This window comes from Equus caballus, chromosome 7, assembly GCF_041296265.1.
Source record: "Equus caballus isolate H_3958 breed thoroughbred chromosome 7, TB-T2T, whole genome shotgun sequence".
In the NCBI taxonomy this organism is placed as follows: domain Eukaryota; kingdom Metazoa; phylum Chordata; class Mammalia; order Perissodactyla; family Equidae; genus Equus; species Equus caballus.
The window spans coordinates 78,490,583-78,562,671 of record NC_091690.1 but is presented as its reverse complement, the minus strand read 5'-3'; the positions used below and the strand labels follow the sequence as shown (position 1 = coordinate 78,562,671).

The 72,089-nt window shown below is 39.5% G+C and overlaps 1 protein-coding gene and 1 non-coding gene across 3 annotated transcripts; both read left to right on the top strand.

Moving 5' to 3' along the window:
* Positions 1-19,964: 19,964 nt before the first annotated feature.
* On the top strand, positions 19,965-20,067 carry LOC111774497 (U6 spliceosomal RNA). Its single transcript, XR_002809499.1, has one exon. It is a non-coding gene; the product is annotated as a U6 spliceosomal RNA (small nuclear RNA).
* An 11,938-nt stretch (positions 20,068-32,005) lies between these two features.
* On the top strand, positions 32,006-60,703 carry LOC102148185 (interferon-induced very large GTPase 1). 2 transcript variants are annotated; one of them, XM_014741780.3, is made up of 3 exons: positions 32,149-32,325; positions 50,658-50,735; positions 51,653-60,703. In XM_014741780.3, the coding sequence occupies exons 2-3, from the start codon at positions 50,660-50,662 to the stop codon at positions 57,853-57,855; spliced, it is 6,279 nt and encodes a 2,092-aa protein (XP_014597266.3). In that variant the 5' UTR covers positions 32,149-32,325; positions 50,658-50,659; the 3' UTR covers positions 57,856-60,703. The 2 variants fall into 2 exon arrangements, with proteins under 2 accessions (XP_070130704.1, XP_014597266.3); XM_070274603.1 differs by lacking the exon at positions 50,658-50,735 and having other exon boundaries at positions 32,006-32,325.
* Positions 60,704-72,089: the final 11,386 nt, after the last annotated feature.

Sequence of the window (72,089 nt, the reverse complement as noted above, 5' to 3'; positions counted from 1 at the left end):
TTCTCTGACCCCCTGGGAGTTCCTTTGCCCCCCTTCCCTCCTGAGTGATGGCTCCCTCTGGATGGTCTCCTGCCATGGGGGACTTCCCCTGCATGCACACCTGTCAGTCACACAAATAAATCTAATATGCTCGTGCTATCTTGTGGTCATGTCTTTTTCCTTGATGAGCCCTGAAATCCCTCATACCTCCTACACAAGGACATACGTATTTTATTCAGGGACTGCTTGAGAGGAAGAAGTAAATATTATTGACTACAAAAATAATAAGATTTTCTATCATTGAAGTAATTAAGAAAGATATAGGGACCAGAAGGAGTAAGGCTTAGCTTAGCCTACATTGGGAGAACCATCACGAAATGCTCTTAAGGGAGATGAAGGCTGAGCCAAATCTAGAAGAATGAAAACCGTGAATCAAAGGTAAAAAATTCAGGCAGAGGGAAGAGCTCGAAGACTCTGAGGAAGAAGTCCGCTGATATGCTTAGAGCACAAGTTGTAAGTGAGGCCTGATAAGAGATTAAATTAGACAGGAAGCCAGGTGCCAGGTTATAGGGGCCTTGTTGACCCCAAAAAGGATATTTGATTTGATCCTGGGTGGGAATTTTAAAAGATGCATAATTGTGCTGGACAATTTCCTTCTGTCTCTTCAGGATCACTCTCACCTTTCTACACTACGTGCTGTAGACCAGGAAGTTAATCTCAGTGGTTTGGATCAATGAGGCTTCCCTGCCCTTTAACTACAGGTTGAGTTTGGCCAATGGGAGGTTCTTGCAGGTGATTGGGGGAAGAAGGAGTTGGGGAGGATGAGAGAATTTGTCCTTCCGGTTCCCTCTTTGGCAAACTCAGGTTGGAAGTGACCCTTTCCTACAAAGACAGGTATTTCAGAATTTCTCTTCCTGCTGTTGCTAGCCCCTCATGCTTCACCATCCCTTTTACCCTACCTTTATAAATAATCCCTTCCTTAAACTCTCTTTCATCCCCACTTTTGAATGTGCCATATTTTATCAAGTAGCTCAAGTACATTTTTTTCCACAGCTGTATACTATCCTGTGAAGATAAGCCACTCTGCCAAGGCCATGAAAAACAAAGATGGACTGAGAAACTGTCACAAACAAGAGGAAAAGACAAGGGCACATGACAACTAAATGTAATGTTATCCTGGAACAGAAAAAGAAATGAGTGGAAAAACTGGTGAAATTCAAATAAAGTCTGGATTTCAATTAATAATACTGTACTGATGTTAATCTCAGCTTGAGAAATGTACCATAGTTGTGGCAGATGTTAATATTAGGTGAAACTAACTAAAGAGTATACGGAAACTCTATACTAGTTTTACAGCTTTTATTTAAAACTAAAATTATATTCTTGATTGTTGTAGCCTTATAGTAAGTCTTGAATTAAGTAATTTCATTCCTTTTATTTTCCTTTTTCAAATTGTTTGGCTATTCTAAGTCCTTTGCCGTTCCACATGAATTTTAAAATCTGCCTGCTAATTTCTTCAAAAAAACCTTTTGGGATTTTGATTGGGATTGCGTTCAGTCTATATATAGATACTTGAATCTATGGTCTAATAAAACATTGAGTCTTCCAATGCATTAACATATTATATCTCCTCATTTATTTAGATCTTTAATTTCTCTTTGCAATGTTTTATAGTAAAATAGAGAGTACAGAAGTAGACTCTTATATAGTTATTTTTTGACAGTTACCCACTGAATTAAGATGGAAAAAGATAATGTTTTTAAGAAATGGTGCCAGAATAATTGGATATCTGTATGGAGGGAAAGAAATGAACCTTGACCCTTGTCTCACAGCCTAAACAAATGTTAACAGAAAATGAATCACAGAACTAAATGTAGGACCTAAAACTATTAAATTTTGGGAAGAAAACCTAGGAAAAATATCTTTGTGACACTGAGCTAGGCAAGAGTTTCTTAAACAGGACACACGAGGCACAAACTATCAAAGAGAAAATTGGTAAAATGAACTTCATCAAGATTAAAACTGTTTGCTCTTTGAAAGAGTTAGTTAAGAAAACAAAATGTCAAGCCACAGAATGGGGGAAAATTTTGCAAGGCATGTATCTGACAAAAGACTAGTATCCAGAATATATAAAGAACACCTAAAACTCAACATAAGATACCAACTCAAAAACAAAACAGGCAGCAGATTTGAACAGACATTTCACAAAAGAAGATATACAAATGATCAATAAGCACATAAAAAAATGTTCAACATAACTAGTTACTAGAGAAATGCAAATTAAAATTATAATGATATACTACTACATAACTACTCAAATTACTGACAATACTAGTGTTGACAAGGAAAAGGAGCAACTGGAATTCACCTACACTGTTACTTAGGATGCAATTTGGCACAATCACTTTAGAAAGTGCAGACAATTGGAACAGAATTTGTTTTCCAATTCTCCATCCCTGAAAGATTCCTGAACCATTTTTACAGAATAACTAGATATTCAAAAACAAATGCCTATTTCATAAATTATTTTGGAAAAGGGGGCAAAAAAAAAAAAAAAAGAAAAAGAGTAACCGATTTTCATTCTAAGGCTATTTCATTAAGCCACCAAAATTGAACAAGAACACTACAGGGAAAGAAAGGTATAGACCAAATTCACTCGTGAAGCTGCAAAAATTCTAAATGATAGTATGTTTGAAAATCAAATTGAACTATGCATAAAATGGAATAGACATGGACCTTGTTCTCAAGCAGCTCACAATCTTGTGGGGAGCTAAATTACAATGCGGTAAGTGACATGGAAGGTACGAAATGGGAAAGTTGGTTTACTAGTCAAATAGAGAAAGAATACAACTGTTTGGTCATTAAGGAATCCTTTACAGGGAGGTAGCCTTTGAACTGGCCTAGGAAGGACTAGATACTTAAAGTTAGTAGTTCTTTCCTCAGTATGTGACATGGAGTACATTCCTCACATCTTGTACTTGGCATCTTTTAACTTCATTATTTAGTTACATATCTGTCTCCTCAGCCCTGCCCCATAGAACACAGTTGCACAGGCAATGGCCAATTCATTCATCACACATATCTGTGTCATTAGCGCAGGGCCTCACTCTTAGCAGATGTATAGTAAAGATTTACTGAAGTCTTTAGAAAAGAGGTTAGTTACTCTTATTATCCCCTGTGTATGGAAGAGTCTTTTGGAGAGAAAATGGGAAGGAAAAAAGGAGAAGGATCCTGGAGCAAGAAGGATTGAAATATATCGGTTACTTCCCCATTCAAGGCATGAACGTCCAGAGACAAACAGAAGGCTGAGATGGAACGAATGTCCAGATAATGTTAAGAGAAAAACAGAAGGAATGACTTTAGGGGAAATAGAAGTTTGTTTCTACAAGCCTGACCTTCATTCATGCCTCTGGAGAGAACATGGCTACAGGATTCCCTTCTCCTTTCTCTTTCTCCCAGTTACTAGTCTGAGAGGCCACAGGAAAGACATGGGAGGGGAAGAGATGTCCTTGAGGAAAGGCAATTCGGTCACTGAACCCTTAAGACTAAAGTGGCTCCCATTCTAAACTCCACCCTAAACGCATCATCAATTCCCTAATAATTTTCATAGCAAAAATCTAAAGTTAGTTCTTTCAGGCAGAGGGAAACCATAGCCAATGTTGCCCAAGGAACTAGATATAAATCGGACATGAAAGGAAAATTCCTAGTATCTACAATGTAAATACAAGTGAGATGATGTTGAATTACCTGTGGTGCATATGCCAGGACAAGATTGTAGAAGTATGATGTAGGAAAAATATCAGATATTTGAGCCTGAATGGTGTGGCTTACTGAGTGGCAGAATTACTGTTTTTCCTCTATCAGTAAGTTGTTTCAGGGAGTGACTGGGCCAAGGATTGCTGAGTGCCATGAATAACCTGGTATACCCTTTCTTGGGTGCACTTTATACCTGGGAAGTTGCTCACCTGGCATTGTTGACCAGTCATCCTCACCGCCTAGGACACATTCCCTGTAAGAAACCTCAGAGGGTTGCCAAGCAGCCAAACTAACTCAAATATGTCTCTTTTTTTGTGTGTGTGAGGAGGATTGGCCCTGAGCTAACATCTGTCGCCAATCTTCCACTTTTTGCTTGAGGAAGATTTGCCCTTAGCTAAGATCTGTGCCAACCTTCCTCTGTTTTGCATATGGGACACTGACACAGCATGGCTTGACTAGCACTGCATAGGTCCACGCCCAGGATCTGAATCCATGAGCCCCATGCCTCCAAAGCAGAGTGCGCAAACTTAACCACTATGCCACCAGGCTGGCCCTTCAAATATATCTTTTATCTCTGTAATTTTCCTACCCTTTTGAATGCTTCATATATCCTGTGAGTAGAACGGACTGTGAGCTTCATTTGTGCCAGCCCTCGCAGATTCATTGCTTAAGACATGGCCTGTAAAGACTCAGACATGAAAGTCTGTGCTCTTTCTAATACACTGCACTAACTCTAGGCTGGGAAGGAAAAGGATGCTGGAATAAAGCACTGAAATGAGGAGTATGACTCCATTTTCTTTTCTTTTCTTTTTTTTGATATTTAACTGCCATCAATTCTCAAGTGTCACCCTTTCTTCTTCCCCTTGTGCCCACATGTGGGTAAGCTGATGAGAAAGCCCAGGTGCTCCATCTTTTGATGCCAGCGAGAGATTCAAACCACCCGAGCCCCAGCCCGCATGTGAGAACTCTCATCTCGGGCCCTACCCATAACCATGATGAAAGCCCAGGCTAGTCTCCTTTCCTTGCCCTCTCAAGCCATTTCAAACTTGCTTAAAAGGCTTTCCCTGCTCTCTGCAGAGACCTCAATCATATAACTGATAAACATTTTCATTCATCTCGGGGAGTGTGTGCGGCATCATCAGTCTTGATATCCAAACTGAATTTGGGGGAAAGGTCCACCTACCTCTGGTGAAAGCCATTACAAGCACCCCAAGAAAATCCATTTATTCTGGCCTCCAAGACTCAAAAAGCCATCTTTCTCTCTTTCCAAACTTCCTTCTCCATCATTTGGAGAAAAGAGGTTAGAGTCTTGATAGTGCCAATTTATTCAGCAAACATTCCAAGACTGCATATTACATGAGAGTGGTTAACAGCACAGGTAGGAACTAGGATTTTCTGAGCTGATTCCTAGCTGTGTGTTCAGGACAAGTCACTTAAACTCTCCGTGTCCGTTCTTTTCTTCGTTTGTAAAATAACGCTATTTAGGAGTGCTTTTCACAATGTTTAAAGATGGAAAGGCGGCAACACTGACTGATCTGGGTGGGGTCTCACTCTCTGCAGTGCCCAGAATTAGCCCGTTAGGTGCTGCTGGACTATGGGAAGACTGGTGCAGTCAGCATGACCAGACCAGCAATGCATGCCCTTGACTTAAGATAAAGTCGGCAAAATCCTTAGAAAGTCTAACTTACTAAAATGAACCCTAAAAGAAATAAGAAATGTGGATAGCCCTTTATCTATTCAAGAAAATAAATTTGTGGTTTTAAAAAGCTCTCCAAGAAGAAAATCCAAGGCCAAGATAGCTTCACAGATAGATTCTATCAAACATCTAAGAAGGAAATAATATCAATTTTACTCAAACTTCTTCAGAAACTACAAGAGGAGAAAATACAACACAAATTGTTTTATAAGACCACCATAACCCTGATTCCAAAATCTGAAAAAGACATTACATGAAGAGAAAATTACCAACAAATACATCTCTTAAATATATGTACAAAAATCCTCAACAAAGAAAACCCCATGCCCAGATGATTTCATTGGCTAATTCTACAAAAAAAGTATGAAATAATTCTAATTACACACAATATCAGAAAACAGAAGAGGAAACTTCTGTTCATCTCATGAGAACAGTCTTAACCCTGATTTGCCAAAGCCGGGCAAAGATAGTACAAGAAAACTACAGACCAATATCTCTCATGAATATAGACACAAAAATCCTCAACAAAATATTAACGAATCAAATCCAACAATGTATAAAAGTATAACAGATTATGCCCAGGTGAGGTTAAAAAGTCAAACAATGTAATTTACTACATTAATAAAATAATGAAGAAAATTCATGTGATCATCTCAATAGATGGAAAAACTTTTTGACAAAATTCAACTTTTGACAAAATTCAACTCACTTGTGCTGAAAACTCTCAACAAATTAGAAATAAAAGTGAACTTCTTCAATCTGATAAAAGGTATCTACCAAAAAACCACAGCCAACATCATATGTAATGTTAAGACATTGAATGTTTTTATTAATATCAGTAACAAGGCAAATGTGTCTGCTTTCATAGCTACTGTTCACATCGTTCGGGAACTTTTAGCAAGTACAGTAGGGTGAGATGAATAATTAAAAGTTACACAGGTTGGAAATGATGAAGCAGAGCAGTATATATTTGAGATGATGTGTTTATCTACAAAATGAATTCTTAAAAAAATCCACCAAGAAAAACCCCTGTGCTAGAATTAATAATTGAATTTAAAAGGCCAAATGATACAAAATCAATACATAAAAATCAACTATATTTTTATGATCTAGCAACAAACAGTTGGAAAATAAAATTTTGAAATATCATTAAAATAGTAAAATACTTGAGAAACAAATTTATTTATTTAGAAACAAATTTATCAAAATATATTGAGATACTAAGACCTGTATATCCCAAACTACAAAACTTTGCTGAGAAAAATTAAAGAAGTTCTAAAACTTTCTTAAGTGATCAAAGTGTTTTACATTTTATTCAGGTAGTAGATATATGGGCACATACATTTGTCAAAACTTATGCTATACACTTAAAATCTGCATTTAGATTGTTTTTACTTCATGTCTCAATAAAGTTAAAATAAAACCTACAAAAATTCTCATAGTGGTAAGATTCTACAGATCTTTTTTAAATCAGGAAAACAAAGATGCTTACTGTCACTGCTTCTATCCATGATTGTACTTAAGCACTCAACAGATGAGAATGAAAAGAAAAAGAAAAAAGTATATGGACAGCAAAAAAGCTTTCTTTATTTGTAGATAAGTGGTTTTATATGTAGAAAACTCAACAAAACATCAATTGTAGAATTAAGGTGTTTAGCAATGCTGCTAGACATAAGATAAATATGCAGAAATTAATTGCATTTCTGTAAACAACCACAAATAGAAAACCTATTTTTAAAAGTTACTATTAACAATAGTATCAAAACTGTAAGGTGGCCAGACATAGATGTAGAAAAAAGATATTCATGACCAGTATGGAGAAAACTATAAAATTCATTTAAAAACGTTAGAATAAATATAATAATTGGAGAGACATACCATATTATTAAACAAGAAGATTCACTTTTCTGCAAATTGATTCACTAAATCAATTCAATTACAATCAAATTCTAATAAAATTTTTGTGGTACTGAACAAGCTATTTCTAAAACATCTGTGGGAGGAAAAAGAGCCATAAGAGTGGTTCTCAAGGGGCTGGCCCCGTGGCCGAGTGGTTAGGTTCGCGCGCTCCGCTGCAGGCGGCCCAGTGTTTCGTTGGTTCGAATCCTGGGCGCGGACATGGCACTGCTCATCAAGCCACGCTGAGGCAGCGTCCCACATGCCACAACTAGAAGGACCCACAACAAAGAACATACAACTATGTACCAGGGGGCTTTGGGGAGAAAAAGGAAAAAAATAAAATCTTTAAAAAAAAAAAAAAAAAAAGAGTGGTTCTCAATCAGGGGCAATTTTGCCCCCTGGAGATATTTGGCGAAGTCCGGAGACATTTTCTTTTTATTTTATTGAGGTTATGATAGTTTACAATCTTGTGAAATTCCACTTGTACATTATTATATGTCAGTCATATTATAGGTGCACCAGTTCACCCTTTGTGCTCACCCTCTACCCTGCTTTGCCCCTGGTAACCACTAATCTGTTCTCTTTGTCCACATGTTTGTTTATTTTCCACATATGAGTGGAGTCATACAGAGATTGTCTTTCTCTATTTGGCTTATTTCGCTTAACATAATACCCTCAAGGTCCATCCATGCTGTTGCGAATGGGACGATTTTATACTTTTTTATGGCTGTGTAGTATTCCATGGTATATATGTATACCACATTTTCTTTATCCAGTCATCAGCCTATGGGCACTTAGGTTGCTTCCATGTCTCGGCTATTGTGAATAATGCTGCAATGAACATAGGGGTGCATGGTTCTCTTTCAATTGCTGATTTCAAGCTCTTTGGATAGATACTCAGTAGTGGGATGGCTGGGTCATACAGTATTTCTATTTTTAATTTTTTGAAAAATCTCCATACTGTTTTCCATAGTGGCTGCACCATTTTGCGTTCCCACCAACAGTGTATGAGGGTTCCTTTTTCTCCACAACCTCTCCAACATTTGTTATATTTTGTTTTGGTTATTTTATCCATTCTAATGGGTATAAGGTGATATCTTAGTGTAGTTTTGATTTCCATTTACCTGATGATCAGTGATGATGAGCATCTCTTCATGTGCCTATTGTCCATCCGTATACCTTCTTTGGAGAAATGTCTGTTCCTGTTCCCTGTCTGTTTTTTGATCAAGTTGTTTGATTATTTGTTGTTCAGTTGTGTGAGTTCTTTACATATTATGGAGATTAACCCTTTGTCAGATGTATGATTTGCAAATATTTGTTCTCAGTTGGTGGGTTGTGTTTTTGTTGCAAGCCTGTTTTCTCTTGCCTTGTAGAAGCTCTTTAGTCTGATGAAGTCTCATTTGTTTATTCTTTCTATTGTTTCTCTTGTCTGAGAAGACATGGCGTCCAAAAAGATCCTTTTAAGACTGATGTCAAAGAGTGTACTACCTAAATTTTCTTCTAGAAATCTTATGGTTTCAGGTCTTACCTTTAAGTCTTTGATCCATTTTGAGCTTATTTTTGTGAATGTCTTAAAAGAATGGTCTATTTTCATTCTTTTACATGTGACTGTCCAGTTTTCCCAGCACCATTTGTTGAAGAGACTTTCTTTTCTCCATTGTATGTTCTCAGCCCCTTTGTTGAAGACTAGATGGCCATAGATGTGTGGTTTTATTTCTGGGCTTTCAAGTCAGTTCCATTGATCTGTGTGCCTGTTTTTGTACTAGTACCACGCTGTTTTGATTACAATAGCTTTGTAGTATATTTTGAAGTCGGGGATTGTGATGCCTCCTGCTTTGTTCTTTTTTCTCAGGATTGCTTTAGCAATTTGAGGTCTTTTGTTGCCTCATATGAATTTTAGCATTCTTTGCTCTGTTTCTATGAAGAATGTCATTGGGATTCTGATTGGGATTGCATTGAATCTGTAGATTGCTTTAGGTACTATGGACATTTTAACTATGTTTATTCTTCCAATCCACATGCATGGAATGTCTCTCCATCTCTTTATGTCATCATCAATTTCTTTCAGGAAAGTCTTGTAGTTTTCATTGTATAGGTCTTTCATTTCCTTGCTTAAATTTATTCCAAGAAATTTTATTCTTTTTGTAGTGATCATGAATGGGATTATGTTCTTGAGTTCTCTTTCTGTTAGTTTGTTACTAGACTATAGAAATGCTACTGGTTTATGTAAGTTGATTTTGCACCTGAAACTTTGATGTAATTGTTGATTACTTCTGGTAGCTTTCCGATGGACTTTTTAGGGTTTTCTATATATAAGATCATGTCATCTGCAAAAAGCAAGAGTTTTGGTTCTTCATTACCTATTTGGATTCCTTTTATTTCTTTTTCCTGCTTAATTGCTCTGGGCCAAACCTCCAGTACTATGTTAAATAAGAGTGGTGAGAGTGGACACTCTTGTCTTGTTCCTGTTCTCAAATGGATGGCTTTCACTTTTTCCCCATTGAGGATGAGGTTGGCTGTGGCTTTGTCACATACGGCCTTTATTATGTTGAGGTACTTTCCTTCTACCCATTTTATTGAGAGTTTTTATCATAAATGGATGTTGGATCTTGTTGAATGCTTTCTCTGCATCTTTTGAGATGATCATGTGTTTTTTTCCCTGATTTTGTTAATGTGGTGTATCATGTTGATTGACTTGCTGATGTTGAACCATGCCTGTGTCCCTGGTATAAACCCCACTTGATCATGGTATATGATCTTTTTAATGTATTGCTGTATTCAGTTTGCCAATATTTTCTTGAGGATTTTGCATCTATGTTCATCAGTAATATTGGGCTGTAGTTTTCCTTCTTTGTGTTGTCCTTGTCTGATTTTGGGATCAGGATCATGTTGGCTTCATAGAATCTGTTAGGAAGTGCTCCATCTTCCTCAATTTTCTGGGAATATTTTGAGAAGGATAGGTGTTAAATCTTCTTTGAATGTTTGGTAGAATTCTCCAGAGGAGCCAACTGGTCCTGGACTTGTATTTTTGGGGAGGTTTTGATTACTGTTTAAATTTCTTTACTTGTGATTGGTCTATTCAGAGTCTCTATTTCTTCCTGATTCAGTTTTGGCAGGTTGTAAGAGTGTAAGAATTTATCCATTTCTTCTAGGTTGCCCAATTTGTTGGCATATAGTTTTTCACAGTATTCTCTTCTAATCTTTTGCATTTCTGGGGTATCTGTTATGATTTCTCCTCTTTCATTACTAAATTTATTTATTTGAGTCTTCTCTCTTTTTTGCTTAGTGATCCTGGCTAAGGGTTTGCCAATTTTGTTTATTTTCTCAAAGAACCAGCTCTTTGTTTCATCAATCCTTTCTACTAAAGTTTTTGTTTCAATTTCATTTATTTCTGCTCTAATTTTTATGATTTCCCTCCTTCTACTGACGTAGGGCTTTGTTTGTCCTTCTTTTTCTAATTCTGTTAGGTGTAGCTTGTTATTGTATGTTTGAGATTTTTCTGGTTTATTGAGATGAGCCTGTATTGGGATGAACTTCCCTCTTAGGACCACTTTTCCTGTATCCCAAATGAGTTGGTATGGCATGTTTTCATTTTCATTTGTCTCCAGATAATATTTGATTTCTCCTTTAATTTCTTCAATGATCCAATGGTTGTTCCATAGCATGTTGTTTAATCTCCACATCTTTGCCCCTTTCCCAGCTTGTAATTGATTTCTAGTTTCATAGCATTACGCTCGGAAAAGATGTTTCATATTATTTCAATCCTCTTGAATTTGTTGAGTCTTGCTTTGTTTACCAACATATGGTCTATCCTTGAGAATGTTCCATGCACACTTGAGAAGAATTTGTAAGATGCTGTTTTGGGATGGAGTGTTCTGTATATATCTATGAAGTCCATCTGGTCTAGTTTCCATTTAATTCTACGATTTCCTTGTTGACTTTCTGTCTGGATGATCTATCCTTTGGTTTTAGTGGGGTTTTGAGGTCTTCTACTATTATCATATTGTTGTTGATATCTCCTTCTAGTTTTGTTAGTAGTTGCTTTATGCACTTTGGTGCTCCTGCGTTGGGTGCATATAGATTTATGTGTTACATCTTCTTGGTGGAGTGTCCCTTTTATCATTACAAACTGTCCCTCTTTGTCTCTTTTTCCCTGTTTTGCCTTGAAGTCTACTTTGTCTGATGTAAGTTTGGCAACACCTGCTTTCTTATGTTCACTATTAGCTTCAAGTATTGTTTTCCATCCCTTTACTCTGAGTCTGTGTTTGTCTTTGAGGCTGAGGTGTGTTTCCTGGAGGCAGCATATTGTTGGGCCTTGTTCTTTAATCCACCCTACCACTCTGTGTCTTTTGATTGGAGAAGTCAATCCATTTACATTTAGAGTGATTATTAAATGTGAGGGCCTAATGCCACCATTTTATTACTCATTTTCAGATTCTCCTGCATTTCCTTTGTTTCTCATCCCATGAATTTAGGACTACGAATTCAGTGAAGTAGTTTTCTATATTGATTTTCTTCTTATTTGTAATTTGTGTCTCTGTTCTAATTATTTGTTCGGTGTTTACCATGTGATTTGTATAAAACATCTCATAGATGAGATAGGCCATTTTCTGATAGTCTGTTATTTCCTTCGAGTGAGCTGGTTCCATCCCTCTCCTCTTTCCCTTCTAGGTTGTTATTGTCCGATCTTTTTTCTTCTTGTATTGTGAGTTTGTGGTTAAAGTGACAAGATTATATTTATTCTTGGTGTTTCCCTCCCCTTTATCTTTAATGTTATACTTAAGCATTTGCTAACCTGTTCTGATGGAGAACTGTGATTTTCAGATCTTATCTTTCAACTTATCTCCTTTGTTCAGGGTTTTGTAACCCGTTTCTTTCTTTCTTTCTTTTTTTTTTTTTTCAGGTATGAAGGCCTTCCTGAGCATTTCTTGTAGAGGGGTTCTTGTGGTGATGAAATCCCTTAACTTTTGTTTATCTGGGAAAGTGTCTATTTCTCTGTCATATTTGAAGGATATTTTTGCTGGATAGAGTATTCCTGGCTGTGAGTTTTTGTCTTTTAGAGTTTTGAATATATCATTCCACTCTCTCCTAGCCTGTAAGGTATCTGATGAGAAATCTGCTGACAGCCTGATAGAGGTTACTTTGTAGATTATTTTCTTCTGCCTTGCTGCCCTTAATATTTTCTCTTTGTCATTCACTTTTGCAAGCTTCACTACTATATGCCCTGGGGTTGGTCTGTTACATTGATAAAGTTTGATGATCTATTAGCTTCTGTCACTTGGATTTCCAGCTCTTTCCCCAGGTTTGGGAAGTTCTCAGCTATTATTTCTTTGAACAAGGTTTCTGCTCCACTCTCCTTCCCTTCTCCCTCTGGGATACCTATAATCTTTATGTTGCATTTCCTATTTGAGTTGGATATTTCTCAGAGAGTTTCTTCATTTCTTTTTAGTCTTAGTTCTTTCTCCTCCTCTATCTGAAGCATTTCTATGTTCCTATCCTCCAAACTGCTAATTCTGTCCTCCATATTATCAGCCCTACTGTTCAGGGAGTCCAGGTTTTTCTTAATCTCCTCCGTTGTGTTTTTCATCTCCAACATTTCTGATCGGTTCTTCTTTATAGTATCAAGCTCTTTTGTGACATAGCTCCTGAACTTGTTGAGTTGTCTATCTGTATTCTTTTAACTCATTGAGTTTTTTAATGATAGCTATTTTGAATTCTTTATCATTTATGTTATAGATGTCTGTGTCTTCGAGATTGTTTTCTGGATATTTGTCATTTTCCTTCTCTTCTGGAGATTTAATATATTTTTTCACACTGTTTTTGCAGATTTTTGCCTCCACATAGAGATAGAGTTTGGTTACTGCTTCCACTTGCTGCTGCTGGGGGTGAGGGGGCAGTAGTTGTGTAATCTGTGCTGAGCAGGATCCCTGTTAGCTGTTCCTGACTGAGCCTGGGCCTCTTCTGGGGATCACAGTGGCCCTGTGGGTTCTCCTGTCAACTGTGGGAACAATCACACAGGGGCTTCAGGTTGCTGGTGTCTGATCCCACAGACCTACCTAGACACGCTCTCCTTAGGGTCTGCAGTGGTGTTATGGGTTTTCACTGCAGTCAGGCGCTGGTTTGCCCAGACTCACAGCTCTGCCACTGTCCATACCTGCTGGATCTCACTTGCCTGCTCTAGGCTGCAGCAGAGCTATGGGCTTCTAATGCAGGCAGTGGTTAGCCTGCCCAGCAGTGCCACTTCTGCTTTTAGGTCGCCCCGCCTTTCTGCTTAGTGGGTGGGGCCTCTCCACTAGGGCCAAGCAGAGACTCCCCCTGCAGCGGATGTGGGACTGTGGATTTCTCCCCTAGACCAAGAAGCAGTCATGCTGGGGTTCCTGATTGTCATCACATGCTTGCACAGTCCTGCTGGATCTCACTTACCCCCTTGGGGCTGCAGTGGAGCTGTGGGTGTTTAATGCAGCTGGCAGGTAGCTCACCCAGATGAGCCCCTCCTGCCCCAAGGTCTCCCAGCCTTTGTGTTTGGTTGGTGGGGTCTCTCCACTAGGGCTGACCAGAGACTGTCCCTGTGGCCTCTGTGGGACTGTCGATTTTCCCACTGGATCAAAGAGCAATCCCTGTTTCCACAGTCACACCGATGCTCACACCCATCCTTGGGGCTATGTGGTGCTATGAGCCTGTCAGCCGGGAGCGAGGTGCTCACAGGTACTAGGCTACCTGGGGGCTGGAGAGTTTTCACCTATCTTCACCTTCTCCCTGGAGGTAGTCCATCCACCTTCTGATGTATAGCAGCACAGATCTCTCAGGAATCCTGAGGTGCTGTATGAGTATCTTCCATTGATCAATGAATGTCCAATTAGTTGTAGTTCAAAAAGGGAGAGACAAAGACAATTGCTCACCCTGCTATGTTGCTGATGTCAGTCACCCAGAGACATTTTTTATTGTAACAACTGGTGGAGTCAGAGAGAAGAGTTACTACTGACTTCTAGTGTATAGAAGCCAGGGATGCTGCCACACACTGTACAGTACACAAGACAGCCCCTCCCCCCATTATAAAGAATGATCTGGGCCCAAATGTCAGTAGTGTCAAGGATGAAAAATTCTGACTTAGAATTACCATGGCAGTTTTTTAAAAACAAAAAGGTGAGGTGACTTAGCCTATCATATAACTTTTTATTATAAATCTGTAGCAATTAAAAGTGTTATTTTGTCAAAAATGGACAAATAGATCAAAATAACAGAATAGAAACTAAATAGTCCTCTGTGGGTGAGAAAGCAAGGGACAGGGAGGACTATGTGTATATATATATATATATATTGGTACACGAAATACATGGGTAATACTTTTTCTTAAGCTAGGTTGTGTGTACACAGGTTTGAATTGCAGTGTTCTCTTTTTATATTAATTAAAATAATAATGTTTAAGATAATCAGTAGAAAGTTAGTAGATTAAGTGGCCTGAGATGATTTGGGTACCACCCTGTCCAAATAAAATGAATGGAAATTCTATATGAGGTATCAGAAAAATACAGAATTGAGCAGTAAGAAAAAAAAAAAAAAACATGAATCTCCAAAACCCAGAAACAAAATAAGAAAATCACATAGACAGTAACAAATATGAGTCATTAATTCCATAACTCATGAGAGCTTGCCCAGACATAAGTACTAGAAGCCTGGAGCCAAGATGGTAATGCTAATGTAAGAATGCAGGTGTGGGTGGCTGGCTGAATGGAGTAGTGGTTGGATTCGTGCCCTCTGCCATGGTGGCTCAGGTGTTTGGATCCCTGACACTGACATAACACCTGTCAAGCCACACTGTGGCAGTGTCCCGCATAAAATAGAGGAAGATTGGCACAGACATTAGCTCAGTGACAATCTTCCTCGATCAAAAAGAGGAAGATTGGCAACAGATGTTAGCTCAGGGCCAATCTTCCTCAGAAAAAAAAAAAGAAGAATGGAGGTGGGTCCTGAGACCATTACAAATCGTGAAAGCTAGATTTGAGCCCCTACGTGAAGGCCAGTGCCTTCAGGAATTTCTTTTCACCCCAAATTAAAGGGAATTAAGAAGTAATGTTCCCTGCGATGCCAAAGAAATGAAGGTACTTTCTGCCTTTCTGTGGTCATGGATGGTAATGAGGTCACCCCTCAGGAGCTGAAACTTCAGGCTGTGCCACATGCAGATATGTGGTCTTAAACCACCTTCTTCTTGGTTTAACTTAAAGCTGATATATTAAAATAGAAAATGTCTCTGTACATTGAATCCTCTGGGACTCTGGAAATTGCAAAACACAAAACCATCATGTCAGGATGGTTACAATGAATGGATCTCAGAAATATCACAGTTAAATTCTACAGAATAAAGTAACCACAGCTAGTGATCAGCACAAATTGAGAAAAAAATTCCAAAGTGCGTTCATAAATGAACCACCATGAATGGAGAGCTCGCCTACACAACCAAATGCAAAACATACCTGCTGGGAATAATAGAACAACCTAAAATAGACTTTAAATAAGTATGATTAAAATTATTAAATATATAAAGGTAAAAATGTTAATAATGAATAAAAGAAGAGTGTGAAAGCAAAGGATCTTAAAAGTAACCAAATGCAGTCATGCATTGCTTAACAACAGTGATACGTCGTCAGACGATTTCGTCCTTGTGCGAACATCACAGAGCGTACTTACACAAACCGACATGCTATAACCTACTATATTCCTAGGCTATCTGGGATAGCCTACTGCTTCTAGGCTGCAAACCTGTAGAGCATGTTACTGTACTGACTACTGTAGGCAATTATAACACAATGGTAAGTATTTTTGTATCTAAACAGACAAAGTACAGTAAAAATACAGTATAAAAGATAAAAAATGGCACATCTGTAAAGCGTACTTGCCATGAATGGAGCTTGCAGGAATGGAAGTTGCTCTGGTGAGTCAGTGAGTGAGTGGTGAGTGAATGTGAAGGCCTGGCACATTTCGGTACACTACTGTAGACGTTATAAACTGCACAGTTAGGCTGCACTAAATTTATTTAAAAACTCTTTTCTTTCATCAATAATAAATTAACCTTACCTTATCGTAACTTTTTTACTTTATAAACTTTTTAGTTTTTTAACTGTGACTCTTTTGTAATAACACTTAGCTTAAAACACGAACACGTATAGCAGTACAAAAATATTTTCTTTTTTACATATTCTTTTATAGGCTTTTGTCAATGTTTAATTTTTTATTTTTATTTGCTTTTTAAATATTTTTGTTAAAAACTAAGACACAAACACACACGTAATCCTAGGCCTATGCAGGTTCAGTATCACCAATATCACTATCTTTCACCTTCACATCTTGTCCCATTAGAAGCTCTTCAGGGACAGTAATACGCATGAAGCTGTCATCTGCTAGGATGATGATGCTTCTTCTGGAAGCTGCCTGAGGCTCCTCTTGAATTGTCACTCTTTTCACAAATATGTCCATGATGGTTTGCTTGCTTTGTTTCTTTTTTCATCATAGATTTGACTGTAAGCAGATAATGCACCATGAAAATTCCTCTTTATTAATGAAAACCTTTTGATGTTGGGGTCCATATTTTCAAACTTTTTAAGGAGCTTGTTGAGGTTTGCAAAAGCTTCTGCTAAATCCTTCACTGTAAATTTTCTTGGGGGGTTCTTCTTTTTTTCTCCTGCAGTTTTCTTTTCTCTTGCTTCTTCTTCATCTATGCATTCCTGTTCTAGTTCCAACAACACCTCGTTTGTCAGTTCCTTGGGAAGCACTTCCAGGAGCTCTTCAATATCATCCTTACTATCACCCAAGTTAAAGTTGTTTTCCATCTCAACCACAGCCTTGCTGATTTTTCCAACCTCCTCATCTTTGGCAAATCCTTTGAAGTCATGGATGAATCTCTTGAGTGTCCTCTTTCAGATGCCATTCGTACATCTGAATGTCCTTGATAACATCACCCCAAGCCCAAGCAAGGTTCTTGATGCAGTCTTAGATGTAGTCCTTCCAACACTGCATAAGTGTCTTCTCAGTGTCTTTCTCAATTGCAGCAATAGCCTGAGTAGAGTTCTCCTCAGGTAGTAGGCCTTAAAAGCTGCTATAACTCCTTGATCCATTGGTTGTATCAAAGAGATGGTGTTTGGAGGGAAAAGCACCACTTTGATATTGGAATGAAGATCACCAATAAAAGGAGGATATCTGGGAGCATTATCAATAATAAGCAAAATCTCAAAAGGTATGTTATTCTCCAAACAGTACTTCTCCTTTTTACTAGCATAGAAATTCAGGAGGGCAACTTGGAAGAAGAGCTGGGTCATCTATGACTTCTCATTGCTCCTGTAGTACACTGGAAGTGTGCGCTTACTGATATGCTTGAAGGTCCTGGGATTCTAGCACTGCCAGATCACAAATGGTTTCAGTTCCTAGCCTGCAACATTGCCCCCAAGCAAGACTGACTGCTATCCTGTCCTTAAAAGCCTTGAAATCTGTCATTGACTTGGCCTCCTTACGGATGAAAGTCCTTTCAGGCATCTGTTTCCAGAATAGGGAGGTTTCCACTATATTGAATATTTGCTCCAGCAAGTAATTTTCCTCCACAACCAGCTTATCTAGAGTTTCCAAAAATTCTTCAGCTGCCTTTGCATCAGCACTCACAGACTCACCACTCATTTTCACATTATGTGATGAATAAAAATTCCTGAATCATTTAAACCACCCAGAGCTAGCAGTAAAATCAACATCATAGTCAGGTCCACCCTTTTCTTTCAACATCGCAAATAAACTTTTTGCTTTGGCCATGACCATCACGGTGCTGAGAATACACTTCTGTGTTTAGTCTTCAAAATCCACGTCATTAGAAATTTCTCCATGTCTGATTTAGACCCTTCTCAAAATTGTGTTAGTCTTGTTGCCTTCAATGATGCAGATCAATAACTTCTGTCAGTTTGTTCTTGTTCTTCAAGATCATAGCTATAGTTCAATGGGACGCAACTGACTGGTGAGCAATAACCATTACTGATTTTCCATCTTCATATTTCTTAATCAATTTTAATTTCATTTCCAGGTCAATCACCCTATATGACCTCTTAGTGGCAACATTAGCAGTGGATTTATACACTTAGGGGCCGTGATGAACAAAACAAACATGAGATAAGCACAAGAGAAAACGATTCAATCAAGAGACACAGAAAATGCAAGATGTATGAGGCTGCTGTCAGCATAACATGGCATAGTATTTTACAGTAAGCTTTTTTTATATAAGTGGAAAGAGTACACTCTAAAATAATGATGAAAATTATAGTATAGTAAATGCATAAACCAGTAACATAGACATTTATTATCATTATTAAGTTTTCTGTACTGTACATAATTGTATGTGCTATACTTTTATATTACTGGCAGTGCAGTAGGTTTGTTTACACCAGCAATGCATTGTGCTATACCATATTATGATAGCTAGGAGGTGACTAGATGATAGGAATTTTTCACCTCTATTATAATCTTACAGGACTACAACTGTATATGTGGTCCATCATTGACTAAAACATTGTTATGCAGTGCATGACTGTAAAGTGAAAAACATTACTAGTGAATCAATGGGCAGGGGGAGAGAGTATGAAAACCAGGCAGTAAGTGAAGTAATAATTGCTGAGAATTTTCCAAAATTAAGGAAAACAGAATTTTTATCATTAAAAAGCACACTGGGGGTAAATTAGAAAAATAAAGATAATTATAACCCAGAAATATTTTAGTAGTAGTGGAAGTAGTAGTAGCAATCATAGTATTACTGTCTAACATTTTTAAGCATTTTCTATCAGTCAAGAATTGTTCTAAGTTCTGTATACATTTGACTAATTTAATACCGGCAACAATTTATGAGGTAAGGCACTACTATTATCACCATTTACAGATCAAGGAACTGAGCCACAGAGATTTTAAGTAACTTGTCCAACATCAGGAAGTATGGTTACTATAAGGTAACTTGCAACATGTTGAAGACAGAGAAAACCTGTATATGCAAAAAGAAAAGAAAAATTCTTTACAAAATAATGAAAATTAGGTTGAAGGCAGATTTCCTATCAGAAAAATAGAAGACCAAGGACAATGAATAATATCTTAAAGTACTGAGATAAAAGAAATATCAAACTGGAAATCTACATGCTTTTCTATCTGATGAGGAAAATGAAATATTTTTGACTCTCGCTGAAAGAACTGTTAAGGATTTACCTCAGTAAAAAGGAAGTGTGAAGGACATGCAAGAAGCAATGGTGAGCAAAGACACGGCTAAATATGTTAAGTGTACATATGCATTGACTATTAAAAAAGACAATGATTAATTTTATTATGGAGAATTAGAGAAAGATCAGGTAAAATAAAACGATGGGAGAGTTAAATTACAATTAAAATTTTCTAAGGGCTTCTGTCCTTAAAGAACATAATGGAAATATTAATTTTAGTCTTTAGTGAAACAAATAGCTATGTTTAAAAATGTAAGCATGAATGTTAAAAGAACAGAAATTGAGTTTGTACTTTCAAGTTAGTAGTGATAAAAAAGGATAAAAGAAAATTTTGATCCATCCATCAGAAGCCAAGATATAAGGCTATATGCAGAAAAATATTTCATAAGAATTCAACACATTACTTGCTTCAGCAGCACATATACTAAAATTGCAATGATACAGAGAAAATTAGGATGGCCACAGTGCAAGGATGACATGCAAATTCATGAAACATTCCATATTTTTCTGATTGTGATCAAGAGCTGTATTCACCAGTTGGCTCAATATTATAAAACCACACAAGTCCTCCGCCCTGGAAATATAAGTCATCTGCAGCTTCTGCCTTGGTTTCCTAAATTCTTCCACCTACTCAAGCAATAAAATCACTGTTCAATGAGAAAAAAAATTCATAATAAAATTAACACAGTGAGGATATAGTGAAAGATGTGTAATCTAATAAGGAACATCTCTCACGAACATACAGTAAACATCACATTTAATGGTTAAATGTAAAAAATATTCTCTTTAAAGTCAAGGACATTAAAATCTGCCCTGTATCACCCATTCTGTTCCACATTGAATTATAGCTGTGGTGATCATCGTAAGACAAGATAAACATTACAGCACTAAGGATTGGAAGACAAGAAACAAAATGTCTATTATTTGCAGGTAATATGATTACCTAGAGAATCCAGTAACATCTACAACCCAATTATTATAATTAACAAAAAAGTTTAGCAAGTTTGTTATCAAAAATCCTGATGCAATAAGTGCAAACCTGGCCTAAGTAGTTGGCACTAACAGAATGACACTGGCAGACAGCCTGTCACAAATACTTCGTAATGAAATTCACAAAGCTTTTCAGAAAATCTATAAAGCATTTTGATGATTCCAGGCAGCCTGCTCAAAGGCAGGCTGTCTAGATTTGCCTCTTTTCTGGCTGACAGCTAATGTGCTTGTCAATAAAAAGAAGAGGAAGACTTAAGTGATCCCAGACCTTTATAATTCTGTTTCAGCATGCGTCCGCTGACAAAAGCGTAACGATTGTGTCCATCACATGTGAGTAAATTTGCATGTGAATAAAAAACTAAACGTCCCCTAAATTATTCTTTCCTCTGGCTATAAGCTAAATTTGCAAAATTGTATGCCTGCAAGAAACCATACAAAATGTAATTTTAAAACCATACCATCATTGCTAAAAATGTAGTAAATAGCCTAAATCTACTAAAGATCTTTACCAGAGAAAATTATGAAAGTTTATTAAAGTACATAAAGAAACAAATAATAGAGAGACAAACCATATTTGTGAAAGAGAAGTCTCAATAACAGAAAGATAGCCATATTATCCCGCATAATTTTTAAACTCAATGTAATTATAGCCAAAAACCTAACAAAGTTTCCATGGAACATTAAAAAGTTTATGCTAAAATAAATATGGATATCTATCTAAAGAGCCAAAAATAGCCAACATGCTAGAGGAAGAATAATAATCAGGAGGTAACTGCCCAACCAGACAACAAAGTCTTTTGAAAATCCATACTATTTAGAATAGTCTAATAATGACAGAGAGTAGACGAATATAGCTAGAAAAAGACCTTTGCATGTGTACCAACTTTGTACATTGCAGAGACTGTTACAAATCAGAAGGGGAACGTGATTATTAATAAATTAGGTGAGGAAAATCGGCTATCTATATGGAAAAAGTTTAACTTAGGTGCCTGCTCATATCAATGAATTTAATGACTTCTTATGACAAAGTAATTCCATTCTGGCATGTATATCTTTTGGAAAAATCTAAAAAGTCTTCAAATAGAAATGTGCACAATTATTACACAGTCATTGTACTTGTGAAAAGAGAGTTAGAAACTACCTAATCAACTCCCAGTTGGAAACTGGATAAATGCATTACGGTATATCCATACAGTGAAATTCACACACTGTGTTTTCATAGAACAAAGAAGAACAAATCAGATCTGTGTATATGAACACAGATAAATCTCAATAATATAATGCTGTTCACAAAGCAAGCTGCAAGACAAACAAAGCAAGCTGCAAAGATATGGATGTAGTATGTACACTTTGAAACATACAAAGTACTCCTATATTTATTGCAGACAACTACCTATGTAGTAAAATTATATAAACTTGGACAGAAAAGATACACACAAACTTCATAACAGTGGTTATTACCAAGAGATGAAAGGAACTCTGAGCTTATAAAAGAGGATTACAATAGTATCTGTATGTTTTAGTTCTATAAAAATCTATAAAGCAAATATAGAAAATTGTTAAATTTCTTAAATTTATGTACTGCACATTTATTACAGTACTTTTGAAACTTTATGAAATATTTTATAATTTTGGCAGATTTCAGAGGACAAATCAACTTTGAAAGGAACTGAGGATGCCAGAGTTTCCAAGAAATTTTCTAGCCTACTCCCTCACCTGAGGCTGCTGGTGATCTTGAAGGAGTGCCTTTAGAAGACCCATGCCAAAGAGCTCAACCTCCAGAGCTGAACACGGAAAAATCTCTCCTCTCTGCCCAGTGCATACTCTTCTCCATGTCCTGAAGACCTGATCCCTAGGACTAAATGCATTTTGGGGGCACAACAGTGAGAACTGGAGCCCATACAAGTTTCTCCCTCGTCTTAAGTGAGTCATGTACTTCTCTGGGCCTTCTATCATGAGAGTTTCCTCATGTGACTCCTGCTTCCCACTGCAAGATCTCTTAGGTATTTTTTTATACTGTTACCTACAGTTTTCAAATGAAACACAAGACCCTTTAAAAATCCTATCACCCACCTATAATTTATTTTTTAATTGAATTACTCATTCACCTATTTATCAAACACTTATTGAGTGTATTCTATGTGCCTGAACTGGGATAGGTAATATACATGTAGCAATGAACAACATTCATCAAGTCCAGGGGTCCTGCCGAGTTGTCTCCAATGGAGATCAATTTATCTAGCCTCCACCACCTGCCCCAGACCCAGGTCAGAACAATAGAAATAACATGGCTTGAAAGGTTATCTCAAGTCACTACTTGGCTATGTTTTCCCGAGACAAAATAAAGTTCTGGAATGATTGCTGGAAACATATTAACAAAGAAGTAATTATAATCAGTGCCATATTGGGGAGAAGTTAGAGGTCTATTGGCACATAAGTTAGGGCCAGCTAACCTACATTTAGGAAAATCTTTTAGGAGGAGGTGCCACCTAAAATTCGAACTAAAAGATGAAAAAAGTAAGAAGAAGAAATAGAATAGAGAATCAGACAGAATCAACAGATGAAAATTCCAGGAGTAAGAGAAACTATGGAAAGCATAAAAGTAGTTAAGTATGGCTGATGTTTACAAGAGAAGTTGGGAAGTCACAAATTGTAAGCCTGGGGAAGGAAAACATATAATACAGAAGGGGGAAGAGGATTAATGTTTGCCTGCTTGGACAAGAGGATTAATGTTTCATTTTGGATATGTTGTATTTCAGGTCTGACAGACACCCAAGTGTAGCTATTTAGTAGCTATGGGTGTGGAGATCCAGAAGTCCTGGGTACCTCTGTGAATAGCATCTAGTCACTTAGGATAGAAACCTGGTATAGTCCTGAACTCCTTCCACTTTTTCATCCCATCTTCAACATCCAAGCAATTATCAAGTCCTGATTATTCTCCCTCCTAAATGTCTCTTTAATACATCCATTACGCCCTATTTCCGTTGCTTATGCCATGATCTGAAGCACCGTCATTTCACACCTCGATTAAGCCAACAGCCATGTAAAGGTTTCCCTATTTCCCCTCATGCGTTCCACCCAATATATTCTCTACTCTCTGTTTTTTCTGAAACCTCTTGGGAAAGAATATTTTCTTTAAGAAAAAAAGGAAGAAGAACCCTCTCAAACAAGTTCTAGTTTTAAAGGTATTTAATTCAAATGTAAAATATTAAAAATATAAAAAATAATTGTATGACAATTTAAAAGATAAATTTAAAAGTAAAAGATAAAAAATTATTTCATGACAATTTTAGAAAACATAACTGGCCCTCACTCTTCTTTTGTGGGACCTCAAGGTCTTTTATCTCTGCTTCTCTGATATGTCTCCATAAAGAAGAACTGACTCTGCAAGGTCATTAGCTACTTTTATTACTTAACTTCAGCTTTTACATGGACTCAACTCTACTTCTAGTTCCTATGTACCTTGTTTGACTACAGTTTTATGTTTTGTTTAAATTCTCAAGAGAGAGGCTCTAAATGTTTCATCCCCGTATGGACCAGTTCTCCCAGGTCAGATATACACATTTTGTTCTATCAGTGATGGCTTCTGGAGTAGCAGGCACCTGCTAGAAATATGGCCACCTGGCTCACTACTTCCACAGGATCTGGGATAAATTGAAATAAGGGGTTGGGCTGCCCAGGTATTCAACGTTATTCCACTAAATATAAATCTAATCATGTTATTCCTCTGTTAAAAACACTCTAATGGATTCCCATTATCCTCAGAATAAGGACCAAGTTCTGTGTACCACAGCTTCAAGGCAATGCATTATCTACCCCATCTCCCACTCTCACTTCATTTCTTTTCTTTGATATTAATGAAATTTCTTTTTTTCTGAAATATATTTGACTGATAAGAGTTTCTACAGATAAGGTCATCCCCCCTTCTTCTTGGTACAGAGAGAGAGACACCTTTACAGATGGAGATTTTCTTTACAAATATAAATGTCTCTTAAGAAAGGGTAACTTCTACTTTTCAGAGTTTCTTTCATGTCTGCAGTTTTTAAAAGTAACCAGCCCAAAATAATCCTGATGCCAAAAAGAGATATCTTGGGGTGGCCAATTCCAATCCACCACATCATCTAAAAGAATGTGTATGCATTACATAAAACCTGGAAAATACACATACAAAAATGAAAAACAAAGAGGAAAACAAAAAAATAGAATCATACTGTGAATACTGCTTTGGGGAACACTTCAAAAATAAATTAGCAATAGATTGTAAACATTTAGACTACAGATCAAGTCAATGTGATCAGTTACCAAGGGGCACCTCATGCATCCAGTTAATAATGGAGAGTTTCTTAAAAACTTCTTGATATTCTCTAAAAATTTATTTTATATATATTTTTTCCTAGGGGTGCCTTGAAGAAGATATATTATGACACAATGAGTAATTGGTAAGCATTATGCCTTTTGAAGATTTCCCAGGTTGTGATTTGAACGTCTATGCTTTTTCTTTGGAGCAAAGCCTCACTTCTGAAGACTTGAATATTGGTCAGAACATATTGTTTTGGCCTCTCATAGAACTGACTTTATTGAACTCATTTTGTCACCATGCCAAACAATTCACTGAGGAGTATTATCATTAACAAACACACGAAACTATTATCGCATTTAATATAAATATATTTTCTATGATCCAATACATCGGCTATAAGAATACTGATTGAATTAATGAATTGGAGCATAGAACATAATTCAGACTAGAAACTCATAATTATCTGTCCATACTGTCATACTATCAAGAGTTGCAAGAGTGGAGGGAAAACAAAACAAAAACACATTCATGTTTCCACAGATCAAGCCCTCTGTGGATCCTGGAGCACTGAGTGGAAAAAAACACATAACTCTCCGCCTCCTGTAAAGTCTCCCTGGCTCCCAGAACTCATAGGACTCCATGAGCCTGCATCACATATCACCATCTCTCGTGTCTCCCCTACTCTCTTCTCCTGTTCTCTACCCCTATGTCAGACCTGAGTACTGCATACAGGATTTGTAGAAGCCTAACAATCATCACTGAACCAAAAATCAGTTTCTCTTCTTAACTGTTGGATGAAACTGCCCTGCCTGTTGCCAGAGGAAAATTGTTATGAACTGGGTGGAGCCTGGGTTGACTCTTTAAGACTCTAAAGGGCTGTGCCTGGAGGCCTCCAGGAGGAAACTGCTCCTTCACTCCTGTTCCTGGAGTTGAGCAGCCTGGATTTATCTCTAGAGACAGGTAGGTGGTTGGAGAAGAAAGAGGAGGATGTGGAAGTTATAGAGGTGAAGAAAGGAAGAAATAGGCAGAGAGAAAAAGATGCGTGAACAGTAACAGAGTAAAGGAATCAATCAGCAATATGAAAATGGCAAGTTTGAAGGAGAAAAGAGATGAAGATGATAGATACATAGAGAGACAGAAAGATAGCCACAAAGAGATGTTAAATAAAAACAATGAAGTTGGTCCAAGTAATTTTTAGGGCTGGCTGGGCTTCGCATTCTTGTTGGGCCAGAAGGACAAGCTCCATCATCTACTGCATGTGCTGTCAGACTGACAGTTGTTGGAAGGTCTTAGAGATTAGAGATTTGATGAGATGTGTTCCTAAGAATGTATTAAAAATAACAGTTGTTAAGACTTGACTAAGGGAGTAAAATCAAGACTTGAGTTTAGGAGAGAGCAACCGAGAAGAGTCCAGGACGTTGGTCCCAAAGCATCCTTAGATGGTGGAGTGAGAACAGCAGTCACAATCTGATGAAATTCCTGTTTTGTGATCTAAACATTTTTGGGATGGCATAGACATCAGAAAGGGATAATTATATTGGCTAGAGAAAAGAATCATGTTATATTGTGCCACTTTCATAACTATTAGGGTATAAATCCTAACTAAAGGGTTTTAAAGAGATAGTCACAGTCTAATTAAGGCATAAAGCATAAATCTGTCAGAGGATAGAATTTTGCTTTTATGAATTTATTTTGTATATTTGCTATTTTAATCAGAAACTGACTATAACATCATGCATGTCCCACGGAAACTGAGTTTAGCTGCAGAAGTGGAAAGAAGACTACTCTTTGAGGCTGAGTACAAGACAAAGCATACATAAGCTGTGAGAACTTGGGTAACTCATTTGACCTCCCCAGTGCTTTTCAGAAAATAGAAATGGAAGATTCCACATCTCAATATTTGAATCTCTGGCAATCTACAGAGCCTAGAGAAATAGATCACAAGAGAAACTCCACAGTGTAGTGGACAGGGAGGCATAGAGCCAGGCTAAGACAATATTGGTCTTTATTCTGACTAAGGTGGGAGGAAAAACACTTTCCTTCTCAGCTAGAATGGTACAATTTAACAAGGGCTATAGAATAAGATGTTTTGTAAATGTACTTTTCCAGCAAAAAATGACTATTAAAAAAATAAGAACAAAAAAATGATGAAATGGATGAAGATGATGCCTAGGAAAAAACTGATGAAGAGGATTCAAGTGATGCTACTGATGATAATTATGACAATGATGTTGATGATTAAGATGTAGGGCCTTGTGGGACATTGTAAGGTTGTTACTTTTGCTAAGACTGTGTTGGGAAGCTCTTGGAGATTTCTTAGCAGTGTGACATTCTACTTTCAATTTGCAAGGATGTTGTGTGGAGAATAGACTGAGAGGAGTGGAGGAGAGTTCAATGACAGTGATCAATACAAGGGAATGAGTTAGAGGACTACTGAAACACTCCGTGAAAGAGATGATAGTAGGTTGAATTAGGATGGTGGTTAGTGATGCATATGGTCAAAAGTGGCCTGATTCAGGATATATTTTGGTGGAAGAACCAACAGGGTATGCTTGAATTGTATATGTAAACAAATGTCTGGTTAATGAATTTGAGGGTTCAAATGTATTCCCCTAAAGTGGAAGCCCAAATTACATCCACTCCAAGTCTTGATTTAGCCAAACTAACAAAAATCCTGGATCAGCTTCCTCCTCAAACATGACCTCAAACCCCAGGGGTAATTTTAGTGATTAGTAACCTCTTCTAATGCTCTCAATACTCACCAGTGGTACTAGAATGCAGTTGACTCCCCTTCAGGGCCAATGAAGTCCACAACTACTGTCATATTTATGAAAGCTCTTTCCTTAAGCCTATCTCTACCATTTCCATGAGGTCACTTTCCTAAGTTAAGGTTTTGACTTGAATGCTTTTTGTACTCTACCTGGCCATGCTGAAATCCTTCAGGGTTCTCTACAATGGGGACCACTCTAAATCCTTATCCATTAAAAATTTTCTACATTTATTCTTCTAGATCCCCATCAGTGTATTTTTATCCTGGATTCTAGAGTGCTCAATACCATCACTTACAGGAAATGTCAAAATGCCTAGAAAGCTACAGGAGGTTCTCCCACTGGCTTGGTGGTGGAAGCTTCCTTGAATTCCATCTTGTGTTTTGCGTAATTGGTTTCCACATTCTCACAGGAGACTGAGATGGAGTTTACGCTAAAGTATCCTTGAAGCAGGACTTGAATGTGAAGAAGAGATGGGAAGAATTACTTTTTTGAGCCCATACTTCAGGTTAGGCACTGGAATTCTTTCATTTCATTGACACCATGAAAAAAGGAGATTAAATGAGTGACCCAAGATCATACAATTAGGAGGTAGTGAGATGGGACTTTGAGTCTGCTTTCCACGTAAATACTTGACTTTAAGGGGACTAATGACAATAGCTATGTCTTAACTAGACAAATAAACCCTAATTCTCTTATGCCTGGCATCTGCAAGGATAATGCCACCTGATAATTTGTTCAGAAACTCAAATTTTCTGAAGTGAGTAGGATAGAGTTATGATCAGACAGTAGAAGCAGGAAAACACAGGGCTCACAGGAGAAAAGGAGGGCGCTCTTCCTTTCTCCCTCCTCTGGCAAGCAACGCCTTACTGGTTGCAGCAGGACACTACCCTGACAGGTAGAGAGAGAAGCCCACTGAGGGCAGGATCTGATGCCTCTGTGTCTTTCACTGTGTTCTCTGATTTTTCTTCCTCTTCCCTCTCTCCTTCTCTGTTGACAAGTATCTCTCACCAGATTTCAGAAGAGGCTAACAGAGTCACTTAAAAGATATATTCTCTTAGCCAAAGATGAAGCAGCTGGAGTAAAGGATCTGGGAGAGATGCCAGGAAGGAAAGACCCAGTGATCTCAGTTGCTCCTCTCTCTCCAAGCAGTGGATTAGAGATGGATTGGCCCACTCCACAGAACTTTAGTCAGAGCCAAGAGTAGGTCTAGAAGGAGGGTGAGGCAAGTGAGGCAATGTAGGGGAGGAAAGCCGATACTCTACCCACTCTAGGTCCTTCTGGGTGGTTGACGAATTAAATTGATATGAGACAGAATAACAGGAGAAAATCAAACACAACTTCATAACATGTAAACATGGGAGAAACCCAGGAAAACTGGGTAACTTGCAGGAATGGCCAAGGTTGTCATCTTAAATAGCATCTTAAGCTAAAGACAAAGGAAGATGTTTGGGGTGGAGGAGGAGTCAATTATGAGAGATCACTAGAAAAACACAATGAACAAGAGTAGGGTTATTATTCGGATTTAAGTTCTTGCCTTCCACATTGATGAGAGTTTCTAGAGATAGGGTCATCCCCTCTTCCTGGTATAGAGAGGGAGACATCTTTACAAATGGAGATTTCTCTTACAAATCTAAATATCTCTTACAAAGGGTAGCTTCTACTTGGTTTTCAAAGCATCTCTCCTGTCTGCAGTTTTTTAAAAGTAGTAGTCCAAAATAATCCTCATGCCAAAGAGACACATTTTGGTGTGCCCAATTCTGATCCTCCACAGCACCTAGAGAGCAAAGTTTAAGCACTCCCTCACTCTCAAGCTCCCTTGCACCCTAGCTGCCTCTCTTGCCTCACCCTTGTCCCAGCTCTGGGTGGCCCCTAGGTGATTGGCTCTCTCTAGTAGCCCTGGGGAGGTCTGAGTGAATTTCTTTTCCTTTGATTTATTCAGAATAAGACTAGAACTTTTCAAATGGGACTTAAGTCAGGAAACTGTCAGGAAAAAAAGAAACAGGAAAGCCTAGAGGAAACAGCTTATGAAGAACTTTCATTGATCATTTAACAAACACTTGTGTTAGAAACAAGCATTTCTGGAAATTGAGATGAGATTGAGAAATGAAACCAAAAGTCTTTTCTCAGTTTTGGTGTTGACCTCAATAACAGGAAGCAGCTGTGGGGTGGAGTGAACTTGCTGTGCATTTGACTTTGAGGCCATGGGACTGCTTTACTTCTTTTATTAATTTATAAAACATCGACTGAGATCTTACCATATCCCGAAAATGTGCTCCCACTGTGAGAGAATCTGAGGAAGATCGGACACAGACTCTATCATCTGTAGACTCAGAGCACAGCAATAGAGAGACATAGGCACTCACACAAGACCCAGTATAAGAGTGCACAAAAATCCCCCAAGAACTGTAAGATGGTGGCACACATGCAGAAATGCTCAGAGGTTCAAATTAAACACTTGAGGGAACACTGCAGTTGGAGACATTCCCCTTGTTGCCTCTTGTTCTAGATTTGATCTTCAAACCAATTATGTGCTGGGGAGAAAAGAATTCATATCTGAATATCTACTTCAGCCAGGAATTGAGCAAGATTAACCTATGTCATTTTATGCTCATTAATGTTAGGTGAGATAGATAGTATTACTACATGAATTCATTCCACCACTCATCTTCATCTCATTACTTAAGTCGCCTTCCCACACTCAAGACTTAAGTAAATATAGTTAGTGTTGACAACAATATCTAAAATACGAGAATTTAGTTAGGAAAGCTTTCTTCCTCATACAGTTTGCAACCAGGGAGATGCAGTCTTCAGAACAAATCAAAAGTGCGCTCCAGGGAGGGCGTGGGAGGGCAGAGTTTATAAAGGCAAAACCCATGGACCACATGCACTGTTTTGAAAGCCCTATGATTTACTGGTTCCTCTATACATATGGGTGTTCTGAAATCAGCTATATCAGGCTTCTGACCATCCATTAGGAAGGAATGCTCAGTTTCAGGTACAAGTCGTAGTTCTTCTGAGAGCAGAGTACATGACTGCACCTCAGTTATGGCATGGTTGTTTGACTCTGCTTTGTTTTAGGTCCTGGTTAGCCACACAGAGTCCATTTTGTCTTTCTCTTTTAGGGGTACTCCATCTTTGGTTTTAATTCCATGCTAGTAACTATGGGATCCTGGACTCAAACTTTTCTCTCATATTAAAACACTTGCCTGTTAGAAAACACCTATGATCCTACTCTCAGGGAAAAGAGTGGAAAAGATAAGTCTTATTGGTAAGACACTAAGCTAGCCCCCTTACCTCCTCTTTGTTCCTCAGTTCACTCACTGAAATAGCTCTTAGTATCCTCACATATACCTGAGGAAACAAGCTCAGACAGATATGCTAATTTGCCTATTCAATCATCACACATTTCTTGGTCATCTACACAGTTCATGCACTGTGTTGGGACTGGAATATAAAGATGAAAATGACAGATCACCCCCCCCCCCCGCCCCCCGCCCAACAGGGAGGAGCACAGGGAGATGGGATGTTTGAATTTTAGGAGTTGAGAGACTTCCCAGAAACAAGCAAACAGCTACAAGGCTGCACGATGTGATAGGAGCATTACAAGAGTGTGAAGTAAGTGCTGTGAGAGAGCAGCCCAGAAGAGCTCAGTGTAAGTCCTTGCAGGGAGAGTTGTGCAGATTTACTGAGAGAGGCAGGGGGAAAGATGGGATGATGTGGGTAGCATCTCTTGAGGAACTTGGAAAAAATGAGTATGAGGTTTACCTTGAAGAATATGTGTATGTCAGACATACAAAGATTGAAATAGAGGAAGAATCATGAGGCAGGAGGTCTCTATCTACAAGCAATGTTATAATGAATTAGACCATGGAGAAAGATAATCAACAAAACAAAGTGTTTTACATGGGATTTAGGTTTGAGGGAAAACTGTCAGAAATAACAATACTAAAAAGCTCTAATATAAAAGATAGAGAACAGTGAAATTCTCTCTTTCTTGTCGTGAACACACTATACCCTTTTAAAAGTTTAGGTCACTTTAGTGTTGAATCATCCAAATCAGCTATTACGGTATTGGAAACTTTGTTAATTTTCAAATCAACCACTGTAAACAAATAGCTAATTCTGGCATAAAGGTCTTTTGCAGGAAATAAAAACTGACGTGTTTCATTAGCACTGGGAACCTGCTTCTCTCTCTGTCCTTGGGTGACTTGAAAACTAGAACAGTAAGGCAGTTAAAGGACTTTCCCTGAGGAAGAAACTCTAATGTGCCCAGCTCTCTTCTCCCAGATTCCTTCCCTACCCTGTGTCTGTTGTGTTCATCATCCTGTGCTCAACCACCCTCACCATTAGTACACAAACACTCCCCTGCCCAACATTAGTCTTCTATCTGAAGTAAGTTTAAAATGGAGGAATCACAATGGAAAGAGAGAAGGGAAAGAAACAAAGGAGAAAGAAAGATGATTCCTTTTAATCGGGTGAATATTTTTTTTTAAAACCACAGTGACCAATAAAAACAAAACTGAAACCAGTTTCTCACTTCTTGGTCAAAGGATAAGTTCAGCTCTCTCTGCCACAGAGGAATCTAAAGTCTGGGCTGGAGATGTGAGTCTGCAGCCTACCCGGCTCACAGAAGGAATCTACTCTGCCTTGTCTCTGTTTTCTCTGGAGCAACCTGAAGACAGGAGCACGGCCTCAAGGAGACAAGTAGGTGAAGAAAAAGGAGGGAAATGGGGTAGACAGACAGATACAATGACAGTCTCAGAGACTAAAATAGAAGCAGGAATTGGTGGGAATAGCCATAGAGAAGTGTCAGAGACACAAGCAGATTACATTATATTAGTAACACAAATAGGAATCTGCCATCATCATTGTTCCAAAAAACAGCTACAAATCTGGGGGAAACGGAGTACAGTATCTAAACAGACAATGAAATAATTTGGTAACTTGTCTTATGAAATAAAAATAAATCCAGACTTAGGTAAAGAGAGACATTATTTGAAAGGATTATTGCAATAAGGGGAAGGACACTATGGCAACAGGGAAAACAATCCATCCATAGGGCTGTCAGCATCTCAAAGGTCAGGCAGAAAGGGATTTTCTTTATGGGGCAATGTCAACGAGGCTAGAAAGAACAGGTATGAAAAGAGTGGGATAATCAGGGAATGGTTTTCCCTGAGGTCTGCAGATTCTTAGGAGAGATCTTTAATGGGGAGTTGTGTTCTGGGTCAGGAGGAGGGTGGGTCAAAGTCCAGGGGCCTGGGGAAAGGAGAGAGGCTTAACTAATGTTCAGTCATGTTACAAACACTTCGTTTCAATTGATCAGTGGGAGAAATAGCTCAGCTAATCTCTTATGAGGTAAAGAATGGGAATTTAAAGAGTCTGTGTCTGACCTCATTATAAGTAAAAAAAGAGAGACAGGGGTGAGTCTTATCTGAGCCAGTCAAAGGGAAGGGTGGTTCTTTGCAGTCAGCTGTTTCCCAGAGGAGGAAAGGGTGGATGGATTTCTTCAACCATCACTGTCTTCCAGGAACAAAAGACTCAGGAAAAGCTTAACATTGTTATTATGATGAACATAAGGAAGAGGTGCTATTTTAACCACAGACAAGAGAGGTACTAACTCCAACTGGAAGACAAATGGAAGGCTTCACAAATAAGGAGAAACTTGAACTGGGTTAGGAATGATGACTGGCTGTTCTAATAGTTAAATTGACATAAGACAGATTAACAGGAGAAGACAAAACTTAATTACGTACATACAAGAGGCACATAAAGACATGAAGACTCAAAGGCCGTCAGGCAATTGAGGCTTATATGCCATCCTGAGGTAAGGAGAAGTGGCTAAGAGTCTGGGCTTCAAAGGGCAGGAAAATGTTTACTAAATATTTGCTATGCCAGGCAGATAAGTCATTCTGATATAAAAACTATCTCTGGTAATAGCTCCCGTCTTGGTACAGTTCCCTTATCCAAACCCTTTCAGGCAGTTAAGGGAGAAATAAAAACCCTTTCCTGAGTCTGTTGGATCTTAATTTCCTTCAGCTCAAAACAATCCACATGCAAAAGTGTACATTTTGGGGTGGTATACTCCGTTTCTCCTAAAAATACAGGGTTGAGAAAACTATGAGGTTGAAGAAAGATGGCAGAGTGTAGTTTCTAAGGAAAGAAAGTGTACTAGAAGTAGAGAAAGGAAAGAGAGAGGTTGTGAATGTCAGTAGGTTGATCGTTGCCAGATTAGGAGGGATCTTAAATGCCAAGGCCAAGTAATTTGATCATACCATAAACCAAGGAAGAGTTTCAAAGTTTTTTCAACAAGCAAATGATAAATACGAGTTTCAGGATGCAATGTGAAAGATGGACCATGACAGGGAGACAGATAAAGAGTTTCTCATACAGAGCAGTCAAATGAACAGGGCCAACTAATGCCCAATATTTGATAAGTAGCCAACAGTGACCACAGTTTAGGAGAAGAAATAGGAAAAATGGGCTTGCAAGGCATAAAAGGTGCCCACATCACGTTTTCCTTATCAAAGTTGTATGGATTCCCCCAAATGACTACAGCCAGGAATTTAGGATGAGTTTCTAATTGGAGAAGCTGTTCTCCATAGTTAGTCCAGCAAGTCCAAAGAGCAGCTCCAAATACAAAAGGAATGATAAATATCAACAAGGCCAGAAAGAACAAGATATGGAGGGAGTGGGATAATCACGGAATGTTGTTCCTTGAGGTCTGCAGATTCTTAGGAGGGATAATTAAGTGGGGGTTGTGTACTAGGTCAGGAGGAGGGTGCGTCAAAGTTCAGGGGCCTGGGGAAAGGAGAGAAGCTTAACTAATGTTCAGCTAAGTTACAAGCATTTTGTTTCAATTGATGAATGGGACAAACAGCTCAGCTAACATTTTATGACACAAAGAATGGGAATTTTAAGGGTCTGTGTCTGGTCTCATTATAAGTAAAAAAGGGAGACATTAGTGAGTCTTATCTAAGTCAGTCATGGGGGAAGACTGGTTCTCTGCAGTCAGTCATTTCTCAGAACACATAAGGGTGGGTGTATTTTTTTCACTATCCTGTTTTCTAGGAGTGAAAGACTCAGGAAAAGTTTAACATTGTTATTATGATTCATGTGAGTCACAGATGCTACTGCAAGCACAGAGAAGAGAGGCACTAACTCGACTCGAAGATTAATGGAAGGCTACACAAATAAAAAGAAACTTGAACTGGGTCAGGAGTACAGAGCCTGAGGCAGGGGAGGAAAAATTTTCCCTTCTTCTCTTCTAAGTTTGTTGGCTGGTGTAAAAATTGAATTGAGGGGCTGGCCGGTGGCATAGTCGTTAAGTTTGCATGCTCTGCTTTGGTGGCTTGGGTTCATAGGTTCGGATCCCAGGCATGGATCTAAACCACTCATCAAGCCATGTTGTGACAGCCACCTGCATACACAATAAAGGGAGACTGGCACAGATGTTAGCTCTGGGCTAGTCTTCCTCAGCAAAAAGAGGAGGATTGACAGCCGATGTTAGCTCAGGGCTAATATTCCTCAAAGAAAAAGCAAAAACAAAAACAAATTTACTTCACTTTGTGTTGAATCATCCAAATCAGCTAATAGGATGTTGGAAACTTTGCTAATTTTCAAATCAAACACTGTAGAAAAAGAGCTAATTCTGGCATAAAAGTCTTTTACAGGAAATGAAAACTCACATTATTTGCACTGGGAGCATGCTTCTCTCTTTGTTCTTAGGTGACCTGAGAACTAGAGCAGCAAGACAGTTAAAGCACTTTCTCTGAGGAAGAAACTCTAATGTGCCCGTGTCTCTTCTCCCAAATTCCTTCTGTCGGCGAAAATAATCCATAACCAATGTATAAATGAAAATTTGTGTGAGTTTATTCTGAGCTAAAATATGAGGACCATGGCCTGGGGCCTTTCTTCCCGAAGGAAGAAAGGGCACCAAAGAAGTGAGGTATACAGAGTGGTTATATACCCCCAAACAGGGTGTTTCACATATGATTGAAATGTCCCTTTTACAATAGTCACGAGGCTGCGCTGTCGCAATAGATGGAAACAGCAGGTAGGTCTGCTATCTCAGCGGGTGCAACAGGAGGCAAGTCTATTGTCTCCAGCTGGGTGGTCACAGGTGAGCCCAGCAATCAGTTCCTAGCCTAAGGAAAGATGCTCAATCTTTAAGGAAATGCCAATGTTGGGAGGGGGAAGGAAGTTGCACCTTTATCTCAAGGGCCTTTTTCTTGCCATAGGGAATGTCTAAAGCAGATATACAATGCGTGCTCAACAGCCACAGTCAGGCCCTTTTGGAAAAACAACGTCAGGCCGAATTAGGTTTACACCAAATGGCTTCCTCATGTACTCCCATATATCCTATTGCTTGCCATTTCTATTTGTCACTTCCTCATCCTGTTTTTGCTGTGTTCATTATCTTGTGCTCACCCCCTCCCACCTTTGTCCACACACACACACACACACACACACACAGATCAATGTTAGTCTTCTATCTGCAGTAAATTTAAAACACAAAGGAAGGACAGAGGAAGAAAAAGAAAGAAAGCAAAAAAGAAAGAAAGAAAGAAAGGAGAGAGGGAGGGAGGAAGAAAGGAAAAGGAAGAAAGATGATTCCTTTTAATCAGCTGATTTATTTTTTAAGAAAAAACAACCAACAGAAACAAAAGTGAAACCAGTTTCTAACTTCTTGCTCAAAGGATAAATTGAGCTCTCTCTGCCACAGAGGAAGCCAAAGTCTGGGCTGGAGACGTGAGTCAGCAGCCTGCCCGGCTCAGGGAAGGAATCTGCTTTGCCTTTTCTCCAGTTTCTCTCCAGAAACTGAGAACAGGAGCCTGGCCTCAAAGAGACAAGCAGGTGAAGAAAAAGAAGGGAAATGGGGTAGACAGAGAGATACAATGACAGATTCAGAGACTAAAATTGAAACAAAAATTGGTAGAAACAACCATAGTGAATTGTGAGAGACCAGGCAGATTATGAACACAAATATGAATCTACCATTGTCATTGTTCCAAAAAGCAGCTACAAATCAGGGGAAAGGGAGTAGAGTATCTAGACACACAATTAAACAATTTGGTAATTTGTATTATGAAAGAAAAGTAAACCCAGACAGAGGTAAAAGGAGACTTTGCTTGAAAGGATTATTGCAATGAGGGGAAGGAAACTCTTGCATTAGGGAGAACAATCCACCTGTAGGGCTGCCAGCATCTCAAAGGCCAGGCAGAAAGGAATTTTCTTTATGGGGAAGTGTCAACAGGGCCAGAAAGACAGGCTATTGAGGAAGTAGGATCATCAGGGAATGTTTTTCCTTGAGGCCTACAGCTTCTTAGGAGGGAGCATTTAGGGGGTTGTGTGCTAGCTCAGGAGGAGGTGGGTCACAATCAGGGGCCTGGAGAAAGGAGAGAAGCTTAATTAATGTTCAGTCAACTTACAAGCACTTTATTTCAGTTGAACAGTAGGGACAAACAGCTCAGCTAATCTTTTATGAGGCAAAGAATGGAATTTAAAGGCCCCTGTCTGGCCTCATTATAGGTAAAAACGGGGAACAAGATTGAGTCCTATCTAATTCAGTCATATGTGGAAGAGTGGTTTTCTGCTCTCAGCCATTTCTCAGAACACATAAGGCTGGATGGATTTCTTTAACCATCATGGTTGCAGGAGTAAAAGGCTCAGGAAAGGTTAACATTGTTATTATGATTCATGTAAGTAACAGGTGCTATTGCAAGCACAGAGAAGAGAGGTACTAACTCCACCTGAAACGCTAATGGAAGGCTTCAGAAATAAGAAGAAAACTGAACTGCGTTAGGTGTGATAATTGGCTGTCCTAATGATCAAATTTCCATAAGACAGATTAACAGGAGAAAATTCAAATCAAGTGTATGCATAAGGGAGCCCACAGAGACATGAAGACTCAAAGGCAGTCAGGCAATTGAGGCTTATATGCCATCCTGAGCTAAGGAGAAGTGGGTAGGGGTCTGGGCTTCAAAGAGGAGGAAGATGCCATGCAGATAATTCTTTCTGGTATAAAAGTTATCTCTGGTAATAGCACCCTTCTTGGTACAGACACCCTATCTAAATTCTTGTAGGCAGTTAAAGGAGAAGAAAAAAGCTTTTCCTGAGTCTGTTGGGTCTTAATTGGCTTCACTCAAAACAACCCACATGCCAAAGTGGCACATTTTGGGGTGGCATACTCTGCTCCCCCTAAATATGCAAGGTTAAGAAAACTATGAGGTTGAGGAATGATGACAGAGTGTAGTTGCTAAGGAAAGAAAGTGAACTAGAAGGTAGGAAAAGGAAAAAGAGTGGTTGTGAAAGGGATTAGGCTAATTGTTCCACATTAGGAAGGGTCTTGAACCAGGACCAAGTAATTTGATCCTATGATAAACCAATGAAGAATTTTCAGTTTTGCAAACAAGTAAATGATGTAAATATGAGTTTCAGGATACAGTGTGAAAGATGAACCACAAGAGGGATAGAGATAACAGATAAAAAGCTTCTCAAACAGAGCTGTCAAACAAATAGGGCACACTAATGCCCCACATTTGACAGGAACCCAACAGGGACCACAGTTTAGGGGAAGAAATAAGAAAAATGGGCTTCTAAGCTTCTAAGAAATAAAAGGTGCCCAAATCACCATTTCCTCATGAAAATTGGGTGGATTCCCCCAAATGGCTAGAGCCAGGAATTTAGGATGAGTTTCTAATTGGAGAAGCCGTTCTCCATAGTTAGTCCAGCAAGTCCAAAGAGCAGCTCCAAATACAAATGGAATAAGATCTAGTATAGGAGGCAGAGCCTAAGAGGAAAGCTAAAATTTATTTAATTATTTTTATTGAGATGTAATTACATATGTAATTGACATATGACGTTATATTAGTTCCAGTTGTACAACAAAATGATTCCATATATGTAAATATTGCAAAATGATCACAGAATAAGTCCAGTTAACATCTATCACAACAGATAGTTATAATTTTTTTTCTTGTGATGAAATCTTTTAAAGTCCAGTCTCTTAGCAACTTTCTAACTTACAGTACAGCGTTATCAACTACAATCACTGTGCTACACATTACATCCCCAGGGTTCATTCATTTTATAACTAGAAGTTTGCACTGTTGACCTCATTCACCCATTTTGCCTGCTCCCAACCCCTCTCCCTGCCCCCCCCCGGCCCCCCCCACATCCCAGCAAACACCAATCTGCTCTCTGTATCTATGAGTTTGGTTGTTTTGCTTTTACTTTCCACATACAAGTGAGACCATATGGTATTTGTCTTTTTCTGCCTGACTTATTTCACTTAGGACTCAAGGTCTACTCGTGTTGTCACATATGACAGGATTTCCTTCTTTGATGACTGAATAATATTCCAATATTTATTTACCACACTTTCTTCATTCATTCACCCATCAAAAGCCATTTATGTTGTTTCCATGTTTTGGCTATTGTAAATAGTGCTACATTGAACATGGGAGCGCAGAGCTTTCCGAGTAAGGGTTTTGATTCCTTCAGATACATACCCAGGAGTGGAAGTGCTGGATCATTTCATTTGATGGAAACTGGAAGAGGTTGGGAACTGCAAGAAAAGCCTAAAGCAGCTCATGATTAGCAGCAGAGTCACAATTCTTCAAACACATGTTTTTTAACTGCATGATCAAAAGTAGCCTCAAGATGCTCTTCATCCCATTACATTCTTATTTCTTTCTAAGCAATAAAACAATCTCTGATTATTTTGCTTATTCAAGTATTGACAAGTTCATGGTCTGCTTCCCACCACTGGAATATAAATTCTCCAAGGATAAGGATCTAGCCTGTTTTACTCATCAATCAACACACAGCACCCAGGACCTTTCCCAGCATGCTGAAAGCCCTCAATAAATATGTGTGGAACAAATACTGGAATTTTTAACACATGTTGCTAAGCCTCTGATCCATGGTAGTTGTATGATGAGTTTGCATAAAAGCACATTATCAGGATGGGTCCAAGAGAGGAGAGAGAGTCAACAAAGAGAAGCTCCCCACATTGAGCAGGATAGAAATGTTGGAGAAGTCCCCTGGACTGGGTAATTACAAGGTGACTATCAGGCTTACAGAGAATTTTTTCAGAAAAAAGTGAGGGCAGAAGTCAGACTAAATAGTGAGAAGTGGATGGGGTGCATTCATCAATTCATTTCATCAATAAACATTTATTGAGCCAGAAGTGCTAAATTTCAAATAATTGTTTGAGAACTCTGGCAATAAAGGAAGATAAAGAAGACAAAAGTTTATACAAGAGGCGGGATACAATCTGCATTTAAATAAAATGTGAAGACTTGAGCATGTTTCCTTGTCCAAAGTGAAGCAATCATGAAAGTAGGATACTCCATATATTTTAGACTCGAGATACAGAAAACAAGAGCCAAAAGGCGGGGAGTAGGACCAGGATTTAGGGGACAAAGTTAGAATTCAAAGTGTGTAGGAATATTTCTTCCCTAAGAACCAGAGGGAAAAACACAAGGGTGGAATTAGATCTTAATTTGCTGGTGAAAATGTCTGAAAATGAGAAAGGTCAGACCACATGGCTTCTGCATGCTGTAGAATTAGAAAGTGAGGTCACCAAGGGTGAGGGGAGCCTCAATGAATGCTCTGTTTGACGTAATCTTTCCCATACTCCTAGCCCCTCTCTGTGCTTCTGGATTGTGGGTCCAAGGGACCCTCTCAGACCTTTTCTTTTTCTCTCTCTAACCCCATTGTCTAGCACTTAGAAGGAGATCTACAAGTGCATGCAAATTAGATGCAAACTTATGAAGATGTGATGTCTGATTGCAGGGGAGGGGTAGTGGTGAAGGAGATAAAAGACTCAAAATAGACTCTCTTTGTGGCCTGAGACACTGGGAAGATGGGAATAGGTTGAAAGTGTTGAGAACACAAAAGGAAGAAGAGGTTTGGAAAGAAGGTGGTAAGTGCCATTTGGGATGCACTGATCTGCATTCCACCTCATGGGCCACTGCTAGTAAGAGCCATCTCTGTCCCAGGTGGCCCTGGACTGGATTCATTCCCTGGGGGCCCCAGAGATTCAAGTTTCTTCTTCACTCTCCTTAATTATGCATGAACATTCTCCAAGCACTTGGCTATTCCTGGTTCAGGACCTAATTCATGTCCTCTCTGTCCTCAAAACAACGCCTCCTGCTTCAACTGTAGCTAAGGAATTTACTACTAGTTACTAGATACATGAGGACAAAAATGTACAAAGCAGGGAAAGTGAAACATTCTTGTCCTGGTATGTGGCTTCAGAATACTTCAGGTAAAGTCCTAGAAGCTTGACTAGTCTGAAAGCAAATTAGAATAGTTTGGGGGTAAACTGATCTCAGGAATATCATGTCTAAATGTGAGCATATACTTCCATATAAAGGGGCTCTATGTTCTCCCACTGAAAAGCCCCACAGAAGTTGGTATCATATGACTTTCCCTATTCTGGCTTAAAATTAATGTTTTATCTTTTTATGTCAACTTTATTGAGAAATCATTTATGCACCTTCAAGGTATGCATTTTGATGAATTTTGCTAAGTTGAAATCACTGAAACCTTGAAACTGTTCCCACAATCAAGATACAAAACATTTTCTCCATCCTGAAAGATTCCTAGTGCCCCTTTGCCATTTATCCCTCCCTCTGCCCCAGCCCCAGGCAACTACTGATACGCTTTTTGTTACTGTAAATTAGTTTTCAGTTTACATAAATGGAATAATACAGTCTATTACTTTGTTGATGGCTTCTTTCACTCAGCATAATTGTTTTTAAATTCAACCACGTTGTTGCATATATGAATAGTTATCCATTTGTTTCGTTCAGTAGTATTCTATTGTATACCATATTTTGTTTATCTATTTACCTATTTATGGACTTTTAGGGTATTTCCAGTTTGGGGCTCTCATGTACAAAAGCTGATATGAATATTTATACACAAATCGTTGTGTGGACATACTTAGTAAAATGTCTGAGTTGTGTGATAGGTACATATTTAACCTGTTAAATTGCCCACAATTTTCTGAAGTCCTTACCAACAACAGAGTCTGAGAGGTTTAGTTGCTCTCCATCTTCCCTGACATTTGATATTGTCAGTGTTTTGCATTTAAGCCACTCTACTGAGTCTGTAGTGTTATCTCATTGCGGTTTTAATTTGCATTTCTCTGATGAGTAATGATGTCGACAGCTGCTCATGTGCTTGTGGATCATTCAATATCTTCTCTTCTAAATACTCTGTTTAAATATTTTGCACATTTTTATTGCATTCTCATATATATTTTTGAGCTGTAAGAGTCTATATAATGTAGACACCAATCTTTAGTCAGAGATATGCATTGTAAATATTTTCTTCCAATGTTTAGTTTGCCGTTTATTGTCTTAACGGTAGTTTTCAAAGATAAAAATTTCTCATTTTGCTTAATTATCATTGATAAAATTTTTCATTTATGTTTCCTGATTTTAGTGTCCTTAGAAAGTTTTGCCTACTGTAGGGCCATGGATATTTTTCACTCTGTTTTCCTCAAGAAGTTTTATAGTTATCTTTTTATTCAAGCCTTTGATCTGAGTTAGTTTGTGTTTGATAGGAGGTAAGGTTAATGTTCATTTTTTTTCACATGTATATCCAATTGCCCCAGCACCATTCATTGAAAAGACTTTCCTTTGCTCTTTGAAAATCAATTTATCATATATGCATGAGTCGATTTCTGGAATCTGTTCTGTTTCATTTCTATTGACCTATATATATCCTTTCACTAATACCGTACTGTCTTGTTGATTGTAGCTTTACATAAATTCTGGAAATCAGAAAATGTAATGATCCATTTCTTTCTCTTTTTCTTTTTTACATGAACACCCAAACAACATATACATATGGAATTTCCTTAAACAGGTCAAAAGACTCAAAAAATAAAATTCCTAACTGTCTTTGAAAGAAGACATCTTGAATTTTGAATTCCTCAAAGTTTCTTAGCAATCTCGCAAGTTGGAATTAATAGTTTTCACTGAATTTAACATGATTGAGATCAATATGGATTAGAAAAATATACTATCATTTACCTTCTGAACCATATCCCTTCTCTAGACAAATTTCTACTGAATACAGCTGAGAGGTCTATTCTCCCTTCTTCCTCTTGAGTCACACAACCCCAGAACCTCAGGTTGTGTATTAGTTGGAAAGGAAATTCTGAGCTATGGGATGTCAGAGAAGATCTTGAGTACAAGTTCTTATCTCATGCAATGTTCTGGTACGTGGGTGTCCATGCTACTTTATCTGTGTGTTTCTTAAACAACAAGAAACTGAAGAAAGAACTACGTGCTCCTTTTAGGAGGGGATAAGTCAGGTAACAATAAGCTTGTGCCTACCCACCAGTCTCTGAAAATCACCACTTCCAGAAGCTTGAATCTTTCCCAAAGGGCTACAAGTCTTTCTCTGCTCTTGGCCAACTGAGGCAGCTTTGAATCTGCCTCAGACTAACCAAGCCCAGGCTTCCCAGACAGCTCAAGAAACAAGATCCAAGTTCTCTGGAGCCTCTCATACAAGATTTGAGATTGCATGTTTTTGGTTTATGTGATTATAAAAGATCTGAATCCAAAAATGATAAAACATGTGCCTGCAACATTTACTTAATTGAAAAGGACACAGGTTAACTTGACTGTCCTCCTGGTGACAAAACAAAGGCTGCTTTGATCCTTTCTCCTGGTGTTTTTATCCTTCCTCCATCTGTCAAGGACTTCACAAGCCATAGAGAAGACCATCTTCTTAGCATAGAGCCTACAAAGGATTACAAGTCAATGGAGTATCACAAATTGAAGAACACTGTTAGCGTGCCCAGAGTATTAGCACACTACTTATATCTCAGAACAATCTCTCATATCCCTATCTACTTCCCATCATTGACTTGCTCTACTTCCCAAAAGCTTGCACTAGTCACTATTCAGACCTCTAATACTATCAGCTAATTTTGCCAGTTGTTTATCTTTCTTTATGTGGAATCATACTGTACGCGTTCTTTTGGATTTGGCTTCTTTCCCATAACTTAATATTGGGAGATTTACCCATATTGTTGTGTGTAGCTGTGATATTTGTTTTCATTGTTGTATAAGATTCCACTGTATTAATATGCCACAATTTAGTTACTCACTGTGCTGAGAATGAATATCTGAGTTGATTTCAGTTTGTGACTTTTATGAGTGCTGCTATGAACATTGTATTTAGGTATGTCTTGATGAATAGATATATACAGTCCTATTGGCATATACCTAAGGATGGAAATTTTGGCTTCTATCATTTCATTTTATGAATATCCATAATTTGTTGACTTTTTCTTTGTTTTTTTTTCCCTACCTTGGATTACTGATTGAGATTTCTCTATTTACTTTCATTATTACACTATTTAGGATGCGATCACCATTTTTATGCCATAACTTACCTCTATTCTTACCCAACACATTAAAAATAACTTTCTTTCAACTTGGACATATTCACTCTCACCACCACCATCACCACACACACACATGCACTAACACACATCATCCTCATCCTTAACACCAGTTCTATGTTGAACTAGCTAGAATTTTAATTACAGATTGCTCTTAGTTTTTAAGTTATACAGCAAAAAATATATAAACTAATAGTTTTACTTGTTCCTTCACTAATTTGGTTGGCATATAGTCTTAGGTTCTAAATTATATTCCTCAAGCATATTAAAAATAATATCATCATATCATATAGTGCCCCATGCTGCTGCTGAGAATTCTGGTATTTGTCTGCTTTTAATTTACCTTTAGATAACACAGATTGTTCATTTGTTTAATCTTTAAACATTTTACTCATTATTTTAAGAGTTTGAGAATATTGCCAGGATATATCTAAATAGAGTAATTATTATTGTTATCATTATTATTATTATCATTTTTTTCAACATTTGATGTATATTTTCATTATGGAGAAGCAGGTCATATGGACCTCTGGGAAATGTTCTTCTATTGTTTCTTTCATAATCGCTCTCCAATATTCTATTTGATCTCTCCTTCTCGAAATCATATTAGAGTCAGTCAGATGTTGGTAACACTTCTGGATCTAGGCTACGTGTTTCCGTAAAGAGATGTATAGCTCATTATAGCCTTTCCATTTCTTCATCCTTTGAAGTTAAATTTTGAAATACCCCTTACTTGAACACTCTAGCATAGTAGGTGAGAATTCAGGTGTATTCAGTCAAATATTCAGCCTGAAAGAATACTCGAGTTGGAAACTAGGAAGCAAAAGGTCTTCAATGAGTTTTTCACGTCCAGGCCATCTGGAATGGCAAATTTATTTTTTACACTTCACATTCTCTCCACTAAAAATGTATCCCTAGAATAATGTTTCACTGTGATTGAAGATTTGGCAGTGTTTACAAAAGTGAAATTTGAGATGTGTGTAAAAATGATCGATCCTGAGTAATAAGCGAGACCTCCCATGTCAGAATCTGTGTGAGTGGTGCTGGGAATCCACCTTTAAGATGGCCTCAGGTGATCACTGTGCAAAATAAAGATCAAGAAGAACTACTTTGAAAGATTAACTCACACTTTTGAGTCTAAATTGCCATAAAACTAAGTCTAGTTCAGTCAGGGGGAGGAGCTAGGACGTTACAATCCTTAACACCTCCATGCATTTGCAGTCAGTCTTGCCTTTCTTTGAATAAACCCCTGCCTGCTTGAAGCTAGCTCAGTAATTTGGCATTCAAATAAAAGAAAACTGTATGATAGACAAGGAGGGAAAAAACGTTGTCTAAATCTTTCCAGCATCCCAAAGTTTGTGCAAACAATCCACCTCTAGCACACAAATCTTTCTCTGTAGGCAACAGGAAAGTTGACAAGAACTAAGGAACATTTTTGCTTCTCCTCTTCCTTCTTCCTTCCACCCACGTCTCTACTTCTTCCTCACTTACACAACCCTAGCACCACTCTGAGGCTCACTGTCGGGGAAGTGGGAGAATCCGCCCCCCTCCCCCCGCCCTTTCCTTAAGGTTCCTATGGCTGGTCAAATAATTAAAAGGGCAGGTTAGCAGGAGAAAATCTAACAAAGTTTAATAGCATGTATACATGGGAGGAACTCAGGAGAAACTGAGTAACTCAGCCAACTGGCTGAGGTTGCCTGTTTAAGTATCTTCAGCTGCAGACAAGGAGGACGTTTCAGGTAGCAAATTGGGACTTCAAAGGAGAGGAAGGCAACTCACATGGAAATGGAAAAGCAAATGTTTAGTAGATAGAACTTTGAGAAGAGTGAGCTTAGCAAGGATCCTCCCAGTCTACGGGATACCCAGAGTCATCTATGGTGATGGCCTGTCCTGGGGACAGGCCTTTATTTTCAATTTCTTTTAGACAGTTAGTGGGCAAGGGTCGAATATTCTTCTTGAGTCTGAACCTTTATTGTCTTCAGCTCAAAATAATCCACATACCAGAGTGGGTCATCTTGGGGCATCCTGCCCTGAACCCCATCAACACAAAGCTGTAAAGAATGGTTTGTTGCCTTTTTTAACATTAAGTATGTCAGTTGTAGAGTTTTTGTAAATGCCCCTTATCAAGTTTATGAAGTCCCTCTGTATTCCTAGTTGGCTGAAAGTTTTTATAATGAATGGGTGTTAGATTTTGTCAAATGGTTTTTCCATCTATTGATGTGACCATGTGATTTTTCTTCTTTAGCTTCTTGACATGATGTACTACATTAATTGATTTTTGTACGTAGAACCAGCCTTGCATACCTGAGATAAATGCAACTTGGTTGTGATGTATATTTCCTCATCTACATTGTTGGATTCAATTTGCTAATATTTTGTTGAAGTTTTTCTTTTACCATTTGTTACAATCGATCAGCCAATGTTGAGACACTATTACTAACTAAAGTCTATGGTTTACACTAGAGTTTACTCTTTGTATTATACATTCTATAGGTTTTGACAAATGTATGGTGACATGATCCACCATTACAATACTATAAAAAATTGTTTCACTACCTTCCTCTCCCTGGAAGCCGTTGATTTTTTGACAGCCTCCTTAGCTTTCCATTTTCCAAAACGTCGTATAATTGGAATCATAAATATTTGGCATTTTCAGATTGGCTTCTTTCACTTAGCAATATGTTTTTAATGTCCCTCCATGTCTTTTCATTGCTTGATAGCTCTTTGCTTTTACTAAATAATACTCCATTGTATGGATGTATCACAGTTTTCTTTATCCATTCACCTACTGAAAGAAATCTTGTTTGTATCCAAGCTTGCAGTTATGAATAATGCTTCCATAGACATCATGTGGAGGTTTTGTGTGACTATACATTTTCAACTCATTGCAGTAAATATCAACTAGTGTGGTTGCTGGATCATACAATAAAGGTATGGTTCTTTTGTAAGTAACTGTCAACCTGTCTTCTAAAGTAGCTATAAAATTTGCATTCCCACCAGCAATGAATGAGAGTTCTTATTGCTCTGCATCCATGCAACCACTTGGTGGAGTCAGTGTTTGGACTTTAGCCCTTCAAATAGGTTCGTTGTGGTATCTTGTTTTAATTTTCTAATGAGAAAGATGCTGAGTATTTCTTCATATGTTTACTTGCCATTTGTATAACATTTTTGGTGTTTATCTGTTCAGAAAATTTGCTCAATTTTCAATTGGGATTTTTTTTTCTTATTGTTGAGTTTTAAGGGTTCTTTGTACATTTTGGATACCAGTCCTTTATCACATGCATTTTGCAAAGATTTGCTCCCAGCCTTTGGCTTATGCTTTCATTCCTCTAACAGTGTCTTTCACATAACAGAAGTTTTTAGTTTTAATCAATTCCTCTTATTACATTTTATTTCATGGATCATTCTTTTAATGTTATATATAAAGAGTCATCATCAATACCAACTTCACCCAGGTTTTCTCCTATGTTATCTTCTAAGAATTTTATAGTTTTGCCTTTTATATTGCAGTCTATGATCTATTTTGAGTTAATTTTTTGAAGGGTGTAAGGTCTGGGTCTAGATTCACTTTTTTGCATGTGGATGTCCAGTTATTCTAGCATCATTGGTTTAAAAGACTATCCTTTCCCCCATTAGATTGCCTTTACTCCTTTCAAGATTAGTTGATTATATTTGTGAGAGTCCCTTTCTACATCTTCTATTCTGTTCATCAATTCTATTTGTCTATACTTTCACCACTACTACATTGTCTTGATTATTTTAAAGCTTTATAGTAAGTTTTGAAGACTGGGGGTATCTGTATTCTGACTTTGTTCTTCTCCTTCAATATTGTGTTCTGGAACTTTTACCTTTCCTTGTAAACTGACTTTAGAATCAAGTTGCTCATATCCACACGATACTTGCTGGAGTTTTGATGGAGATTGCATTGACTCTATAGGTGAAGGTGTAAAGAACTCATGTCTTAACAACATTGATCATGGAATAGTTCTCCATTTAGGTAGATCTTTGATTTCTCCCACCAGAGTTTTGTAGTTTTCCTTGTACAGATATTGCACATATTTTGTTAGCTTTATCCCCAAGTATTTCAGTTTTGGGGAGCTAATGTATGTGATATTGTGTTTTTAATCTCAAATTCCAATTGTTTATACCTGGTATATAGGAAAACAATGATTTCTGTATGTTAATACTTGTATTCTGCAGCCTTGCTATATTCACTTATTAATTCAAAGAAACTTGTTAATTATTTGGGGTTTTATACATAGACAATTGTGTCATCTGCAAACAAAAGGAGTTTTATTTCTTCCTTCCCAATCTGTTTAGGTTTCATTTCCTTTTCTTATCTTAATCCATCAGCTAGGATTCTAGTAGGATGCTGAATAAAAGTGGTGAGGGGGATATCCTTGTCTGTTTCTGACTTTAGTGGAGAAAGCTTCTAGTTTCTCACCATTAAGTATGTTAGCTGTAGGGTTTTTGTAAATTCCCTTTATCGACTTTAGGAAGTTCTCCTCTTTTCCTAGTTTGCAGAGAGTTCTTATAATGAATTGGTGTTAGATTTTATCGAATGCTTTTTCTCCATCTGTTGATATGATCATTTGGTTTTTCCTCCTAGTGTGTTGTGATGCACACCTGAGATAAATCCCACTTGGTATTGGTGTATAATTCTTTTGTACATTGTTGGATTCAATTTGCTAATATTTTATTCCTGTGAGATGCAGGTTTACAGCTCTGCTTTCTTGTAACGTCTTTGTTTGGTTTTGGGTATTAGGGTAATGCTGCCCCCATAGAATAAATTAGGAAGTACTCCCACTGCTCTTGTTCTCTGAAAGCATCCAATAGGTCTTGGAGTGTCATGTTTCCATTTTCATTTGTTTTGAGATACTTTTTGATTTCCCTTTTGATTTTTCTTTGCCCCATTGGTTGTTTAGAAGTCTGTTGCTTAATTTCCACATATTTGCAGATTTTCCAGCTTTCCTCTTGTTGTTGATTTCTAGTTTCACACCATCGTGGTCAGTAAAGATACTCGGTATAATTCTAATCTTCTTAAATGTACTGAGACATGTTTTATGCTCTATCATATGATCTATCCTGGAGAATACTGTGTATGCATTTGAGAGGAATGCAGATTTGGCTGCTATTGCATGGAATGTTCTATAAATTTCTGTATAGTCCACTTGTTCTAATGTATGTTTCAAATCCAATGTTTCCTTGTTGAGTAATCTTACACTTAGAGTATTCATGGCTGGCAATTTTTTTCTTTCAATACTTTGAACACATCCTTCTACTCTCACCTCTTCTATGTACTGCCTGCTGAGAAATCAGCTGATGGTCTAATGAGGGTTCCTTTGTAGGTTACAATCTTTTTTTCTCTGGCTGCTTTTAGGATTTTCTCTGTATCTTTGATTTTTGACAGTTTCACTGTAACATGTCTTGGAGAAGGTATTTTTGCATTGAGTTAATAGGGGGATCTACCAACTTTGTTGTAAATTGGATGTCCAAGTCTCTCCCCAGGTCTTGGAAGTTCTCAGCTATTAATTCTTTAGATAAACTTTCTGCACCCTTCTCCTCCTCTTCTCCTTCTGGAATCCTGATTATTCTAATTTTTGTTTTATTTATGGATCCTATAGATCATGTAGGCTTTCTTTGCGTTTTTCCAATCTTCTTTCTTTATTCTCCTCTAATTGGGTTATTTTAAAATTCCTGTCCTCTGACTCACTTATTCTGTCTTCCATTTTCCTTACTCTGAAGCAGATGCTTTTTATGGCATTTTCCATTTCATTCATTATATTTTCCAGCTCCTGAATTTCTGTTTCTTTTTTGTGATCTCTATGTCTTGGGTAAACGTCTCATTTTGTCATGGTATTTTTCCCTTTATTTCATTGACTTGTCTTTCTGAGTTTTCTGGAGGCTCACTGAGTAACTTCAAAGCAGCTATTTTGAATTCTTTATCAGCCAGGGCACAAAGTTCAATGCCTTTGTGTTAGGTTATTGGAGAATCATTATTATCTTTTGGTGATGATATGTTTCCCTGATTTTTCATGCTCTTGTGGTTTTGCATTGCTTCTTTCACATTCCAGTAACAAATGCCTCATTAAATCCTTACTAGTGGCCTTTAGAGGGGGTATTCGGGTTTTGGTGCTTGAGTTTTATCTTCCTTTGTTTGAGTACATCTGCTCCACTCTTTTTGCTCTCTTGTGACAGAATTGTTACAATTTTATGTCTTCTCTGGTTCTTACAATTCACCAGCCTGGCTACTGGAAACTTCACTTCTGTTTTCCAGAATGTGGTGCTATCCCTGAAGTGTGTGGTTTCTCCCTTGCCCAGAGATCCTGGTCTGTTTTTCTGATAGCACCTCACTTACCAGACTAGCTGTTGCCCATCAAATAATGAGTGTGCACAAGGAGCCAGTCACACAGTGAAGGGAGTTGTGGGTTTAGCACTCGGGTGATGGGGGTGTCTGCACACCAGTTTTGGAGACTGGTGGTTGAGTTCTCCCAGAGGCTTATGGGAGGACTTCCTTCTGAAGTCCTGAGTAGAATCAGCAGCAACTGTGTCCTTTTAATGGCCTTTGATATTCTTATCTGCCTCTTTCCCAATCTCTTTCCAGTCATGGAGGTCCGGCCTCAGTACTCTGGGTACTGCTGGAAAGAAACAGGTTTCTATGGCCATATCCCGAGCAACTCAGGTAGGCAAACACTCACTCACCAATCTCCTTTTTCCCCACGGGAGAGGTCACAGCCACTGTATTGTCAAGCCCCATGCAATATCACTGAACATGTGCTGGAATCTCCCTTCAGGAAGGCTGCACTTTTGCAAATTCTCTCCCATCCATGGCGATCTGCCCAAGTCAGCACATTCCAGGTTTTTTCCAACCATGGCAGGAGGAATTGGGCAAGTTCATTGGTTCCAGAGGCCGTACTGAGTTCTTTTGCCTGTTATCAGATGCATGGGTGAGTCAGAATCCTCCCACATTGTCTTGGCTTATGTTACTAGATACCACAACTTCAACAGAAGCACTTTTGTTCATGCGTGGATGTCTAATTAGTTGTTTTAAAAAAGAGACAAAAAGGAGGAACATCTTATGCCACCATGATGCTGATATCTAGAAGAGAATTTTAAAGGACAGGAGAGCAAATAAATATCATGAAATGCCTTAAGAAGAAGCGACAGAGAGACAGGAGGGAAATCATTCAACACAAGTTTGACAAAAACTAAGAGAAGAAAGATAATTGGTGGTACCACTCTTGTTTCTAAAAGAAACATCAGGCTATGAAACTCATGCATATTTTCAAACTCCAACCCTCAGCTTAATGCTCTTCATACAATTGATTCTGTGTAATAGGAAGTGCCAAAAAGCCAGGCTACTAATTTACAGTTCACCCTCACAACTCAAAAGGCAAGCCATGCTGAGAACACCCAAAAAGATGTCTTGTGCACAAAAAATTTAACAGTCTTAACAAAATATATTTCTTAGTACAATGAAAGGAGGAGAGGAGAAAGCCTTAAAGAGTTGCTCCTTTAAGACACTCACCCTGTTGGCCGTGGGGCTGACACTTCCTAAGGTCTTCACACAGGCTAACTATGTGTTTTTACCCTCCACAGCAATGGACACAGTAAGGTTCACCCCTGATGAGCCCCTGCTCAGAGGCAAAAGGAGGCAAGATCTCCAAGAGATGCTGAGAGAGGTAGGACTGCCAGTTGAGTACTGGTTACCCAAGCTGCAGGAACACCTGGGTGTCACCTGTGCCCAGGCCTTACAGCACCTGGAAGAAAAAGACCTCCAGAAGCTGAAATCCCAGGCACAACATCCCTGGGAGAAAAGGGCCCTGGAGAAGCTGCTTGACCTGTCACACTCAAATAGTCTTTCAGAGCTACAGGACTCTCAGGTGGAAATGATACAGAAAAAGCAGAAGCAGGCAGAGCAGGCACTGCAGGCACTGCAGGAGCTACGAGACTTGCTGTCTGAGGGGAGGCAGCGACAGGAAGAGGCAGTGAGGAAAAAAGAGGCAGAGCTGAGGGAGGCAATGGACATCCCCAAAGAGTACTGGCCACCCCCTGAAAAGTCCCTAAAAGAAGTCATGGAAAACATGCAGCGACAACTCAACCTCATGGAAGGGATCCTGTCTCATAGGCAAAACCTGCCAGATAGAGATCTGGTGAGATGGGCATCTGGAGGGCTGGCCCTGCAGGGAATTTACAAAACCAGCTACCAACAGGGCCTAATAGAGAAGAGAGAGGAGCTACTCTGTGTCCCCAAGGAGTTCTCACTCTTTGGCCCTGAGCAGGGTCCACGGATGGAAACAAAGGAATTTACATCTTCTCAAGCAGAATCTATGTTCACCCAGACTATAGAGAAGCTGGGCTTCAGTGTAACTGCCTCAGCCAAGGCAGGAGGTTGGGGATTTAGCCTGGAAGCTGGTATGGATCACAGCAAACATACAGAATCCAAGGAGACCCGACAATCACGTTCTGAGCACTCTTACTTCTGCTCAACCAAGTTCAGCTATGTCCCGCTGGCCTCCTGCCACTTTCCCATTGATCAGCTCCAGTTCTCCAAGGCTGCTCTCCAGGAATTGAAATGCATTGAAGACCTTCTGGGTCAGCCTGAAGGCCCAGAAGGACTCTCCTTGCTGAGGTGCAGGACGGAAGCCTTCTTCTCCAGGTTTGGCTCTCATGCTAACCAGGGTCCTCTGCACCTGGGAGGAATCTACTGGTGGAAAGCCATTTCAGAGGGTTTCCAAAGTGAGCAGCTCGCAGAAGTGAAGCAGCAGTCTGCAGAGGCCCTGGATAGTTACATAAGGGGCAGCTACAGTGGCTTTGGAGTGAAAGTTGCTGCAGGTGTAGATGTGTCAGACTCTCATTCAAAAGCAACCTCTGAAAGCACAACCTTCCAAAGTCTCCAAACCAAAGTCCAATTATCTGTGGCCCAGATAGGTGGCCCACCAGAAGCAAATGGCCTTTTGCAGTGGAAAGTTGGCCTAGTTGCCAGTAATCAAACCTGGTGTGTCATTGACCGGGGATTTCAGCTGGTGCCTGTTTGGGACATCATTCTTTCCAGCCACAGAAGTGATTTTAAGGAACCTCTTCAGGTAGCTAATTGCCTGAAAGACAGCTATGCTGCTCTGACTGGCTTACCTGCCCAGATCCAAGATGGAGAAGTATTACTGAATGTTGGCAAGGAGGCTAGGCTTTTCCTAGAGGAGGTGAAATCCTGGGAGGTATCTGATCCTGAAGAGCAGCTTAAAATACTGATAAATTTCATGCAAATGTTGAGTCAAAAAATAAAAAGCTATGACACTTGGATTAACATATGCCTCAAAGATTGGGGGCTTCAGAATTTTCTGGTAAACCTTGTCAACTTTTACAAAAAGTCCTCCGTTCCTAACACTACATTTATTAAATCTCAGTTGCGCACCCTTCTGGACCCTCACATCTACAGAGTGACAAACTTTCCTCAGGCTCATTCCATCATGCAGTGGATCTTCCAATCAGAGTCAGAGCAAGAGCATATCAACATCTCCCAATTTTCTGAATTCATTAAAATCTTAAAAGAAACACAGAACGACTTCAGGGAAGTGAAGGCCAAATCTGAGTCCCCAGAAACAGTGGAGGAAGCTCAAAGGAAAGCCACTTATGAGGTCAGCTTGCATCTTGGCTGCTTCTTGAATCACCTCCAAGAGCAAGAGCAGCCATACACACAGCTCTTGCTACTTTCCATTGCTGCTGGTGCAGGATATCATGTGGAAAACAATACTTTTCAATATCTCCTGAGGTGTGATGAGTTAGACTTCCTACTGGATGAAATGCAAACTGCCCATGATAAATATCAGGAGCTCAAAAGCATTTGCAGCTACAGGGCTCAAGCATTCCTGGTGCTCACAGGTCTGACAGCTACTGTTGGAGTCACAGCTGTTTCTCCAGAGGAGAAAACACAACGCTTGGCTTTAATTAGACATCACATGGGGCAATCCCTGTCAAAAGAAGTTAAACATGTCCTCACCAAACTTGGAGCAGATCATGACTGGGAAAACCTAGAGGAAGACTTGAGATTGCTCATTGATGGGAATTACGAAGCCACTGTCTCTTCGTTGAAAATGGATGAGGTGAGAAAACAATTGCAAAGTCTCTTCCATGAAAAGAAACAACCCCAAGAAATACACAAGAATAAAAATAACAAATCAGAGCTCATTGAAAATGGAGCCTTCCTAGAATTACTCCAGCGTCTAGGCCTAGAACATTACTACCCAAAAAGGATGAGCAAAGCTAACTTCCATCTGATCTACAAGACTTCTGTGTACAATACCCAGCCCAGCTCTGAACGTGAGCTTCCTTTCTATTTCCTGCAGAAGCTAGTGATGCTGGATTATGGGCTGAGATACCTGGTCTGTAAAGATGATGCAATCACAGAGAATCAAGTTTATCCAACAGCCTCAAATCAGGAAGATGAGGCTTCTGATCCATATGAAGACTTTTTTGAAGATCGTGATAGTTCCACTAATCCTACCACTAATCCCAGGCCACATATCCACCCTATGGATATTCAGATGGCAATTCTTCTCTGTGCAGATGGTTTTGCCAGACAATATATTTTGACCAAACTTTCTGTTTGTCAGTTTGCCCTCCCCCTTCTCATACCTAATCCCTGCAATTCTCAGATTGAATTCTCTCTCTGGTCTCTGAGTCAAATTAGGAGAAGCTGGCAGCAGGCAAAGAAATCACCAAAAGAGGAGAAAACCAATTACAACAATCAGCAGATGTGTCGTGTCTCTACCCCCATTGTGTCGTTTATTAGAGTTGGAGATGGCTTCTCTGCTTCCAAATCTCAGATCATGAACTGTCTTCTCAGTAAACGTAAACATGACGCCTTTTTTCACCGACATTGCAGAGAGAGCAGCAAAGACTGTCTCTTGATGGAGGGTGTGGTGGAAGTCTGCTGGTTCTGTCCAGGGGGAGAGGATGAGGACAGATTTGACAACTGCTTGACCTTCATCAATCTTCACGGAGATGCAAAGAAACATAAGAAGCAACTCACCTTCCTGCAGGAGGTCTCTTCTCTCATTGTGGTCCTCATGTCAATTTCTGATGACAATAAAGAAAACCAAAAAGTTGTCCGTGACCTGTGGCAGTCATCAAAACCTTTGATCTGTTTGCTTGATGACAAAGAAAGAACCATGGCCAATAATTCTGTCCAAAGAGTAAAAATTGGGCTCCGGAACAGAAATGAGGCAGAATTAACACAGGAGCTCACAACTACAATCAGACGTTTTCTAGAGCTCTCTGGAGCTGCTCTCAGCTTAGAGGACTGTGCCCAGATTGCTCGCAAGCAAGGATTCCTGATCGATGAGGACCAGAGAGATTGCAAGGAAGCCAAAGAAAAGGCAGAGGTTCTAATGGCCTTGTTAAGAGAAACGAAGATATCCCAGATGAAGGAAAAATTACTACCCCTTCAAGGAGAACTGTGGCACCGTTGGTGTAAAAAGGACAAAGAATTCTACCATCTGAGAGAAAAGGGGAATCAGAGCATCGAACAACACAAGAGTAAGATTGAGAGAAAGAAACAAATTATACGGCATCAACAGGTGAATAGAGCCTTTCCTCTCAATGCTTTAATGCTATCTGTCCTTCAGATTCTCAAAAACTGTTCAGAAACTGACACGAAACTCTACTTCTTGCAATGGCTGAGTGTGTTTTTGCACAACCTGACCATAGGTCACTTGGAAAAACTGAATGAAAAGAAAACGTCTTTGTACAAACAGGTACAAACCGAAAAGCAAAAGGCACCAAAGAGCAACAACCTGAAAAGGTGGCAAAATGAGATAGAAGCTCTCTCTGCAGAGATTACTAACTGTACCTTGGGAATTGAGCAGCTTCTCAGAGAAGTTGGCCAGATCTATGAAGCTCTGGAGGAAGCTTCCTCCGCCAGAGATAGCCTTTTTCTTTCCCTTCCCCAGATTGCTGCAGAGCTGATGATAGCCGGTGTTCCCATCGAGCTGATGGATGGGGATGCTTCCTATGTGCCTCTAAAGTGGGTGGCAGCTGTTTTTGACATGGTCGCAGAGAAACTTGGAGACAAACGGCTCTTCGTTCTCTCTGTCCTGGGCCTGCAGAGCTCAGGAAAGTCCACCCTGCTGAATGCCCTTTTTGGGCTGCAGTTCACTGTCAGTGCTGGGAGGTGTACTCGGGGGGCCTACATGCAGCTCCTGAAGGTGGAAGAGACATTCACGGAGGAACTCGGCTTTGACTTTATGCTTATTGTGGACACAGAAGGACTTCGGGCCCCAGAACTCAGCAATAAATCCCAAAATCATGACAATGAGTTGGCATCCTTTGTCATTGGACTTGGAAACTTGACTCTGATCAATATTTTTGGGGAAAATCCATCAGAAATGCAAGATATTCTACAAATAGCTGTCCAAGCCTTTCTGAGGATGAAACAAGTAAAAATCTCCCCAAGTTGCCTCTTTATCCATCAGAATGTGGGGGAAGTTACAGCTAAAGACCAAACAATGGAAGGACGAAGGCGGCTAGAGCAGAAACTAGATGAAATGACAGCAACAGCGGCTGAACAAGAACAGTGCTCAGATGTAACCCACTTTAGTGATGTCATCAAGTTTGATGCCAGTACTCATGTCTACTACTTTGCTCATCTCTGGGATGGCAATCCCCCGATGGCCCCGCACAATCCTCGCTACAGCCACAATGTCCAGGAACTGAAAAGTAGAATTCTTGAGACTGCCAAAGAGGAATCTAGGGGAAGTATCATGAAAGTATCAGATGTACAATTCCGAGTTAAAGATTTGTGGAGAGCCCTGTTGACTGAGAACTTTATTTTCAGCTTCAGGAACACCCGAGAAGTCATGGCCATGAGCAAATTGGAAACCATGTATAACAACTGGACCTGGGAGCTGAGGAGTCATGTGCTGAGCTTGCAGAATAAACTGATCAACCAGATTCAGAATGGAAAAATCCAGACATTCAGGACAAGCACATTCGAGGCTTCAGTTTCAGAAAAATATGAAGCCATCAAGCAAGGTTTCGAGAAATATTTTGAAGAAGATCCAGATAGTGAAATACTGGTTCAGTGGAAAGCAAATTTTGAACATAAGCTAATAATCCTGAAAGAGGCACTTATTTCAGACAGCCAAAGAATAGCCAATGAACTTATTAGTTTTAAAAAATGTCAAGAAGAACTAGATAACCAAAAGTCAGGCTATGAAAAAGAATTATTAGAAAAAAGCCGAAAGTTGGCTCTAACTGTGAAGGACAAAGAACTGAGTGAGGAAGAGCTACGTGAGAAATTTGATCAACTTTGGAAAAAATGGGTCTATGCTGTGTCCTCAACGCTCCCTCCAATCACAAAGCCTGACATAGATGTGCATTCTGAAGACATCCTTTTGAATCATTTCAAACAGGAGAAAAACATGGGGGACATACTGAAGAGAAGTTCTGGAGAAACATTTCAAATCACCTATGAGAAACATGTCAAAATGACCAAGAGATACTTTGTACTTAAAAGACAATTAGAGGTCTCTGATAAAGAATCCATAAAGATGACTACTGACCGCATTCTTTCAAGATTCACTGAAACTATTAATAACATTGAGAAGCAACAGCATGATTACAACCCTAGTTATTTCCACGAAATCCTGAGAATAATAGATGAGGAGGTGAAATCTGCACCCACTGGGGAAAGATACACATTTACGAGTGATTATAAAATTGACTTATCTTTGCATTTATTCCAAAGAGCATCAAAGAAATTAACGAGATGCATGAGGCATTCAAGAGAGCAAATGATCCTGTAAACTATCTGCAAAGCAAAAAAGATGATTTCTTCATGAGTTTTAAGATCTCTTGTCAAGGAGCAACCTCAATCAAAACATTTGTTGATTTTCTGTGGGAAAAACTCACTCCTGCTATTTTCACCACCATAAGGAAAAAAATGGTCCCTAACATTGCTGGGGACATATGAGCTACCTGCCCCGCATTCAATGGAAACAGGGCAAACCTGGAAAAACACATTCTCATCTCTCTGGCAGAAGAAGAAAATTTTGATAATTACTGGCAGTACATTCATGATCCAAAATCATTTTTTAGGAATTACATTAAAAGCCATATTGAAAAATATTGCTCAGACATTGGAAGGGAAAAAATGAAGACTTTCTTAAATAGATGTTTAGATGACATCAAGAATGCCATCCTCTCTGCTATTCCTGAATCCACAGCACTAGCTAAAGGTGAAAGCAGCACTGTGTCTGAGTGGTTGGATTTGTTCTGTGATTACCTACGGAGTAACTTGATCTTTCCACGAAAAGACTTGATAAGCATTGAACACCAGGAGATAAAAGATATCGACTTTCTCAAAAAAGCCATGACTGAAGCTCTGGATCCTGCAATGAAAAGAGCAGAACAGAACTACTTGAGTATGTCTGCAGAAGAAATGGCTTCTGAAATCGAGGAAATGCTCTCTAAACATCTGGGTGGCTGCTGGAAACAGTGTCCCTTCTGTAGAGCAATTTGTACAAACACATTACCTGCACATGACGGAGACCACAGTGTTCCCTTCCACCGTCCTCGGGCTGTCAGTGGAGGGAAATGGGTTAACACAGACCACTTTTCCATTGAGTTCTGTACTAGTAATGTAGCAAGTGATCTTCTTTTCCTTTTGGGAGATGAACAGAAATACCCATATAAGAACTATCGACAGGCAGGAGGAGAGTTTGCCACATGGAGCATTACCCCAGACTCCTCCACCCAGCCATACTGGAAATGGTTTGTCTGTCACTTCAGATCAAAACTAGAAGAAAGATATCAGCAAAAATTTAGAGGTAGAGGTGAAATCCCTGATGCATGGACCAAAATCACAAAGCAGAATGCGCTTGATGACCTGAAAAAACAATAATATTCAATGACCACAAAAGAGCCCCAGTATCTGAACAAAAAAGTCACAGTACCTGAACAATCCTAAAAGACCCGCTCCTCACAATGAGAATCCTCATTATTTCCATTTTTCAAGCGACACATCTAAAGACAGATCTTTAGCATTTCAAGAGCTGAAGATTTCCTGTGAAAGGGTTTCATTTTTCTTTGCCTCAACTCCTTCTGGTTTAAAAACAAATTACTAAAAACGTACGAACATATAATAAAATTACATAGGATCTACTTAAAAGAACGACTTCATGTTTTAAACTATTATCAGGAATTTTTCTTGACTTTGAAATATTTAATGTTTTATAAGTGTCGGAGAAAGTCATTTTTATAGAGGGAAATCAAAAACCATTTCAGACTGCTACAAATTTCTATATGGATATTTCGACCAATATGCAGTTCTTAGATGGAAGGTATAAGTTGTCCTTATCTTTTAAGAGCATTTTTTCACCCTCTGAAATTGTGCAGGAAAGTTACTAACCCTTGAGTGGAAAGACGCTCAGGGAAAGCTCACGATTCCCAAGCAGAGTGATATTTAAGCGTATTCCATTCAGGGAAACCATAAAAGAGAGACTTGGCCAGGATAGAGTCTGCGTCAGTTCAGGAAACATCAAGCAAATATGGAAAATAGAAATCAATAATTGTTTTTCTCATGTCACCACTACTCTCTTCTACCCTGGCTTTTTGGCAGTTCCCTCTGCATGTTTAAAAAAGAAAAAAAGGGTTCACAAGAGCTTAGGTATCCAAAGCCTAGTGCTGTGCACAAGTCTGAGAAGGAGTGGCTTTTGGAGCAAGATTTGGGACTAGGTAAGAAGGGCCATTTTAATCAAGGCCGTGGGCAAAGTCAAATGTGATGAAGTCATTGATGATTACAAAATCTATTACTCCAAGAATAAAACATCATAACGTATGTAGTTTTTAGGTTCTGATATTTTAATAATAGATCCTATTTTATGTATTACAATGTAAGGAAATGCTTATCAGGCACCCTTGGGAATTTTCACACTATTTGAGCCATAGGCCATGGTCTGAATGAAAATGAAGAGCACTCTGAAGCCAGCCAAGGACCTCAGAGGGGAACGAAATCATTGTTCTGCAAACCCACACCTTCCGAAACAACAACTTCTGCTGCTTCTCAAAGCTGATAAGCTAGAGGAATTCTAATACAAAGAAGAAAAGTTCCTCATTTGGGACGTAAGGGCATCCATTGGCTTCCATATACAGGCATGACTCGCTACACCTCCACAGCCTGTGAAACAGACAGTCCAGGGAACAGCAGGCCAAGGATTTGCATCTTCAGAGCTGGAGATAGGAGTGCTGACTCTGCTGGCTTTGTCTCCTCTAAGGGCTTCAAGCATACTCTCAGTTTCAGGTCAAATTACCCAGGTCTCCAGGAGAAATCCTGAAACAGAAAAGTTATGAAGGAAACTGGTGTTCTTGAACTGTTTTCCTTTTGTTCTCTGGAAAACACTCTCGTTGACAAATGGAAGGACCTCCTAACATGATAAGTTGAAATGGGAATAGAACCCCTGCATAGCATGGCGCCTGTCTCTCAGATCACTGTGGCCTTGAAAACTGAAATGTTCACTTAACCTGTGCTAATGCTTTTTGTATTTGTTTAATGAATCCATAATGGCCTTTAACTAAGAGGTATCAAATATCATAGATTAACTTTGATTTTCAAGCCAAAATTGTTGTGTGTCAATAAAAAAGATCTTTGATTAATTTTTCAGTCACTTAAGCAGTTTGACTATAAAATGAGATTCAGAGGCTGTGCCCAAGAGATCAAAAAAATACTGGCAAGAAGCAAATTGGGATAGAGAGAAGATGACTATGTGGGAATGGTGTTTTCTGTGATAGTAGTGGAGAGAGTAATACTGCCATCAAGGTGGTGTCAAGATTAAGGGGATTACACTGTCAATGGGTTGGAGTCACTGAGGGTGGAGACCTCAGGGACAGTGGAGGAGGAGGAAATGGAGTCAATAGGGATGACAATCATATGATCTTCAAGAGTGAGAGACAGTGGGTCCAGGTGTCGGTCACAGGATTGGAGTTGACCAGCGTTCTAAGGTTAGTAGAGGTAAGGGTCACACGGTCAGTGGAATGAGTCTCTCAGACTCAGCGAAAGTGGGAAACATAAAAACCCAGGAATTGGTGGTCACCACATCAACAGATTTAGGGGATTTCAGAGTAAGTGAAGTAAGAGATTCCAAGTCCAGGGTGAAAGAAGGAGTCACAAGGCCTGTAGGAGTGGGGCTAGGAGGGTGATGAAGTCTCAGACAACATCAAACCATGTGAGTAAGATATGAGTGACTTAAGTAAAGATCAAAATTTGCACTGAGAAGTTTTCAAGTAAGTTTCCCTCTCAGAGATGAAGATAAAAATAAGAGAAAGTCTAGGGAGTGGGCTGGGTCCTGGAATAAATGTTTGTGTCCCCCTAAATTCATATGCTGAAGCCCTGACTCCCAATGTGCTTTAGAGAATGGGGCCTTGGGAGATCATTAGGTGAGGTGAGATCATGAAGCAGGGCCCTTAGGATCAGATGAATGCCCTTATAAGAAGAGGCACCAGAGAGATCTCTCTCTTTCCAAGTGCGTTAACCCAGGAAAAGCCATGTGAGCACACAGCAAGACGGTGGCCATCTGCAAGCCTGGAAGAGGACACTCGCCCGAACTGAATCAGCCAGCACTTTTATCTTAGAAGCTCCAGAACTGTGAGAAATCAATTCCTGTCATCTAAGACACGCAACCTGTGGTATTTTTTTACGGCAGCCTGAGCTGAGACAGGGTATGTCTAAGAATTGACCCCCTTAAGTTTTCCCACCTTGGACAATGGGGAAAGACATATGATCATACAATTTTAATATTTCCCCTTGCCTAAAAATTGTAATTCTCTTGAATCATTCTAACCATTCAGTCAGCTCTGAAAAAGCCAGTCAGCCCTTTATGGTAGTGCTGTGGTGCATTTGCAGAGAAGACCATGGAGGAGAGTGTGCATGTTACATCTGAGACTGTCATGATAATTGCTAATCCTGCTACCTTTGTAGTAGTGGTGACTGTGAGACCTTGGGCATGTAATTTAACCTCTCTGTGCTCAAGTTAAACCTGTCTGTAAAATAGTACGTTTTTCATGCTGTTGTTGGGAAGAACAAATGAATTGCAATGTATAAAGCATTTAAGACAGTGCCATACACAGAGTAAGTACTCTATAAATGTAAATTATTATGATGTTACCCTGCCTCTCTCAAATTCCTTATTCCTTTGTTTTGAGTAACATTTTATTAGAACCACATCGAAAGGTTGAGATAGGCTCATCTGAGGTTCATTGGCAGGAACATTCATCAAGCACTCCTTGAGAAATCACAGTTAAGAAGACAGATTGTTCTCAATGAATGTGATCATAACTTACAGCTCAAAATGTATCTCAAGATATCGATGTCCTTTGGTACTTTATCAGTAGTTACAACTATTTCAAACACTAATCAACCAATCAAAGACAGAGAAGTCACTGCCATCATTCTCTAGCAGTGCTGAAGATAATGTGTCTCAGGTTCCTCGGAAGCAGGCCTAGGACATAGATTCCCATGCAAGTGATTTATAAGAAGAGTTATCCATGTGAAAAGAATAACGGGAGGCAATAAGGAAAAGGTGATTTAAGGTGAGGGAATAAATCAGGAGGTCGAAGTCAAGTTCTGAGAGTTAGGGAATGCGAGCCTGCAGTTTTAGTTAAGAACACCAACTCGGAAGTTAGACTGCTTGGTTTCACATAGCACCTCCACTATTTATATCTGGCACACAACATTGTGTAATTTTAATGTGTACAATAGGTTAACTTGTTACATTTATACATTGTAATATGATTGCCATTGTAGCAATACTTAGCACTTCCACCACATTACACAATTATCAGGGCCGGCCCGGTGGCACAGTGGTTAAGTTCGCACGTTCTGCTTCTCGGCAGCCCGGGGTTCACTGGTTCGGATCCCAGGTGCAGACATGGCACTGCTAGGCAAATGCCATCCTGTGATAGGCAACCACGTATAAAGTAGAAGATGGACATGGATGTTAGCTCAGGGCCAGTCTTCCTCAGTAACAAAAGGAGGGGTGGCAGTAGTTAGCTCAGGGCTAATCTTCCTCAAAAAAAAAAAAAAAACCATAATTATCATCATCTTAGTGGTTAGAACAATTAAGTTCTAGTCTCTTAGCAGGTTTGTTGATTATAATACAATGTTGTTGTCTACAGTCACTGTACTGTGCATTAAACTGCCAGGGCTTATTTACTACTCATTATAAGTGCGCCCTTAAGCTTCATTTCTATTCACGTTCCATGTCAACTGACATACTCAAGTGATGCTGAATTTTATTCAGCTCCTCAAATGAGGCATAATTTCTTTACACGTGCAGTTACCTCTGTTGAGTCTTTGTTCCCTCTTTCTTCCCTTCATTGGAAGACTTCGTTTTATCCCTTAGATCTCATTCCATCTTCCAGGAAACCTCCCTCAAAATATCATGCCAGAGTTCAGCCCTTCTCCCTAATTATTGTTTATGGCAATGTGGAGACAGATATGTAAACCTCTATATTGGAATCACTTCTTGACTAAATGCTCTACACACTCCTTAAATTTTTCTGACTATTAAAGTCATATCTGAACCAAGCATCTAATTACAAATTGTTCAGAAAATATTTGGAAAGATAAGAGATATTAGATTCATGGAGCTGCTGGGAGATAAGATTTTAAGCTATGTCAGAATTATCAGCCTGATAGATAAAAATAAAACCACAGACTATCTATAAAGGACACTTTATGTCTGTTTTTTTATAAGCATCCTGATATATTTCCTGCCATTGAAAAAGTCTACTTGACAGTGTTGAATGGAATCTCTCCCTTCTGACAGAAATCTAAATTTTCATGAATGTTTCCTCTTGTGTAAGCTTTAATTTTAGTGCTATACGTATATTGGTTCTCATGGAAAATAATCATCATTCCAATGTTTTTATTTTGTATATATGTACATAAATACTTGTTACACCTTTACTAAGGTAAAAAGTAACAGTACTTTTTCTGTCTTTAAGCTTATATTAATAAGAAGGTGAAATGTAATGGCTATGATCTGCATGTGTGCCCCCAGAATCCACATGTGGAAATCCTAACTCCCAAGGGGATGGTACTAGGACTCAGGTCTTTGGGAGGTGATTAGGTCATGAGGGTGGAGCCCTCATGAATGGAATTAGTACCCTTATAAAAGAAGCCCTAGAAAGCCTCCTTGCCCATTGTAGGGGAGGAAAAATTACCCTTGACCCTCTTAGGGTCCCTGGCCAGGTCTGAAAATTAAACTGACCAGAGAGATTAACAGGAGAAAAGCATACAAATTTGTTTACTATAAGTTTTACCTGACAAGGGAGCCTACAGCAGGAAATGAAAGCCTGAAGAAACAGTCAGACCTGTGTATTTTTATGCTACTTTTGATGAAGAGTGGTCAGCTGTGGAGGAATATGACAGGTCAAGTAGAATGAGGTAAATACAGTTAACTTGGGGAAATTTAGCAAGGCCTGTTTGTTCAGATCCTTCTCTGTGTCCCTGGTCCTTAGAGATAAGGATACTACTTTCCTCTGACTTTAGGAAGGACACCTCTCACAGGAGGGTTTTATGACCTGTTTCAGGGGAGAAGGTCAAAGTGACTTCCCTGTGTCAGCCCTTTTCTCAAACTCCTTCAGCTTGAAATATGCAATATGCCAAGATGCTATACTTTGGAGTAGCGTGTCCTGAACCCCATCACTTTCCACCATGTGAGGTTACAGTGAAAAGACAGCCCTCTAAGAAGTGGGCCCTCAACTGATATCAAGTCTGCCAGGCCCTTGGTCTTGGACTTTCCAGCCTCCAGAATGGAGGGAAATAAATTTCTGTTGTTTATGAGCCACTCAGTTTATGGAATTTTGTTATAGTGGCCCAAATGGACTGAGACAATAATCAATTCCAAAGAAAAAAAAACAACAAAATAATTTCTTTAAGAAACAGTACGAGATAACATTCTGACAGAAACATAGTCAAAATAAGAAAAGCATGAACACTTTGGTTAAGGTTATCCTATTTTCTACTACAGACTACCCTTATTACCTCATTCATTCCTTGTACTAAAATCAAGCCAAGATTTTCCATGGTCCGCTTTCTTCTCTACCACCCTTTTCTTAACTATATCAGTTGTCATTGAGACCTTGCATATGGGAATCCCTCACCAGCTGGACTTTTATTATCTGCAGCAAGGTGGATGCAACTGCCTGCCCTTCCAGCCTGGTCCACATCCTGGCTGAGCCTGGCCAAATTGAGAACACTGATGCTTGCAATTGGAAGCTGTCTACATGTGTACAGGAGGAGGGTGTGTGTTTAGGGATTATGGGTGGGGCATCAATGGCCTCTGGTACAGTGGGGAAAGGGTGGCCATTGCATTATTCTGTCTACTTTTGAATAAATTTGAAATTTGTCGTAATAAAAAGATTGTTGAATAAAACAAGGTAAAGTCCTAAAGTCATTGAAGAGGTCAGGCTAGTTGATATTGAGGGAGAAGAAAGATGAGGCAAACTTTTGAAGGAAAATAGAAACAGATGAAAGATTCAGTTGCTCTAAAAATTAGTTTGGCCTAAGACAGCAGCCCAAATTACATCAACGCCAAGTCTCTATTTCACCAAATTAACAAACATTCTGGATCATCTTCCTCCTTAAATATGACTCCAAACCCCAGGGGTATGTTTAGTGATTAGTAATCTCTTCTAATGCTCTGAATACTCACCAGTGGTGCTGGAATGTAGTTGACTTCCCTTCAGGGCCAGTGACGTTCACAACTGCTGCCATATTGCTGGTAGATCTTTCCTTAAGCCCATCTCTACCATCTCCGTGGTAGCTACTCCTCTAAGTTAAGCTTCTGACTTGATTGCCCTTCATTTTCTACCTGGCCATGCTGAAAGTCCCTTAGGATCCTCTGCAATGGGGGCCATCCTAAATCCCCATCCACTACAAATTATCTATGTTTACTCGACCAGATCCTCATCAGTAGATTCTAGATGCTCAATACCATCACTTATAGGAAATTTCATAATGCCCAGAAAGGTACAGTAGGTTCTCCCCTTGGCTTGATGGTGAAAGAAAAGAAAAGAAAAAAGGAAACTAAGAAAGAAAGAAGGAAAGAAGGCAGGCATGAAGGAAGGAAGATTATTCCTTTTAATCAGCTGCATTTTTTAATAAAGAAAAACAAATAACAAAAACAAACGAAAGACCAGTTTTTCACTTCTTGCTCAGAAAATAAATTCAGGCACCTCTGCCACAGAGGATGCCAAAGTCTGAGCTGGAGATGTGAGTCTTGTAGCCTACCCAACTCAGAGAAGGAACATACTCTGCTTTCTCTCTGGTCTCTCTGGAGTCAACTGAAGAAATCAAGAACAGAAATTGGTAGAAATAGACATAGGGAACAGTCAGAGACACAGGCAGATTATGACATGTTAAGAACACATATATGAACCTGGTGTTGTCATGGTTACAAAAAACAGCCACCAATCTGAGGGAAAAGGAGTACAGTATCTAAACAGACACTTATACAATTTGTAGTTTGTATTATTAGATGAAAATAAATCCAGACTGAGGTAAAAAAGGAATTTATTTGAAAGGATTATTGCAATAAGGGGAAGAACACTACTGCAATAGGGAAAACAGTCCACCCATAGAGGTGCCAGCATCTCAAAGGCCAGGCAGAAAGGAACTTTCTTTTATGGGGAAGTGTCAACAAGGCCAGAAAGAACAGGACATGGAAGGGGTGGGATAATCAGGGAATGTTTTTCCTTGAGGTCTGCAGATTCTTAGGAGGGATCATTAAGGAGGGTTGTGTGCTAGGTCAGGAGGAGGAGGGGGGGTCAAAGTTCAGGGGCCTGAGGAAAGGAGAGAAGCTTAACTAATGTTCAATTAAGTTACAAGCATTTTGTTTCAATCGATCAGTGGGACAAACAGCTCAGCTAACATTTTATGACACAAAGAATGGGAATTTTAAGGGTGTGTATTTGGCCTCATTATAAGTAAAAAAGGGAGACATTGGTGAGTCTTATCTAAGTCAGTCATAGGGGAAGACTGATTCTCTGCAATTAGTCATTTCTCAGAACACATAAGGGTGGGTGTGTTTTTTTCACTAACATTGTTTTCTAGGAGTGAAAGACAGGAAAAGTTTAACATTGCTATTATGGTTCATGTGAGTCACAGGTACTATTGCAGGCACAGAGAAGAGAGGTACTAACTCGACTCGAAGATTAATGAAAGGCTTCACAAATAAGGAGAAACTTGAACTGGGTCAGGAGGACAGAGCCCTAGGCAGGGGAGGAAAAATTTTCCCTTCTTCCTTTCTAAGTTTGTTGGCTGGTATAAAAATTGAATTGAGGGCCTGGCCAGCGGCATAGTGGTTAAGTTTGGCATGTTCTGCTTTGGTGGCTTGGGTTTACAGGTTCGGCTCCCAGGCATGGACCTAAACCACTCATCAAGACATGCTGTGACAGCCACTGGCATACACAATAGAGGAAGATTGGCACAGATGTTAGCTCAGGGCCAATCTTCCTCAAGCAAAAAGAGGAAGATTGGCAACAGATGTAAGCTTAGGGCCAAACTTCCTCACCACACCCACATACACACACAGAAATTTGATGCGGGGTTGGTGAGCCAAGGAGTCGAGAGAAAGATTTCTTGGACTCTCAAGGTCTGGCAGTAGTTCTCTTTTATTTAGAGAATAGTATGGAACAGCATGGGGAGAGGACCCATAGGCAGTCAGAGCTGCCGCCTGGGGACAGGACCCACGGGCAGGAGGAGCTGCTGCTGCTCCTGCTGCTGCTGCTGCCCAAATGGGTGGAGTGTAAAGCTAAATTTAAGGCATAGGTATGTGAGTTATCTCTTTACAAGACAAAGGAAAGAATATGTAAAAAGAGTTAAAAAATGGTATCAGTGCCGGTAAGGTCTGCTTATTGGGTGGTCCTATAACTTTTAGATAAGAATCAAACCAGATTAAGTAAATGGCAGAAGCCACCGCTTAAATATTACCTTCAGCTAAAGACAAAGGTGGATGTTGGGGGGGTGGGGTCAGTTACATGAGGTTGCCAGACAGTAAACAACTTAAGTTCTTGCCTTTGGCATTGATTAAGAGTTTCTAGAGATAAGGTCATCCCCCTTCTTCCTGGCACAGAGAGGGAGGCATCTTTACAGATGGAGGTTTCCCTTACAAATGTAAATGTTTCCCAACAAAGGGCAAGCAAACTCCACTCTTCAGAGTTGCTTTTATTAAAAGTAACCAGCCCCCTTCTCATCTGTAGTTTTAACAGTAATCAGCCTAAAATAATCCTCATCAACATTGAATTGACATAAGACAGATTAACAAGAGAAAAGCACAGATCTTGTCAAGATGGCTGCATAAGCAGACTCCAAACTCATTGATGAGGATTTTAGGCTGGTTAATTTTAAAACTGCAGATGAGAAGCAGGCTCCTAGGACTGGAGTTTGCTTGCCCTTGTTGGGAAACATTTACATTTGTAAGGGAAACCTCCATCTGTAAAGATGCCTCCCTCTCTGTGCCAGGAAGAAGGGGGATGGCCTTATCTCTAGAAACTCTTAATCAATGCCAGAGGCAAGAACTTAAGTTGTTTACTGTCTGGCAACCTCATGTACCTGACCCCTCCCCCCGCCCAAAATCCTCCTTTGTCTTTGGCTGAGGATAATATTTAAGCAGTGGCTTCTGCCATTTACTCAATCCGGTTTGATTCTTATCTAAAAGTTGTGGGACTGCCCAATGGCCGGACCCTCCCAGCACTGGCACCATTTTAACTATTTTACATATTCTTTCCTTTGTCTTATAAAGAGATAACTCACATACCTAAGCCTTAAATTTAGCCATCTCTCCACCCATGTTTGCAGCAGTAGCAGCAGCAGCAGCCACATGCCAGCACCAGCTCTGCCTGCCCATGGATCCTGTCCCCATGCCAGCAGCAGCAGCTCTGACTGCCCATGGGACCTGTCCCCATGCTATTCCACAGTCTTCTCTAAATAAAAGAGCACTACCGCCAGATCTTGAGAGTCCAAGAAATCTTTCTTTCGACTCCTCGGCTCACCGACCCCGGATCACTCATCTCCTCCCATGAACACAAACTACTTTTGGAAAAATTACCCTGGATAGAAAACCGAAAACTGGATAAAAAGAACCCCGACAACAAGGGACAGTCCTGACTAAGGTGGAAGAGGCAGAAGCTCCTGCTGGAGAGGAAAAAAGCAACCTTTGGGAAGAGTGGAGCTTCTCAGGTGGCCAGGCGGGCGGCACCCTAAGATATGCAGCCCTCCCTGGAGGAGTGAGGCCTGGAGTGGGGGCTGATACTGCTATAAGCATCCTTCAGATTCAGCCCAACTGAGACGAGGGTCTTACTCTCTGGCTTTGCTTGCTGTTAACTGCAGAAAGGATGCCCCCAGATAGCTACCAGCTGAAAGCCAAAAAGACCCAGGTCTTAAAGGGCCCACGAACAAACTCACTCATTGCGGCAACCTAAAATCACCAGAGAGAAGGCTGACAGTCCTTTGGTGAAAGGAGACTCACCTGGTGGGCTCTGCAGGCATCTTGGGGAGAGGAGGGACCTCTCCAGAGACTGAGACATTGGTGGGGGCCATTGTTCTGACCTGGTCCAGGTGTGCTGACACAGACCCCGGTGGGCACCATTAAGGTTATTCCCTTGGCCTGTTGGCCCAGGGGTTGGCCACACCCACTAGAGCACAGATTTAATCCCGTTCAGCCGGGGCAGGCAGCCCCACTTGGGAACCGGCCCCACCCAACAGCAAGCCCTCAGGCTACTTTTCGGCCTGCATTAATTGGGTACCTTGAGCCTCTCCAGGCAGGCTGGTGTGTCTGCCTGTGTGTGGCAGGGCCTGTGTGAGGACAAGGTGAACTGTGTGGGGCATTGGTGGAGAGGTGGGGGCCTCTGCAGTGCAGCATCAGAGTACGCTCCAGGGGTTTGGGAAGTGTGCATGGACCAGGACTGTGTTGAATGTGTGTGTGTGGTCCTGTGGGGGATGAGGCTTATCAGCAGGAGAAGACCTGTGCTTCACAAATAGCCATAAAAAGGATCAGCCCCAACTTCCAAAGCCTGAAAGAACTGAGTGCTCCCATGCCTAGGGCCAGCCCCACTCAGCTGCACTCCTAAGAGAACTGACAACAGCCTTGTAGACCTGAGGCTTATCGCAACTGTAAGCCCCTGAGCCTAGCAACCAGCCACACTGGGTACCAACCTGATTAAGAGGAAAACTGCAAGAGGAGTGTGCTGATAGACTTTGTAGCCATCAGTGCTGAGGCTCCCCAAACCTGATTTACAAACAGCTGGCCAGGGAAGGAAAGACTAAACTCCCTGGGTACCTGCAGTAAGAGCAACCCTGCCACAGAGGAAAGACACAAGTAGCCCACAAAGGGGTCACTCCTGGATCATTTGGACTGGTGATGAGAGGGAAGCACACTGCTGGGCCTCATAAGGCATGTCACACATAAGGCACTTCTTCAAGATCAGGAGACACAGCCAACTCACCTAATACGTAGAAATAAGCACAGAGAAAGAGGCATAATGAGGAGACAAAGGAATACTTTCCAAGCAAGGGAACAGGACAAAACCCCAGAAAACGGTCTAAATGAAGCAGAAATAAGTGACCTACTCAACAAAGAGTTCAGACAAAATCTCATCAGGATGCTCTCAGATATTGGGAGAAGACTGGATGAACACAGCGAGCTCATCAGCAAAGAATTGGAAAATATGAAAAAGAACCAGTCAGAAATGAAGAATACAATACTGGAAATTAAAAATTCGCTAGAGGGGCTCGATAGCAGAGTAGTGGATACAGAAGAACAGATCAACGAGCTAGAAGAAAGACTAGAGGAAATCCCCCTAGCTGAACAGAAAAAAGAAAAAAGAATTAGACAGAATGAGAACAGTCTAAGGGAACTCTGAGACAATATCAAGCACACCAACATTCAGATTATAAATGTTCCAGAAGGAGAAGAGACAGACAAAGGGGTAGAAAATTTATTTGAAGAAATAACACATGAAAATTTTCCTTACCTAAGGAAGGAAACAGACATGCAAGTACAGGAAGCACCGAGAGCTCCAAACAAGATAAGCTCAAAGAGGCCCACACCAACACATATTATAATTAAAATGTCCAAAATTGAATATAAAGAGAGAATCCTAAAAGCAGCAAGAGAAAGGCCCCAAGTGGCATACAAAGGAAAGCCCATAAGGCTATCAGGGGACTTCTCAGCTGAGACACCACAGGCGAGAAGAGAATGGCATGACATATTTAAAGTGCTAAGAGGAAAAAACCTACAGCCAAGAATACTCTATCCATCAAGGTTGTCATTCAGAATGGAAGGAGAGATAAAGAGCTTCCTAGAGAAGCAAAATTAAAGGAGTTTATCCCCAAGAAATCAGTTGTACAAGAAATGCTGAAGGGACTTATTTAAGTGGGAAAGTGATGACCACAAATAGAGATTAAAAAATTATCAAAAAAACAAACACCCACCAAAAAAAACCAGGCAATAAAATCACTTGTAAAGGTAAAAATATAGTTAAGGTAGCAGATCAACCACCTGTAAAGATAATATGAAGGTTAAAAGACAAATGTACTAAAATCACCTATTTCAATGATAAGAGGGTAATGGTCCCGGTATAAAATCCACTTGATCATGATGTATGATCCTTTTGATATGTTGCTGATTTTGGATTGCCAAGTTTTGTTGAGAATTTTTGCATCTATTTTCATCAGCGATATTGGCCTGTAGTTTTCCTTTTTTTGTGCTGTCCTTGTCAGGCTTTGGTATCAGAGTGATGTTGGCCTCATAGAATGTGTTAGGAAGCGTTTCATCTTCTCTAATTTTTAGGAATAGCTTGAGAAGCCTAAGTATGAAATCCTCTCTGAAAGTTTGGTAGAATTCCCAGGGAAGCCATCTGGTCCTGGGGTTTTATTGTTTGGGATGCTTTTGATTCCTGTTTCAATCTCTTTCCTTGTGATTGGTCTATTCAGATTGTCTGTTTCTTCTTGATTCAGCTTTGAGAGGTTGTAAGAGTC

Coding starts and splice junctions, on each gene's coding strand:
- LOC102148185 (XM_014741780.3), top strand. CDS start 50,660: ATGGAGGTCCGGCCTCAGTACTCTGGGTACTGCTGGAAAGAAACAGGT. Junction 50,736..51,652: donor CCATATCCCGAGCAACTCAG/GTAGGCAAACAC, acceptor TACCCTCCACAG/CAATGGACACAGTAAGGTTC.